This window comes from Peromyscus maniculatus, chromosome 9 (genome assembly GCF_049852395.1).
Source record: "Peromyscus maniculatus bairdii isolate BWxNUB_F1_BW_parent chromosome 9, HU_Pman_BW_mat_3.1, whole genome shotgun sequence".
NCBI classification, from domain to species: domain Eukaryota; kingdom Metazoa; phylum Chordata; class Mammalia; order Rodentia; family Cricetidae; genus Peromyscus; species Peromyscus maniculatus.
In genome coordinates this window covers 47,891,113-47,963,201 of record NC_134860.1, presented here as the reverse complement: position 1 = coordinate 47,963,201, position 72,089 = coordinate 47,891,113, and the positions used below count along the sequence as shown (strand labels likewise).

At 37.7% G+C, this 72,089-nt stretch overlaps 3 protein-coding genes across 3 annotated transcripts in view; all 3 read left to right on the top strand.

The window, feature by feature from the left end:
* Positions 1-9,731: 9,731 nt before the first annotated feature.
* LOC102914072 (olfactory receptor 4K15-like) lies at positions 9,732-16,198 on the top strand. Its single transcript, XM_076544056.1, has 4 exons — positions 9,732-9,908; positions 11,457-11,540; positions 12,081-12,177; positions 13,197-16,198. The coding sequence occupies exon 4, from the start codon at positions 13,226-13,228 to the stop codon at positions 14,198-14,200; it is 975 nt and encodes a 324-aa protein (XP_076400171.1). The 5' UTR covers positions 9,732-9,908; positions 11,457-11,540; positions 12,081-12,177; positions 13,197-13,225; the 3' UTR covers positions 14,201-16,198.
* A 35,319-nt stretch (positions 16,199-51,517) lies between these two features.
* Positions 51,518-52,486, top strand: LOC143267161 (olfactory receptor 11G2-like). Its single transcript, XM_076544055.1, has one exon. The coding sequence runs from the start codon at positions 51,551-51,553 to the stop codon at positions 52,484-52,486; it is 936 nt and encodes a 311-aa protein (XP_076400170.1). The 5' UTR covers positions 51,518-51,550.
* Positions 52,487-68,818: 16,332 nt separating this feature from the next.
* The window catches only part of LOC143267359 (olfactory receptor 11G2-like), a 4,691-nt gene continuing 1,420 nt past the window's right edge, over positions 68,819-72,089 (top strand). Inside the window, exon 1 of the mRNA XM_076544908.1 lies at positions 68,819-72,089. This exon is cut by the window's right edge and continues 1,420 nt beyond it. Within this exon, the coding sequence (XP_076401023.1) occupies positions 68,852-69,787 (936 nt within the window). The 5' untranslated portion in view covers positions 68,819-68,851 and the 3' untranslated portion in view covers positions 69,788-72,089.

Sequence of the window (72,089 nt, the reverse complement as noted above, 5' to 3'; positions counted from 1 at the left end):
AATGTATAAAGACTGAATTGTCAACAGTGTAAAGTTTTTTGTTCACATCTTAGTTGAACACGAAGTAGAGATTTTTGCTAGAAACAGAGCAGGACTACAACCCTCAGGATCTGTCTCCAGCAACCCATTTCCTCTGCCCACCATTTGCAGCATATTCTCTCCAAGAAAGAAATGAAAGTTAAAGCAAAGTCAACTAGAAAATGATTACTAGAAATTAAGAAGCAAATGGTAAGTTGGTTGGAATTAGCAGCTGTATTTGATCAGTACATGCTATATACATGTATGTAAATATAAGACTGACCTCATTAATATAAACAACAAATATGTGCTATTAAAAAACTAAAATATTAATCATTATGATGGTGCATGCCTAAAATTCCAGTACTTAGGAGGTAGAGACAGGTGGATCTCTGTGACTTTGAAGCCATTCTTGTCTACAGAATGAGTTCTAGGAAATAGAAAGACCTTGTCTCAAAAAAAAAAAGAAAAAGAAAATTAAAATTATATATAAACTTTTATTATCCGATATTAATCAACTCATAGTTTGGAAACATTTGATAATATTCATCTACATAAATATCTGAAATATTCAATAATCTGCTAAAATTTAATTTTAAAGAGCAAACATAGGGCTGGAGAGTTGGATTAGAAGCTAAGAATGTGTCCCACAATCCACAATGGATGATTTATAACTAATTGTAGCTCCACCTCCAGCGGATCCAACACCTCCGGCCTCTATAGGCACCTGCACTCATGTGTGGACCATGCTCCACTACACACATACATAGAATTAACAATAAAATACAGTGAAAAACATGTACATAAAAGTAGACAAAACTCGCCGGGCGGTGGTGGCGCACGCCTTTAATCCCAGCACTCGGGAGGCAGAGCCAGGCGGATCTCTGTGAGTTCGAGGCCAGCCTGGTCTCCAAAGCGAGTTCCAGGAAAAGGCGCAAAGCTACACAGAGAAACCCTGTCTCGAAAAACCAAAAAAAAAAAAAAAAAAAAAAAAAAAAAAAAAAAAAAAAGTAGACAAAACTTGGCCATGGAATTTACAAATCAAATATTCAAATATGTTAGGAATAATATGAAGATTTTTATAACATTCAATAAGTATAGATATGAAATTTTAAATGCCTGTGTGATGCATACAGCAGAATATCAAAAATTTAAAATAATAATATGGCAGCTCTGTTTTATTATTGTTGAAGGCATGTATTTGAGCTATCATTTTGAAACTTCAACTGTCTAAGTTAGTTAACACATATATGTGTATCTACATACATATATGCATACCCTAAACTATATGCGTATGTATTATTTTATATACACATATATAAATGTTCTATTACCCATTAATTCTACTATGTACTTCTAGTTGTATGTGTATTATATGATATATTTTTAGCTAAGAGGCACATGCAAAATATTCTTTGCAATCTTATATTTGTATTTATATAAATTATTTATCAAGCCATGTGCCAACTTAAAATAAAATTAATGAACACATTATAGCATGTTAATAAAATGGACTGTGATGTAGCAATGATAAAAAGAGAGTACTGTATAAAAACACAGGTAGAAATTGAACAAAATAAAAAAAATTTATACATGATGTATTATTTCATTACATACATTTTTAAATAACCACACAGAGTTGTTTTGTGATAGTTGATCACACTGTGAAATCCAAGACTGTCTCAATAAAATCAACCTTGGATCAGCAGGAGGAGGAGCCAGCAACTAGTTGAAATGATGTAGCTATAGAGAGTAAGGAGGAACATGGAATCCAATGGTGCTGAGAATGATTTGAACTGTGGGGATCAAGAGGTTTCAGAGGAGAAGAGTTTTAATAGGTTGCCTAGACATCACTCTTGTGATATTTTGGTTAAGAAACTAGCTGCTTTTTGCCCTTGTCTGAAAATTTTGCCTGAGAATAAACTGAAGAGTTTTGGATTAATTTCGTCGGCAGAGGAAATCTCAAGACAGGCTAATATAGACTCTGTTGAGTGATTATTAGTGGTAACTTTAATGAAGATTTATAATGAAAATGATCAAGCTGAGTAGGGTAAATTACAAAATGTACAATTTAAGGAGAAAAAGAATACCAGAAAGTGCAATAGAACTCAGTCCTGTGTTCAAGAAAACAGATTAGAAAATGTAATAAAGGGAGCAGTGACCTCAGAGAATTCTTTAAAAGGAATTAAAGATTAGAGCCAGGTGTAGTGGTATGTGACTTTAATCCTAGTACTTTAAAGGTAGAGCCTGGTGGATTTCTGAGTTTGAGGCTAGCTTGATCAACAAAGCAAGCTTCAGGACAGCAATGCTTAGGCAGTGAAAGACAGAAAGCTGGTGAAGGAGGTGAATTAAGCAAAAGAGACCTCAAAGCTTGCCCTCACAGTGACACACTTTCTCCAACAAGACCACATCTACTCCAACAAAGCCATACCTCCTAATAGTGCCACTCCCTATGAGATTATGGGGGCCAATTATATTCAAACTACCATATTCCACTTCCTGGCTTCCATAAGCTTGTAACAATATCATAATGCAAAATGCATTAGTGCAACTTCAAAAGTCCCCATATTCTATCACAGTATCAGCAATGTTTTAAAGTCCAAAGTTCAAAGTCTCTTCTCAGATTCATGCAATCTCTTCAATAATTGAAGGAGGAGTTCATATTCCAGCCCCGGAAAGTGGCAGAACTTGGCAGCTTTGGCCACATGGTTCTGGCTTTAGAATTAAGGATAGAAAAAGTGGGTTATAGAATTTGCTTCTGAGCCTAAGGAAAGCCACTGAGGTCAGGCATGTGTCAGGAGTGACCCTGAATACAAACCTGGTAGAGAGGCCATTGCCTGAAGTTGTGAAGTTGAAGCCTGGATTGTCTTGGAAAGCTCAAGATGTTAGAGATGCTTGGGCCACAAGATATTTGCTGAGGAAAGCTGCTAACAGGTTACTGAACCAGCCCAAGAGAAATAAGTGTGTTGCAGTCAACAAAGCTGAATAGTGTTGGAGATCTCAAGATAATTTTGACATCATACATGGAAATGAAGATTTTAGAGTTTACCTAGCTGGTTTTTGGTCTTACTTTGGCCCAGTATTTCCTCACTATACTCCCTTCCCTACATTTTGAAATGGTAATGTATATCTTGTGCCATCATATGTTGGAAATATGTGATCTGTTTTTTATTTTTATTTTATAGGGGATTACAGTTAAGAGATTGCATGAATCTGAGAAGAGACTTTGAGCAATATAGTTTAGAACACAGCAATTGGTTAACAAATGTCAAATGGTCAGCCATCAAAATGTATACAACCAACCTGGGCCCATAGGAGCTCACAGAGAGTGAACTGACAAATAGGGAGCCTGCAAGGGAGTGACCTAAGCCCTCTGCATGTATGTGATAGTTGTGTACTTTGGTCTTCTTGTGGGACTTTTAACAGTAGGAACAAGGGTTGTCTCTGATTTTTTACTGGCTTCTAGGCCCTGTTCCTCATACTGGGTTGCCTTGCCCAGCCTTAATACAAAGCAAGGTGGTTAGTCTTACTACAACTTGATATGTCATGTTTTGTCAATATCCATGGGAGGCCTGCCCTTTACTGAATAGAAATGGAGGAGGAATGGATGGAGCAGAGGGGAGGTGAGGGGGAGGGACTAGGAGGAAAGGAGGAAGTAGAAACTTCAGTCAAGATGTAAAATAATTCGTTAATTAAAAAATAAAAAATGAAAGGAAAATGTATATATTTTTTTAATCTTAAAAAATCAAATTCTTAAAGACAGAGACTGTTGTAACCCCCACTCTGTGATGATACTCAAAATGTGAGTTAATAAAAACATGCAACAATTTGCATATCTATAACACATCATCAGGACAATGTCAAATTGAGACTATATCCATTGTCTTACTTTTCTTAAAAACATGTAGCAAATATGGTAATTCACATAAAACTACTGAAAAAGGTTTTTATTTGATATATGAAAAAATAAAACACAAGCATATTTATTTTCACTTAAACAAAAATAACTTGTACTTTTATAATATGGGGGATGATTATTTTGTTACATTCCATTATACGTTTTTAAAAAAGCAAACATGTTTACAAGTTACATCAACAACCACGGTAAAAGCCTGTTATTTGTATTTAGAGAAAAATAGAAATAAAATACACATATATTATAATACCACTTACTAAGACAGACTTAAGGATTTAATAGTCATAAATTGAAGAAGTAACCACATTCCACTTTGATAATTTGATACTTACTTTGTGTTTATTTAAAGAGAAAGCTAACTTTGCAGTTAGGACCAAACAATCAGAGCTCTGACATAAACTTTTTTTTTTCTTTTTGGATACAAGGTCTCACTCTGTAGCTCAGATTGCCTTGTACTTTAGTGATCTTCCTATATCAGTTTATTAAGTCAAGGAATTGTAGGTTTGAGCAAATATCACTTAGAGACTAATGAACCCGGATAGAAGGCCCGGAGATAAATCCATGTAACAATGGACACATGAATTTTGAGAAATGCATCAAGAACATATGTCGGGGTAAGACAGATTTCTCCCAGTCTGTAATCTATTTGTCTGCTGGTAATTTAATTTTCTGTTTAAAACTTTTAAAATTTCAGACTCTCTCTCTCTCTCTCTCTCTCTCTCTCTCTCTCTCTCTCTCTCTCTCTCTCTCTCTCTGAGTAATCTTGGAAGGGCAGGAAGTTCTAGTCTATACTTACAACCTCTAATGTATTTCCTGTTTTCCTCTAGCAGTTTCAGGTTTTAACTTAAAGATTTTTGAACTATCTTGAATAGATGTGGTGGGAGGTTTGAATCTATATTCATTCTCTGTGGATGGGTATCCAGTTTTGCCAAAGCATTTGCTGAGAAGGTTTTTTACCCAGGTGTATATTCTTAATGCACTCCCCAAAATTTACGTGGCCATTGTTACATGGATTCGTATCTGGGTTCTCAATCCTAGTCCCATTAGTCTTTGACCCTCTACTCAAACCACCACATTCCACTTGATGGCCCCCACATGCTTATTGCCATATCACAATGTAAAGTTGCATTCGGTCCAACTTCAAAAGTTCCCATAGTCTATCATAGAATCAACAATGTTTAAACATCCAAAGCTCAAAGTCTCTTCTGAGACTCAAGGCCATCTCTAAACTGTAGCCCTCCGCAAAATCAAAATCAAAAAACGTATCACATATTTCCAACATACAGAGGAACAGAATATACATTACCATTCCAAAAGGGAAGAAAGGGAGCATAGTGAGGAAATACTGGGCTAAGCAAGTCTGAAACCCAGCAGGGCAAACTCCAAATTCTGGATCACCATGTCTGATAACCAAAGCACTCTTCAGATCTCTAACTCCTTTTAGCTTTGTTGACTGCAACATACTCTCTCTTGGGGTGGTTCCACACCCTGTTAGCAGATATCCTTGGCAATCATCACACAACTCTGTCATCTCCAACATGCTGGGGCCTCCAGTGCAATCTGGGCCTCGTCTTCATAGCTTCACACAATGGTCCCTCTGGGCCTCTGTGCAGAAATCCTGCTGACACATGGCTGGCCTTTCTTGTATCCTTGATTCTAAAGGCCAAAGCTGCCAAGTTCTGGTGCTTGATAGGGCTGGAACTTGGCCCCCCTGTCCAATTACATTAGCATCAGATTTCCATTGTTAATTGTTTCCTTCACTGCTAAAGCTTTTATTTTATTTCTTTTTACAAGTTGGAAGCTTATCCAGATGTTGTATTGGCCTTATATCACCACTCCCTTTATTTCATTTACCATCAGACTATTCTTTAAGCTTTGAATCTCCTTGAGCACTGGACTTAGTCACATTTTACATTCCGTTACTCCTCAAACTGTACCTTTTGTATTTCTCTTTGTTCAGCTTGCTCCTTTTCTTCATATATTTGCATCAGAGTGATTACTAGTAATCACTTGACAGAACCAATACTAGACTGTCTTGAAATCTCCTCTGCCAATGCCATCAATTCAAAACTCTGCCATTTAGCCTCAGGCAGATTTTTAGGATAACGGCAAAAAGCAGTCACATTTTTTTTTTTGCTAAAATATTACAAGAATGGTCTCTAGGCCACTTACTAATATTCTTCCCTTAAGAAACCTCTTAAGCTTAGCCCCCACAGTTCAAATCACCCTTAGCACTGTCTTCCATGTTCCTACTAGAATGTCCCACCAAGCCCCAATTAAAACATCCAACTGGTTTTCTAGTGAAAAGTCTCACATTCTTCTGCTTTTCTCCAACAAGCAGCACAGTCAGGCCTGTCTCTTCAATACCCTAGTCCCTGGTACCAAGATATGTCTTAGTCACTGTACTATTGCTGTGAAGAGACATCACACCAAGGCAACACTTATGAAGAAAGCATTTAATTGGGGGCTTGCTTACAGTTTCAGAGGTTTAGTTCATTATCATCATAGCAGGGAGCCTGGTAACAGGAACATGGCAGCATGGAACATGTAAACAGACAGGGTAATAGTGGAAAAATGGCCAAGAACTACATGTTGATCTACAGGCCTAGAGGGTCAGGTTGGGGCTGGCATGGGCTTTTGAAATCTCAAAGACTACCCCAAATGGCACATTTCCTCCAACAAGGCTACACCTGCTACAATAAAGACACACCTCCTAATCTTTTCAAATAGTGCCACTTCCTGGAGACTAAGCATTAAGTATGTGAGTTTATGGGGCCATTCTTATTCAAACCACCACATTTTCTGAATATATTATTGTGCCAGTATGAGGCTGTTTTTTTTATCACTATCACACTATAGTATAATTTGAGGTCATGTATTATGTGATATCTCCAACAGTGTTCTTTCGGCTTAGAATTTCTTTGGCTACATGTCATCTATTGCATTTCCATATGCATTCATCATAAAAGCCCTTTAGAAATTAGAGATGGACAGAACATACCTAAAAGCTACAAGCTATAAAAGACAAACCTGTAATCAATGGTACAGTAAATGAGGAAAATTAAAAAAAAAATTTCTTTAAAGTCTGGAATTAGACAATGTGCCCAGTATTTCTATCCTTATTCAATACTTTTCTTGAAGTTTCATCGAGAGCAGCCAGACAAGAGAAAAATATAAAAGGAGCTAAAAGTAGGAAAGGAAGAAGTGAAATGATTTTGTATTTCAAAGATCTTCCACTATAATAAACTGTTCAGGTTCCAGAATACAAGGTCAGCAGAAAATGAATAGATTTCATATATACCGATAGTGAAAATGCTGAGAAGGAAATTAGAAAAAATATGACACTCACAATAACTTCCTCTACCCTTTAATATATCTAGCAATAAGACTCATCAAGGACATGACAGACACAGACAATGAAAACTTCAGAACAACGGAAAAGAAATCAAAGAAGATGCTGGATGATGGAGAGAACATCTATGCACATGGATTGGGAGAATTAAAATTATTTATGAGAATGGTCACATTACCAAAAATAAATTATGGATTCACTGAAATTTTCATAATTTTTTCATAGAGCTACAAAAGCAAACCCCAAGTATTTTGGTTTTTATTTTTAAAATTTACCTACAGAATGAGGGTAGGAAGAAGAGATATTAAGTAATGATATTTGAATGCATTGGTAAGAAAAAGATGTTTAAGATGTTCTAATTGCATGAATTCTGGAAGAAATAAGAAGCCACTTAGCTAATGAATTCACAGTGTTCCTCCCTGCGGAAGGCACCTTGCAATTGTGTTGGAAGGACATTGGACAAGGAATTGGAAGATGTGGTCTATAATCAAAGTCAAAATCCTTCAAGGGATGGCTGACATCCTCTATAGATTTAGGTTATAGGACAGGCAGATTAATATCAATGCAGGCATCAAAATTCTGTATTTTTCTTTTATCCCCATTCCTGAAGGCAGCAAGGAATTTGAGGAAGCAAATAAAATTTCCAAAATTCAGAAAGCTCTTAAAACTTATAAAAGTTCCCAAGATTATATATAATAACTGTTAGGGAAAGGGTAGTTCTGAATGGGTGAACTGCCTGCAAATTATCCAGGAAACTGCATGAACACAGCTTTCATTAGTTGTTACCCATGCTAGGGTGGGATTTACAGTGATACAGCTCCCTTCAACTGACCCATGTTCCTGTACGTAACCCTAATAAACTCATTGGTTCATTAACCTAAACCTGGGTATATTATTTCTTTGATATGCTGCTGTTATGGTATCTATGGTGAATAGGGTTTGCTCATGTCACTCCAAGAAAACTCACAGAAAAATTATATATCCATTTTAGTAGAAGTCCTCTGGGACACAGTGTTTCTACTATAAAACAATTCCTACAATCTTAATCTTTTTTTTCTTTATTAAGAAATTCTTTATTCATTTTACATACCAACCACAGATCCCTCTTCCATCCTTCCTCCCACTCTCCCACGGTCTTCTCCTCAACCCAACCCCACCCCTCCTTCAAAAAGGTAAGGCCTCCCAGGGGGAGTCAGCAAAGCCCGATACATTCAGTTGAGGCAGGACCAAGCCCCTCCCCACTGCATCAAGGATGGGCAAGGTGTCTCAACATAGGTACTGGGCTCCAGAAAGCCAGCTCATGTACCAGGGATAGATGCTGCTCCTACAGCCAGGGGCCCCTTAAACAGACAAAGTTACTTGAGCTGGAACAAAAAAACAAAAACAAAAACAAAAAAAAAACCCAAAAAACAATTCTCATGGCCTTAGTCTAGAATCCTTGCCTTAGAAACCAAGCATATAATCATACACACTTCTAAGAATTAATACAGCAAGGCATTTGTTGGCTCTGTAGTGTGAAAAGACACATGAATTCTTTCTTTTTTTTTTTTGAGTTTTCTTTTTTTTTCCTTTTATTTTATTTTACAATACCATTCAGTTCTACATATCAACCACGGCTTCCATTGTTCTCCCCACTCCTGCCCCCCTCCCCTTCCCCACAGCCTACCCCCATTCCCACCTCATCCAGGGCAAAGCCTCCCCTGAGGACTGAGATCAACCTGGTAGACTCAGTCCAGGCAGGTCCAGTCCCCTCCTCCCAGACTGAGCCAAGCGTCCCTGCATAAGCCCCAGGTTTCAAACAGCCAACTCATGCAATGAGAACAGGACCCAGTACCATTGCCTACATGAATTCTTATCAAGTGTTGAGATTCTCACTGATGTTTGTATATAGCAGTCCTGAAGCATAATGACCTTACCAAAAAAATTATTTCTTGATTTTTTTTCCCACTGGGCCATGTGTTCTGTAACAAGATAAATCATTTTGTTAGTTACCCTTCTTCCTTCATTTGTGGAATCCATGATCTTGTGAGTAAACAAATGATCTCATGCAATTATCTCGAGTGGAGGCAATTTCTGTGATCCCAACTCTCATGTGGGTCTCTTGGTCACTCTTATAAAGTGTTGAGATTCTCACTGATGTTTGTATATAGCGGTCCTGAAGCATAATGACCTTACCAAAAAAGTTATTTCTTGATTTTTTTCCCACTGGGCCATGTGTTCTGTAACAAGATAAATCATTTTGTTAGTTACCCTTCTTCATTCATTTGTGGAATCCATGATCTTGTGAGTAAACAAATGATCTCATGCAATTATCTCGAGTGGAGGCAATTTCTGTGATCCCAACTCTCATATGGGTCTCTTGGTCACTCTAGTCCAGTGACGTCAATTCATAATTAGTTCCTAATCATTGCAATTGCTTTTTATGTCTCTGTGTTGAGGACAGTCATAGTCCAAAGAGCTGAGGGTGGAGATTGACTGGGAAAGGCATGGGTTTTCTGCTTTTGTCATCTATATTTTGGTTCCCACGGATTTGTGCTGCTCTTGCTCGGTGCTTATAAAAAAAGATTGCTGTTTTCTGGACCTATGAGATGAGATAAGTCAGGAGACATATTCTTGGGACATGTAAGTAAATGTATACACACACACACACACACACACACACACACACACACACACACACACACACATATATATATATATATATATATATATATATATATATTTAGAAATGCAATGTAAACCAAGAAATGTGAATTTTGGTGACATGCCATAGGTGTTGATTTCTGGAGGATTCTGAGTGTTATTTGTGGTTATTTAATTTATCGTGAACAGAAGCAACATGTATCTAGAATTAGGCTAAGTTCTTTGCAAATTTTATAAAATACTGTTTATTTTGCAACTCCCTTTTTAATTGCCTTTTTCTCTATTCTAGATTCTGAACTATCCATGTTCTCCCCAGCTCCTTAGAACCCCCACATCCATCAAGTTCAGATCTACTAGAAAGTAGCCCATTGTGGCTACAGACACTCAGCCTATGTCTTCCTTTTTTTTTAAAGTAAACTTTATGTTCTCTCTATAGTGCTATATAACAACTAAACTACTCCAATATTTAATGACTATAGTAGATTATATGATAGCTACATATTTTCCATTTAATGTTAGGTAAGCAACATGTTTTTGTTTCTGTATATATCCAGACAGTGTACCAATATATGTTCAATAACCATAATCATAATATACCTGATCTGTCTTAAGTTAGAATGTAAAAGGGCAAAATGATTTAAAAGTTGGTAAAAGGGGCATCTCTGAAACAGTAGAGTTTCGTGACTCAGGTAAACTTCATATCCTTCCTCTTTCCATCTATCAATTCTAATATCTGAGTAATATGTATTGGAGAAAGATTTACGTATTAAAATTTTAAAAATTTAGGGACCTGAAGATTATTCTGCCCTTCCAAATCTTCAGGCATGGATTTATTTTTGAATATTCTAAGAATTGAAAATTAGTTTTACATGAACACATCTAATTGGAAACATTTTAATATAAGTTAGGCCAGGCAAAGTAAAATTGTCAAATATTAATCACAAAAATTATTAGATTATATTGAGTTAGAATAAAAAGATAAATTAGAATAAGTCTAATCTAAGGTAATACACTACACCTTATGAGTAATTATAGATTCATAGAAATCATGTAGTCCTCATCTAAATAATCAACCAAGAGGCAAATTTGGTATTTTTTAGAATAATCGAATAACTATTTAATATTTAAAAATAATGAGCCCTAAAAGGTTAAAAGATACAGTCATTGTCTCAAGATGCTCAATAAGACACTTATGATTCTGACATTATGTTTGCTTTCACCAATATAAAATTAATTTATTACAGATAAAATGTTAATACATTTCATCTAATATATATGCCAGACAAAGAAGACAACAGATTTTATTAACTTCTCTAATGATCAATAGATCAATATACTGGCCTAATCCTCACTGAAACAGATAAAAAAATTCTAAATAGTCTATAACAGTGACAGCAGGAAGCCTTAAAATTGTCAGCCCTTTTGTGCTTATGAACTGGGGAAATTAGAAAAGACTGATGTGGGAAATGCAGTTAGAGTTCCTAGTCCATCTGCTTTTATTTCTGACACCAAGAAACTTGGTTCTAGATTTTTTCAGTTTTCCAAGAGTCCCAGAAGCCATAGACAGTGGGAGGAATGAACTTAATAGGAGAGTCCGAGGAGTTATTGGAGGTGAGTTCTTGATTTGATCTACTCACATGACTGGATTGTATGCTGTATTTTAAATTCTCTGCTCATAAATGACTCTGTCACATCGTCCTAGGAAGCTCTTGATTCTTTTACACTTACTCTCCTTTATGGGGTATATATGAAAATCCCAGCAAGATTTTTCTACTTGTATTACTCTCTTTCCTGCGTATAAGGGTCCTGTTTGACAGATGTTTAAGAGTTGGAACTCATGAAAAATAAAAAAAAGTTAAAAAAAGTTCATAAAAATGTAGTGTTTTCTCAAAAATCAAATTTGTTATATATATATATATATATATATATATATATATATATATATATATATATATATATATATAAACATTTATGGCTATCTTGGTGTGCTTGTTTTGATGGTGTAAGTGATAAAACACAAATTAGTTCCTGGCTGGGTTCTAAAAAGTTAGAGACATAAAATAATAAAATATAAAAGTTATTCTCTGAGTTTGTTTCTTGAAGTCAATTAAGATTATACATTGCTTATTGCCCAATGTGTAACTCATCCAGTGAAACTCAAGCAGTTTTGATCTAAGAAGACATTGGTATCTGCAGTTTCCAGTGACAAGAAATAATAAAAAGACATCTTTGAAGACCTGATTTAAATGTGAGTGATGTTCAAATTGAGATAATCTAATGTCCCATTGCAGATTGCTTTCTAAATTTCTTATTTCTATACATGTCTGTAAGTTGTATCTCGCTTATATAAGTAAAACAAGTCAAAGGGAAACAATTTCAGATGAAATGGGGGATAGATCTTCACTGTGTAGAAAAGAAAAATTCTCGTAACTTAAATTCCTACAATACGTAATCACTCTTTCTAAACATAATTATTCTCAAGACTCTTAAACTCTCTCTCTCTCTCTCTCTCTCTCTCTCTCTCTCTCTCTCTCTCTCTCTCTCTCTCTCTCTCTCTCTCTCTCTCTCTCTCTGTGTGTGTGTTCATGTCACAATAATATTCCTGTCCTTATTAGCATTAGTGGCTGTGTATGAAGAAGATTATCATCTCAGGGCTTACTTGACAGGAACACATGTGTCAGGTCTCATTGTAAGAAAAATCTTTGAGAGGATCTGAGTGACCAGAAGAAAAGCTCTGTGAAGTTCTGTATCTTCTAGTTATACCAGAACTTTGTATTTTCCCTTACAGAATTTGTAATTGGAGAGGAAGAGATAATATGTAGTTACAGTTACTCAGGGTGAGGGTCCTTGTTATAGATGAGTTAACTTACACAAATCTAGAATTGTCTTTGTCATTATAAGCTTCATAAATGCATAACATGTTTATAAAAGGGTAAAACAAGAAGTGCACATATCAGTAAGTTTCATCAGCCATATCAGCCACAGAGCTGCCAGGACTCAGTGTCCTTCTGATCCTTCTATTCTGTTCAAGGATGATTACAGTCAGGTTTCTCAAAACCATGTATTTGTTTGGACTGACTTCAGACTTTATATAACTAGATTCATACAACATTTTTATGACATTATTTATGTTAATTTGAGTAACTAAAAAAACCTCCATGGATAGAAACATAAAAAGTATGATCTTGATCTTTGAAATATGAACTGTAATTGAGAAAGCAACTCAAATTTATTTAATTGATTGATTTCTGTTCTGTTTTTATTCAGACAACTGAAGACAAAATCTTTCAAAGTCAATGAATGAAACAAATTACTCTCGGGTAACAGAGTTTGTGCTGTTGGGCTTGTCAAGTTCAAAGGAGCTCCAGCCTTTCTTATTTCTCATATTTTTACTGCTGTACCTAGCAATCTTGCTGGGCAACTTCCTCATTATCCTCACAGTGACTTCAGACTCCCGACTACATACCCCCATGTACTTTCTGCTTGCAAATTTATCTTTTATAGATATGTGTGTGGCTTCTTTTGCTACACCCAAAATGCTTGCTGACCTTCTGGTTGAACAAAAAACTATATCTTTTGAAGCCTGCTTAGCTCAAATTTTCTGTGTTCATCTCTTTGCTGGTGGTGAAATGGTACTTCTTGTATCCATGGCCTACGATCGCTATGTTGCAATATGCAAACCTCTCCACTATATGACAATCATGAATCGCCGTGTGTGTATTATTCTCGTCGTCATCCCCTGGTGTGTGGGTTTCATTCATACAACTAGCCAGTTGGCATTCACTGTTAACTTGCCATTTTGTGGTCCTAACCAGGTGGACAGTTTTTTCTGTGATCTCCCACTGGTGACCAAGTTAGCTTGCATAGACACTTATGTTGTCAGCTTACTGATAGTTGCAGATAGTGGCTTTCTCTCCATGAGTTCATTTCTCCTCTTGGTTGTCTCCTACACTGTGATTCTCATTACAGTTAGGAATCGCTCCTCTGCTAGCATGGCCAAGGCCCGCTCCACCCTAACTGCTCACATCACCGTAGTTATACTCTTCTTTGGACCATGCATCTTCATCTATGTGTGGCCTTTTAGTGGCTATTCAGTTGACAAAGTCCTTGCTGTGTTCTACACCATCTTTACACCCATATTAAACCCAGTTATCTACACTTTGAGAAACAAAGAAGTAAAAGCAGCAATGTCAAAGCTTAGGAGTCGATATCTGAAGCCTGGACAAGTTTCTGCACTGATTAGAAATGTTCTTATTATGGAAACAAAGTAAAATTATGGGACTGGCAGCATTTTTTTTCTTTTTTTCTCTGGACATTCCCATAATTGAATTACTGCTCTTCCTAAAGGTAGTCATTTAACATATGGAGATATTTAAAATTATAGGCTTACTACAATTGTAATAAGCAGAACACATTTTGTGAAATTTTTCTTTCAATTACTTTTGTTCTTTGCTGTTGTTTTTTCCTTCTTGTTTTAAAATTAAGAGAGTTTTAAAATAAAAGGTTGGCTTTTCTGTGAATGAAATTACATCATTTATTGAATTGTAAATACATTTCGTCTTGTATAGTTGGAAAATATAGTTCATATTCAAACTATCAAGTACATTTACTGCTTATAAAGAAAGGGATATATTTTATAAAACCAGATTTTTAAACAAAAGAAGAGTGATGTGTACTTGTTGTTTTTTCTATTTCTATGTTCATTTTGCTCCTGCACTATTGCAGCTTTTTGTAAACTTCATGTGCTGATCAGTTTTAAATGTTTATTTACAGTATCTTATATTCACTGGACCTCTGCACAGAGTTTACTTTTCAGTATCAGATTCTACAACACTTGGGTTTTATGTACAACCAAATCTAATTAAATGGAAATTAATTATAATTGGTAAGAACACAAACAGAGTCTTTGGACAAGCCAAAGAGATTATAAACAACATCAGTTCTTGGATCAAAACCTTGCATCTTGTAAGCAAAGGCCTAATACTGATTGACAAAAATCCTTAGATGTTACTAAATGTAACATGTTACATTTAGATGTTACTAAAGCTTTATAAGTCAATTTTCTTACCATAGGTTATCTAATGTCCATGTTACTGTAATTATTTATTATTTAGAATTCACTGTTTTCATCAGTAACCTATGTTACAGCAAAATTTTTTGATTCTGGAGTGTTAAGTTGTAGTGCCTGTAGTTAAATTAAGTGCCTACATTTTCACTTTAAAAATGCCGAGAGAATGAATCTTCAGAGTTCCTATTATTTTCTATAAAGTAACTGTCAATTATCATGACTACTGTTATCATTTTAAGATAGGGATATATATAAAACATCACACTATAAAATGTAAATGTATACAATTCTATTTGCCAATAAAGATAAAAATACTTATGTTGTACTCTGTACATGGTACAGAATCTGTCTTTCTGTACCACATTTACTTTAGTTAAATAATATTCTGCAGGTTTTGTGCTGTCAAAAATGGCAAAAATTTCATTTTTAAAGACTGAGCTGGAGATTGAACTCATCTTTTCAGGCTTGGTAGTGAGAGTCTTTGAGGACTGAGTTATTTGGCCATTTCCATTTTCTTTTTTTGGCAGTCTTTTAAAAATTGGATTATATTTGTTCTTTATTGATTGTGTGTGTATGTATGTATGAATGTATGAATGCATGCATTGCATTCTGTTTACTCCCTCCCTCCATCCCTCCACACTCTCACCTTTCTCCCTCACAGACCTGCCACCTCCTCCCTCCCTACAGGCACTGTCCTACATTCATGGTTGCTGGTTTTGTTTAATGATTCACTGAGTTTAACCAGAATTGTAAATGTGACTGCAGATTTGAAACTGTCCATTGGCATCTGGTGGCTCACCATGGGGTACACAAGTGAAGAAAATGACTGCTCATCCGCCTAATCCATCAGCAGCAAATATTTCTTCAGGGAGATCTTCAGTTCAATTAGAGAGTGGTTGGTTACCACTAAAGTATGTATACCTGCTGTGGATATCATTCTATATAAATAAAACACTGATGGCCAGTGACCAGGCAGGAAGTAGGTGGCCAGGCAGGAAGTAGGTGGGACAAGGAGAGAGGAGAATTCTGGGAAGCAGAAGGCTGAGGAGGAGACACTGCAGCCACCACCAGGACAAGCAGCATGTGAAGACGCCGGTAAGCCACCAGCCACGTGGCAAGGTATAGATTTATAAAAATGGGTTAATTTAAGATAAAAGAACAGTTAGCAAGAAGCCTGCCACGGCCATACAGTTGATAAGTGATATAAGCGTCTGAGTGATTATTTTATAAGTGGATTGTGGGACTGCGGGGCTTGGGGAACCTGGAGAGAAGCCCTCCAGCAACAAATGGCACCCAACGGCTCGAGTTTCCACCTTAAACCTGAGAATATTTAATAACCAATTCTAAACAGAGCCAAAACCAGGTTCCTGCTTCTTGTCTCATATGGGCAGCTAGATGCTGCAAAACGCGGGTTTGAACACTGGTGGGTTCCTGGCGTGTGCGTTTGACCGGCAGTATGGCGGGAATGAGGCGTCTGCCAGCGGCACATTATGCTGTGTAGTAGATTTAGTCTTTACTAGTATTTAAAAAAAAAGGTTTCTGGGCTACATGCTGCTTTGATAAAAGCTTAGACCCACTATTTCTGAGACTTGATGACTCCCAGAGCTGGCGGAAAACGTACCACTGCCATGTTGGGAAGCTAAAGTGGGCGGAGCCAGCAGCCACAACGCCGTTTCAGTCTTACAATGGTGCAGTTTAAAGCAATAGGCTCAAGTTAATATAAAACATAAGCCACGTAAAGATGGCTACCACACAGAGAATCTGGATTATGTTCTCTTTGATATTTATAACTAAAGAAAAACATTTGATTACAAAAGCTGTTGAGTTATGCCAAAATGTATATTTTAAAGGTACCTTGACTTCAAAATTTGAATATAAGGATATGTTATTTTGGAAAAGAGGTTCTGCTTTTGTTTCCACAGAAAGCCAGAGGCTATGGATTTGTTCCAGATTAAGATACATCAGGTTTGACCAGCCAAGACCCCCTGAAAGATCTCCGATGACACCATGGCCTAGATGATCCAACATCCAGAACAGTTTCAAGGCAACTGGTTCACACAATTCAGCCTCAAGGACTACCCCATAGGCCTAAAATTTTCTTTGCGTCCCCATAAGACACAGCGCCCCCCTCCAGCAGGAAGTAGTAAGAGATGCTACGCCCAAATTCCCAAATATACCAAGCTGGCTTTAGAGGTGGAATTGGCTCACTCCCCCTCTAAACCCAGACATATTGTTTTAAAAAAAAATGGTTAAGAGATTCTTGTGTCCCAAATCAGAAGAGCCCTCTGGTATGGGACAGAGAAAAACCAATATTTTTATTTAAAACAGGTTGATTATAAATGTGATCTCTTTCTAAAAAAGAAAAGGGGATTTGATATAGAGATATAGGAGGATATAGAGATGATAAGATAAAAGGATAGATTAATCAACCTACTTTTAAAGAACAACTTGTTTAAAATGTTTTACATTGGTATAGATTTTAGTTTATGTTTAAAATGTTTTACATTGGTATAAATTTTAGTTTATTGATACAAACTTAAAGTTAATTTTGTTATACTATATATATATATATATATATATATATATATATATATATATATATATATATTTCTATTCTTGTTTGAGGTATTATGTTTATGTATTGATGTAACCAACCATCTTATTAAATAAGAAACACAGAAACAATGTAAAAGAGAAAGCCGAGAGGTCAGAGCTCAGAGCTAAAATCTCACCCTTCCTCCTGCTGTCCCAGCTTCGCGAAAGAGAGCTACTTCCTGTCTGTAAGTCGATTTTCCAGTCATTCTGCCTTCTCATTGGTTGTAAACCCAAACACGTGACTGCCTCGTCACTGTCTGAATGTACAGCCCCCTAGGTCTTAAAGACATATGTCTCCAATGCTGGCTGTATCCCTGAACACATAGAGATCTAAGGGATTAAAGGCGTGTGCCACCACCGCCACACTCTGTCTATGGCTCTAATAGCTCTGACCCCTGGACAACTTTATTTATTAACATACAATCAAAATCACATTTCAGTACAATTAGATTACCACCACATTTCCCCTTTTCCATTTTAATAAAAAGAAAAAAAGGCAAAAGGTTATAACTAACAAAAGAAAAACTATATACAAAAGTACAATAACTATATACAATATATACAAGTAATAAATACCTAAACAGGTGTTTGACAAATCAGAGAAAATAATTCCATTATCTATCCTATTTTGGTAAATCCAAGATGTATCTAATGCACTTTCTATCCTAATTAATTTTCAACTATAACTAACTAATCTTAAACCATAACTAACTAATCTTCAACTCCCTCAGAGACCCAAGAAGGGAATAATATTAGCTAACAAAAATAAAAAACAGAAAGTGCATGCAAGCAACTTCCAAAAACTTTGTGAGTTGACAGAAACAGCCAGCTGCCTGGGCAGTCACCTGAGGTTTCTCCGCAGTGTTGGGGCATCATCTTCAGCCTATAGGCTTAGTGTATCTGACAGACTCATTTGTGAAGTAGGATGTACACAAGGTCAACAGTTCAACCTCACATTGGGTGAGAGCAGTCCACGTACCAGAAACACCTGAATTCCACTAGTGTCCTGTCATGATTCAGGATTTTAAATTCTGGAAATTGTTGACAGTTTTTAAATTCAGCTGTCCATTCTTCTTGGCTGTGTATATATGGCTTCATCTCAGCATCCCCTTCTTCTCCACATCCCTCTATTAAATGCCAGTCTACTTTCGAGAGGCATGAACTTTCAGCTGCTGTTCCATTGCACAACAGAAGCCATTGGCCCTCTGCCTGTTAAGCTGCCTTTGAAGAAAAGGGCACCGTACCTTTTCCCTATGTGAAGGCCACTTCAGGGATGGGGCCATATTGTCCTGGCCTCAGAAGATGCCTTTTGATAAAGCCATAACCACACTTGTTTTGGCAAGAATCAGTAGTCCCTTGTTTCGTGTTCTGTCTGTCCATTTTGTCCTATTGATTCGAGGATACTTTGTTGTCCAGTGGCTAACTTTTGCCATAATGAAAATTAACTCCATATGCAGTTTCTTCAATGCCCATATTTTCTCTGAAGTAGATTGGTACTGCCAGGAGCTGACATGTCTCAAAAAAGAAAAATTTTCTAAGTTATTAAAACATTTTAAATGCCATATTCTATAGATCTCTGAAGGGTTTGAAGATGACCTGTCTAAAACATCTCTGCTCAATTTTTAAAACATATCTAATATGACTACAAGTTCTATTGTAATGTCTAACTACTAACTTTCATTTCTTTATATCCTAGTAGTTGGTAATAATAACATTCAAGGATCAGAAATTTGTATTACATTGTTAAATGAATGGTATAAATACAATTAGAAATATACATATAGCATTTTTTAACAATATCAGTTTCAAATTTGTATACAATATAAAACAATTCAGTCCAATGTAAAGTATTAGTAATTGTCTTTTTCTTTTCTTTCTTTCTTTTTTTTTTTTTAGACAAGAACCTTAAATCAATCTCCTTTGCTTAGCCTTTTTCTTAACCCTTGACAATAACTTGTAACCAACCCCCCTAAATACTGAAAATTATCCCAGACCCAAAACCCATTAAAAAGACCAAAAAACCACCCGCCCCACACCACCTCTTTGGGAATGTGGGCGTCGTATTCTTAAAATTGCTTCCTGCTGGGTATGGGCGAAGTTTTCTTTATCCTGAAAGAAAAATTTTAGGTTAATTGTCAAAATCCAGGAGAGGTAACTATATCCTTCATTATCCAGTCTGTGTATAATGCCAAAGTTCAGGGTTTATCTCAAGTCCTTATTCAAGTAGTCTTTGAGACTGGATCATCTCAGCTAGTCATCTCAAAATTGCTCTGAGCACCTTGTAGTTCAAAGCTGATCTGTGGATGATGTTTGTCAGCTTAATGATATTATTATTGTCCACGTCGAATTGTTGTTGTTGTGGGGCCCCATCTTCTTTCTGGAGACTTCAGTTGATGTTAGGCCTGGCCGTGATTTCCTGCAGAAAACTGATAAGAGACTCGAACACAAAGACATATATATGCAGCTTGCCTTTTTTCTAGAATTAGTTAGTACTCTATATGACCATTCATATCTTAACAAAGTTTAAAATGTATATATATATATATATATATATATATATATATATATATATATATATTAATCTTGTAAATTTTGATATAAAATTTATACTTTGAGAAAAGTTTAAAGAATCAGAATAGAATCAAAGAGTTAAGATTAGTAATAGAATAGTCCCTTAATTAATTTTGCTTTTGTCCTGTACCATAGCAGAAGATGGCTCTTTTATTCTGGCATGATACAGGGAGTTTGCATTTTCCTTTTAACAACATGCTTGATTTTAAAGAAGGAGAGAGCCATTCTCCAACTCCAAAGTCAGCTTTAAATTTTAATTGAACTGGGACTATTAGAAAACCAATAGTGTTAAATCTTTAGAGAAAAGCAGAAACAAACATTTAGGAAGACATAAAATTTTTTTAGATAATATATACCCATACACCGTTTCACTCTGTTTCTTGGGATAGATGATTTGTCCCTTTTCTTCAGTTGTCTCATTTGTCCAGTGTTCTTCAGATTCCTTAACCTTCATTCTCCTAAAAGACAAAAACAAAAACCTTTCCCCAAGACTAATTTTGGGGATGTTCCTTTTTTGGCAAGTTATTATCTGATTAAATGAAAAGGCATGTGTTACTGGTACAAGTTAGTGTAGATGTAACCAATTGTCTTTTTAAAATAAGAAACACAGAGCCAATGTAAAAGAGAAAGCCGAGAGGTCAGAGCTCAGAGATAAAATCTTACCTCCTGCAGTGCTCCTAACTTCCCCGAGAGAGAGCTACTTCCTGTTTGTCTGTGTTTAAATAGTCTTTCTGTTCTGCCTTCTCATTGGTTCTAAACCCAACCACATGACTGCCTCATCACTGCCTGTAAGTACCGCCCTCCAGGTCTTAAAGGCATATGTCTCCAATACTGGCTGTATCCCTGAACACACAGAAATCTACCTAGCTCTTCTAACCACCATGCTCTTGCTATGGCTCTAATAGCTCTGACCCCAGGGCAACTTTATTTATTAACATAAAATTAAAATCACATTTCAGTACAAATAAAATATCACCACATTTCCCCTTTTCTATTTTAATAAAAAGAAAAAAGGCAAAAGGTTATAACTAACAAAAGAAAAACTATATACAAAAGTACAATAATTATATACAATATATACAAGTAAGAAATACCTAAACGATGTCTAGTCCATTTGTATTTGACAAATCAGAGAAAATAATTCCCTTATCTATTCTATTTTAGTAAGTCCAAAATGTATCTAATTCACTTTCTATCCTAATTAATCTTCAACTATAACTAATCTTCAACTCCCTCAGAGACCCAAGAAGGAAATAATATTAGCTAACAAAAATAAAAACAGGAAGTGCACAAAAGCAACTTCCAAAAATTTTGTGAGTTGACAGAAACAGCCAGCTGCCTGGACAGTCACCTGAGGTTTCTCTGCAGTGTTGGGGCATCATCTTCAGCCTATAGGCTTAGCGTATCTGACAGACTCATTTGTGAAGTAGGTTGTACACAAGGTCAACAGTTCAACCTCACATTGGGTGAGAGCAGTCCATGTACCAGAAACACCTGAATTCCACTAGTGTCATGTCATGATTCAGGATTTTAAATTCTGGAAATTGTTGATGGTTTTTGAATTCAGCTGTGCATTCTTCTTGGCTGTGTATATATGGCTTCATCTCAGCATCCCCTTCTTCTCCACATCCCTCTATTAAATGCCAGTCTACTATTGAGAGGTGTGAGCTTTCAGTTGCTGTTCCATTGCACAACAGAAGCCATCGGCCCACTGCCTGTTCAGCTGCCTTCTAAGAAAAGGGTACTGTACCTTTTCCAGATTGTGAAGGCGACTTCAGGGATGGTGCCATATTGTCCTGGCCTCAGAAGATGCCTTTTGATAAAGCCATAACCACACTTGTTTTGGCAGGAATTGGTAGTCCTTTGTTTCGTGTTTTGTCTGTCCATTTTTTCTGTTGATTTGAGGATACTTTGTTGTCCAGTGGCTAACTTTTGCCACAATGAAAATTAACTCCATATGCAGTTTCTTCAATGCCCATATTTTCTCTGAAGTAGATTGGTACTGCCAGGAGCTGACATGTCTCAAAAAAGAAAAATTTCTAAGTTATTAAAACATTTTAAATGCCATATTCTGTAGATCTCTGAAGGGTTTGAAGATGACCTGTCTAAAATACATCTGCTCAATTTTTAAAACATATCTAATATGACTACAATTTCTATTGTAATGTCTAACTACTAACTTTCATTTCTTTATATCCTAATAGTTGGTAATAATGTAAAGTATTTAAAACTAGTAATTGTCTTTTTCTTTTCTTTTCTTTCTTTCTTTCTTTTTTTTTTAAAAACAAGAACCTTAAATCTAATCTCCTTTGCTTAGCCTTTTTCCTAACCCTTGACAACTTGTAACCTACCCCCCTAAATAATGAAAATTATCCCAGACCCAAAACCCATTAAAAGAACCAAAAAACCACCTGCCCCACACCACTTCTTTGGCAATGTGGGTGTCATATTCTTAAAATTGCTTCCTGCTGGGTATGGGCGAAGTTATCTTTATCCTGAAAGAAAATTTTTTAGGTTAATTGTCAAATTCTAGGAAAGATAACTATATCCTTCATTATTATCCAGTCTATGTATAAAGCCAAAATTCAGGGTTTATCTCAAGTCCTTATTCAAGTAGTCTTTGAGACTGGATCATCTCAGCTAGTCATCTCAAAATTGCTCTGAGCACCTTGTAGTTCAAAGCTGATCTATAGATGATGTTTGTCAGTTCAGTGATATTATTATTGTCCACGTGGAATTGTTGTTGTTGTGTTTGTTGTTGTGGGGCCCCATCTTCTTCCTGGAGATTTCAGTTGATGTTAGGCCTGGCCATGATTTCCTGCAGAAAACTGATAAGAGACTCGAACACAAAGACATATATATGCAGCTAATTGAAGCCTTTTTTCTAGAATTAGTTAGTACTCTATATGACCATTCATATCTTAACAACAAAGTTTAAAATGTATATATATATATATATATATATATATATATATATATATATATATATATCAATCTTGTAAATTTTGATATAAAATTTATACTTTAAGAAAAGTTTAAAGAATCAGAATAGAATCAAAGAGTTGAGATTAGTAATAGAATAGTCCCTTAATTAATTTTGCTTTTGTCCTGTCCCATAGCAGAAAATGGCTCTTTCTGGCATGATACAGGGAGTTTGCATTTTCCTTTTAACAATATGCTTGAGTTTAAAGAAGGAGAGAGCCATTCTCCAACTCCAAAGTCAGCTTTAAATTTTAATTGAACTGGGACTATTAGAAAACCAATAGTGTTAAATCTTTAGAGAAAAGCAGAAACAAACATTTAAGAAGACATAAATTTTTTTTTAGATTATATATACCCATACGCCGTTTCACTTTGTTTCCTGGGATAGATGATTTGTCCCTTTTCTTCAGTTGTCTCATTTGTCTTGTGTTCTTCAGATTCCTTAACCATCATTCTCCTAAAAGACAAAACCAAAAACCTTTCCCCAAGACTAACTTTGGGGATGTTCCCTTTTGGCAAGTTATTATCTGATTAAATGAAAAGGCATGTGTTACTGTATAAGTTAGTTTAAATTGGATGTTCATGCTGGTTGATGAACTATCATCTCCTCTAATTAAGAGGTTTCTCTTGTTCAAATCGAACCTTTATCAATTTTGATGGTACCCACAGCTTATCTTCTCCTGTAGAAACAAAAGCAAAACCTCGTCCCCAATGTAATACATACCCTGGTTTCCATTCTGAGGTCAGCACATCCTTAAAGTATATAGGCTGATTTAATTCTGTAGTTTTTTCTATTACCCAATGTCTCTCTGCAGCTGTTGTTCCTTTCTCATTGGCATTCAGAAAATTCAAAGTTAGAAGAGCATTATGCAGTCTATTTCTGGGGGTTTTTGTTACCCATTTCTGTTTGTTTAGCATATCCTTTAGAGTTCTGTTTGATCTTTCTATAACTGCTTGACCTGTAGGATTATGTGGTATGCCTGTAATATGCTTTATATTGTAATAAGCAAAAAACTGTTTCATTTTAACAGAGACATATGATGGAGCATTGTCAGTTTTGATTTGTGCAGGTATACCCATAATGGCCATAACTTCTAGCAAATGAGTGATTACAGAATCAGCTTTTTCAGAACTCAGAGCAGTTGCCCATTGAAATCCTGAATAAGTATCAATGGTGTGGTGTACATATTTCAATTTTCCAAATTCTGCAAAGTGAAACACATCCATCTGCCAGATTTCATTCCTCTGAGTACCCTTTGGGTTACATCCTGCTGGTAATGGCGTTTGATTATAGAAGGAACAAGTAGGACATTTCTTTACTATTTCTTTGGCTTGTTGCCAGGTTATGGAAAAATCCTTTTTTAAACCTTTACTATTGACATGATGTTTTTTATGAATTTCTGAGGCCTCCAGCACATTTCCTATCAATAATTTATCAATCTCATCATTGCCTTGTGCTAAAGGGCCTGGCAGACCAGTATGAGATCGGATGTGAGTTATATATAAAGGATGACTCCTTTTCCTGATTGTATCTTGTAATTGAATAAATAGTGAAGTTAATTCTGAAGCATCAGGGATAAATTCTGCAGTCTCAATATGTAATACCACTCTTTCAGCATACTGAGAGTCAGTTACTATGTTTAGAGGTTCTGAAAAATCCATTAATACCAACAGAATAGCATACAATTCTGATTTTTGCACTGAATTATAAGGACTTTGAACCACTTTACTTAAATTTTCTGATTTGTAACCTGCCTTTCCTTGTTTGTTGGCATCTGTATAAAATGTACGAACTCCAGATATGGGTTTTTGCCGTACAATTCGAGGCAAGATCCAATCAGCTCTCTTTATAAAATCAATTCTGTTGCTTTTGGGATATTTGCTGTTAATTTCTCCCAAAAAATTACTGCAAGCTCTTTGCCAAGGTTCACTTTCTGTCCATAATTTTTCAATGTCCTCCTTAGTTAAAGGTACAACAATTTCTGCTGGGTCTATTCCTGCTAATTGACGAAGTCTCAATTTTCCTTTCCAAATCAAGTCAGAGATTTTTTTCCCCATAAGTTTTTAATTTTTTATTTGGTTTATTTGGTAAGAATATCCATTCCAATATAATATCTTCCCTCTGCATTAATATTCCAGTAGGAGAATGCCTAGAAGGTAAAATAACCAAAATGCAATCCAGCTTTGGATCAATACGATCCACGTGCCCTTCATGTACTTTCTTTTCTACCAAGGCCAGTTCTTTCTCAGCTTCAGGTGATAATTCTCTTGGACTATTTAAGTCCTTGTCACCTTCTAAGGTTTTGAACAAATTAGTCAGTTCATCATTTTTTACCCCAACAATAGTTCGTAGATGAGAAATATCTCCAAATAATCTTTGAAAGTCATTAAGAGTCTGTAGTCTATCTCTCCGAATTTGCACCTTTTGGGGTCTAATTTTTTGTAGCTCTATTTTATATCCTAAATAATTAATAGAATCCCCTCTTTGTATTTTTTCAGGAGCAATTTGTAATCCCCAGCAAGGCAAAATTTTCTTTACTTCTTCAAACATTCTTTCTAAAGTATCTGCATTTGAGTCATTTAGTAAAATATCATTCATATAATGATAAATTATGGATTTAGGAAATTTTTTACGTATCACTTCCAATGGCTGTTGTACAAAATATTGGCACAGAGTTGGGCTATTTAACATTCCCTGTGGGAGGACCCTCCATTGAAATCTTTTAACCGGTTGAGAATTATTATAAGTAGGCACTGTGAAAGCAAATCTTTCTTTGTCTTTTTCTTGTAAGGGTATTGAAAAGAAACAGTCTTTTAAATCAATAACTATGAGAGGCCATCCTTTTGGTAACAGAGTAGGCAAAGGCATCCCAGATTGTAGAGAGCCCATTGGCTGAATTACTTTGTAAATTGCTCTAAGGTCTGTTACCATTCTCCATTTACCAGATTTCTTTTGAATAACAAATACAGGAGAATTCCAAGGGCTGGTTGACTGTTCAATATGCTGAGCATTTAGCTGTTCTTCTACCAGCTCTTCTAAAGCCTGGAGTTTCTCTGTTGTTAAAGGCCATTGTTGGACCCATACAGGCTTGTCTGTTAACCATTTTAAAGGTAGAGCTGTTGGTATTTTTGGAAGATTATCAGTTGTTGTGCCATGTTCCTATATAATATGGATGGCTGGTGACCACTCAAAATAATGCCTTCTAATATTTCTCTCAGAAACATGTGCTAGTTTATGATTTGTTTCTGAGATTGGAGGGATTTTAATCTGAGTATTCCATTGTTGCAACAAGTCTCGACCCCACAGGTTCATAGCTATGTTAGCGACATATGGTTTTAATTTTCCTCTCTCTCCTTCTGGACCTATACATTCGAGCCATCTTGCACTCTGTTTCACTCCAGATAATGTCCCAATTCCTAACAGTTGAACGTTTACCTCCTGAAGAGGCCAAGTTGGATGCCAAAATTCTGGTGCAATTATGGTAATGTCCGCACCTGTGTCTACCAGACCAGACAACAAAACACCATTTATTTTTATCGTTAATTTTGGTCTCTGTTCATTAATAGAAGTTTGCCAAAAAATTTTCTTTATGTTTTCTCCTGAATTTTCTATTCTCTCTTTTTCATCATCCTGACCAGCATGATTTATTCCAATAGTCATTTGGTTATTTAATCGCTCAGAGCAGGGATTTCCTCTACAGCTGCAGGAAAGGTTTGAACTGGTTTTGCTATGGGGGCCTGCATGAGGCCCCTCTGGGAGTTTCCCGAAAACTGAGGCAAAGGATTACCCTGTCTGTCCTTTGTTGATCTACATTCGTTGGTCCAGTGTTTTCCCTTACCACACCTTCTGCATACTCCAGAAGGAAGGGGCATTCTTTTGCCATTGTTCCTTGAAGAAACATTGCTTCTACGAATGACCTGTTTACAGTCCCTTTTAAAATGTCCTTGCTTTCCACACCCAAAACATCTAACACTCCTCAAACCTTTTGAAATTACTTCTCCTACCCACGTATCATCATGCTCATCAACCTCAACATTAATTGTTTCTCTAATCCAATCTTCCAAAGGTGCAGATCTTGCCTTTAACGGCCTGATTATTCTTTTGCATGCTGCATTCGCATTCTCAAATGCCAAAGCTTCAATTATTGCCTTACTAGCTTCTGATCCTAAGACCATTCTGTTTACTGCTGAAGCCAGTCTTTCTAAAATATCTGTGAAAGATTCTTTTGGGCCTTGCATCAACTTTGTGAATGACTCAGGTTTTTTTCCTGGTTCCTCAACTCTGTCCCATGCATTCAAGGCTGCCATTCGACATAAAATTAGGGTTTGAACATCATATAAACATTGTGTTTGTATTGAAGCATATTGGCCTTCTCCAATAAGCTGATCCTGACAAACTTGTATTCCTTTATCCGTCCATTGTTTTTCTACGTTTCTAGCTTCCTCCTTAAACCACGTTAGAAATTGAAGTCTCTGGCTGGGTTCTAGAACAGCTTGTGCAAGGTCCCGCCAGTCCTGTGGTATAATCCTATTATATGTTGACCAAGAGTTTAACATTTGCTTTACATATGGGGAATGCATGCCATAAGATACTATTGCCTCCTTAAACCTTTTAAAATCCATCAGTTCAATTGGAGCCCAGATATTTTGTGTAGCCATTTGATCAGGCATCTGCAGTACGGTTACAGGATAAATTAAGGGTGACTGTGTGAAAACAGGCTTTCTTTCTGTAACCTTATGATCCAAACTTGAACCAACTTCACTGTTAAAATTAACAGGTTTTTCTAAAGCTGTTATCCTGGCACTTAAATCGACTATCTTTTTAAATAGTAAAATGAGAATAAGCATGGTGATAAACTGCATAATTCGATCAACATTAATCTTCTCATATAGTTGTTCCATTGTCAGACTGCCTAAAATTTCAAAAACCCAATTTTCTTCCAATGTACACAGAAAACCCATTTTTTTTAAATGTGGAAAAAATTTGTCGTTTAAATAGTTTCCTTTATGACTTACCAAATCTGCGTAGAACAGTAGAAATCCGAGCGAATTTCAAAAGAGCCACCTAGTGTCCTAGGTGTGAATCCAGAGAGAGAGAGAGAGGGAGACAGAAACAGAGAGACAGAGAGAAAGCAAGAGAGAAAGCAAAAGTGAAAGTGAAAGTGAAAGTGAAAGTGAAGGGGTAGCCGGCTAAAGCTTAAAGCCAGCCACTTGTTCCTTCTTGACCGAGTCAAGGCTTGGCTTTACAGGCAGGGGCCCTGTTTAGCAGGGCAGGCCTGAGCTGTTTGTAGCACTGGCTTTAAGCAAGCAGCTCACAGTCCGGCCTGAGGCCAAGCAGACCTTGGGCAGGGGCTAGGGAGCTGGCTGCTCCGGCTAGGGAGCCGGCTGCTCGGGCTAGGGAGCCGGCCCCAAGCAGTTTTTAATGGATTCTTGTCACGTTGGGCGCCAGATGTAGATGTAACCAATCGTCTTTTTAAAATAAGAAACACAGAGCCAATGTAAAAGAGAAAGCTGAGAGGTCAGAGCTCAGAGATAAAATCTTACCTCCTGCAGTGCTCCTAACTTCCCCGAGAGAGAGCTACTTCCTGTTTGTCTGTGTTTAAATAGTCTTTCTGTTCTGCCTTCTCATTGGTTCTAAACCCAACCACATGACTGCCTCATCACTGCCTGTAAGTACCGCCCTCCAGGTCTTAAAGGCATATGTCTCCAATACTGGCTGTATCCCTGAACACACAGAAATCTACCTAGCTCTTCTAACCACCATGCTCTTGCTATGGCTCTAATAGCTCTGACCCCAGGGCAACTTTATTTATTAACATAAAATTAAAATCACATTTCAGTACAAATAAAATATCACCACAAGTTAGTTTAAATTGGATGTTCATGCTGGTTGATGAACTATCACCTCCTCAATTAAGAGGTCTCTCTTGTTCAAATCGAACCTTTATCAATTTTGATGGTACCCACAGCTTATCTTCTCCTGTAGAAACAAAAGCAAAACCTCGTCCCCAATGTAATACATACCCTGGTTTCCATTCTGAGGTCAGCACATCCTTAAAGTATATAGGCTGATTTAATTCTGTAGTTTTTTCTATTATCCAATGTCTCTCTGCAGCTGTTGTGCCTTTCTCATTGGCATTCAGAAAATTCAAAGTTAGAAGAGCATTATGCAGTCTATTTCTGGGGGTTTTTGTTACCCATTTCTGTTTATTTAGCATATCCTTTAGAGTTCTGTTTGATCTTTCTATAACTGCTTGACCTGTAGGATTATGTGGTATGCCTGTAATATGCTTTATATTGTAATAAGCAAAAAACTGTTTCATTTTAACAGAGACATATGATGGAGCATTGTCAGTTTTGATTTGTGCAGGTATACCCATGATGGCCATAACTTCTAGCAAATGAGTGATTACAGAATCAGCTTTTTCAGAACTCAAAGCAGTTGCCCATTGAAATCCTGAATAAGTATCGATAGTGTGGTGTACATATTTCAATTTCCCAAATTCTGCAAAGTGAAACACGTCCATCTGCCAGATTTCATTTCTCTGAGTACCCTTTGGGTTACATCCTGCTGGTAATGGCGTTTGATTGTAGAAGGAACAAGTAGGACATTTCTTTACTATTTCTTTGGCTTGTTGCCAGGTTATGGAAAAATCCTTTTTTAAACCTTTACTATTAACGTGATATTTTTTATGAAATTCTGAGGCCTCCAGCACATTTCCTATCAATAATTTATCAATCTCATCATTGCCTTGTGCTAAAGGGCCTGGCAGACCAGTATGAGATCGGATGTGAGTTATATATAAAGGATGACTCCTTTTCCTGATTGTATCTTGTAATTGAATAAATAGTGAAGTTAATTCTGAAGCATCAGGGATAAATTCTGCAGTCTCAATATGTAATACCACTCTTTCAGCATACTGAGAGTCAGTTACTATGTTTAGAGGTTCTGAAAAATCCATTAATACCAACAGAATAGCATACAATTCTGATTTTTGCACTGAATTATAAGGACTTTGAACCACTTTACTTAAATTTTCTGATTTGTAACCTGCCTTTCCTTGTTTGTTGGCATCTGTATAAAATGTACGAACTCCAGATATGGGTTTTTGCCGTACAATTCGAGGCAAGATCCAATCAGCTCTCTTTATAAGATCAATTCTATTGCTTTTGGGATATTTGCTGTTAATTTCTCCCAAAAAATTACTGCAAGCTCTTTGCCAAGGTTCATTTTCTGTCCATAATTTTTCAATGTCCTCCTTAGTTAATGGTACGACAATTTCTGCTGGGTCTATGCCTGATAATTGACGAAGTCTCAATTTTCCTTTGTAAATCAAGTCAGAGATTTTTTCCACATAAGTTTTTAATTTTTTATTTGGTTTATTTGGTAAAAATATCCATTCCAATATAATATCTTCCCTCTGCATTAATATTCCAGTAGGAGAATGCCTAGAAGGTAAAATAACCAAAATGCAATCCAGCTTTGGATCAATACGATCCACGTGCCCTTCATGCACTTTCTTTTCTACCAAGGCCAATTCTTTCTCAGCTTCAGGTGATAATTCTCTTGGACTATTTAAGTCCTTGTCACCTTCTAAGGTTTTGAACAAATTAGTCAGTTCATCATTTTTTACCCCAACAATAGTTCGTAGATGAGAAATATCTCCAAATAATCTTTGAAAGTCATTAAGAGTCTGTAGTCTATCTCTCCGAATTTGCACCTTTTGGGGTCTAATTTTTTGTAGCTCTATTTTATATCCTAAATAATTAATAGAATCCCCTCTTTGTATTTTTTCAGGAGCAATTTGTAATCCCCAGCAAGGCAAAATTTTCTTTACTTCTTCAAACATTCTTTCTAAAGTATCTGCATTTGAGTCAGCTAGTAAAATATCATTCATATAATGATAAATTATAGATTTAGGAAATTTTTTACGTATCACTTCCAATGGCTGTTGTACAAAATATTGGCACAGAGTTGGGCTATTTAACATTCCCTGTGGGAGGACCCTCCATTGAAATCTTTTAACCGGTTGAGAATTATTATAAGTAGGCACTGTGAAAGCAAATCTTTCTTTGTCTTTTTCTTGTAAGGGTATTGAAAAGAAACAGTCTTTTAAATCAATAACTATGAGAGGCCATCCTTTTGGTAACAGAGTAGGCAAAGGCATCCCAGATTGTAGAGAGCCCATTGGCTGAATTACTTTGTAAATTGCTCTAAGGTCTGTTACCATTCTCCATTTACCAGATTTCTTTTGAATAACAAATACAGGAGAATTCCAAGGGCTGGTTGATTCTTCAATATGCTGAGCACTTAACTGTTCTTCTACCAGCTCTTCTAAAGCCTGGAGTTTCTCTGTTGTTAAAGGCCATTGTTGGACCCATACAGGCTTGTCTGTTAACCATTTTAAAGGTAGAGCTGTTGGTGTCTTTGGAAGATCATCAGTTATTGTGCCCTGTTCTTGTATAATATGGATGGCTGGTGACCACTCATTAGAACAATATCTTCTAATATTTCTCTCAGAAACATGTGCTAGTTTATGATTTGTTTCTGAGATTGGAGGGATGTTAATCTGAGTATTCCATTGTTGCAACAAGTCTCGACCCCACAGGTTCATAGTTATGTTAGCCACATATGGTTTTAATTTTCCTCTCTGTCCTTCTGGACCTATACATTCGAGCCATCTTGCACTCTGTTTCACCTGAGATAATGTCCCAATTCCTAACAGTTGAACGTTTACCTCCTGAAGAGGCCAAGTTGGATGCCAAAATTCTGGTGCAATTATGGTAACGTCCGCACCTACCAGACCAGACAACAAAACACCATTTATTTTTATCGTTAATTTTGGTCTTTGTTCATTAATAGAAGTTTGCCAAAAAATTGTCTTTATGTTTTCTCCTGAATTTTCTATTCTCTCTGTTTCATCATCCTGACCAGCATGATTTATTCCAATAGGCATTTGGTTATTTAATCGCTCTCCAGAGCAGGCATTTCCTCTATGGCTGCCGGAAAGGTTTGAACTGGATTTGCACTGGGGGCCTGCGCGAGGCCCCTCTGGGAGTTTCCCGAAGACTGTGGCAAAGGATTACCCTGTCTGTCCTTTGTTGATCTACATTTGTTGGTCCAGTGTTTTCCCTTACCACACCTTCTGCATACTCCAGAAGGAAGGGGCATTCTGTTGCCATTGTTCCTTGAAGAAACATTGTTTCTGGGAATGACCTGTCTACAGTCCCTTTTAAAATGTCCTTGCTTTCCACATCCAAAACATCTAACACTCCTCAAACCTTTTGAAATTACTTCTCCTACCCATGTATCATCATGCTCATCAGCTTCAACATTAATTGTTTCTCTAATCCAATCTTCCATAGGTGCAGATCTTGCCCTTAATGGCCTGATTATTCTTTTGCATGCTGCATTCGCATTCTCAAAGGCCAAAGATTCAATTATTGCCTTACCAGCTTCTGAATCCGAGACCATCCTCTTTACTGCTGAAGGCAGTCTTTGTAAAAAATCTGTAAAAGACTCTTTTGGGCCTTGCATCACCTTTGTAAATGACTCAGATTTTTTTCCTGGTTCCTCAACTCTGTCCCATGCATTCAAGGCTGCTATTCGACATAAAATTAGGGTTTGTACATCATATAAACATTGTGTTTGTATTGAAGCATATTGGCCTTCGCCAATAAGCTGATCCTGGCAAACTTGTATTCCTTTATCCCTCCATTGTTTTTCTATGTTTTTAGCCTCCTCCTTAAACCAAGTCAGAAATTGAAGTCTCTGGCTGGGTTCCAGAACACCTTGTGCAAGGTCCCGCCAGTCCTGTGGTACTATCCTATTATATGTTGACCAAGAGTTTAACATTTGCTTTACATATGGGGAATGCATGCCATAAGATACTATTGCCTCCTTAAACCTTTTTAAATCCAACATTTCAATTGGAGCCCAAATATTTTGTGTAGCCATTTGATCAGGCATCTGCTGTACGGTTACAGGATAAATTAAGGGTGGCTGTGTGAAAACAGGCTTTCTTTCTGCAACCTTATGATCCCGACTTGAAACAACTTCACTGTTAATTTCTTCTGTCTGAATTTTTACAGGTTTAACAAGTTCTTCTAAAGCTGTTATCCTGGCACTTAAATTGACTATCTTTTTAAATATTAAAATATGGATTAGCATAGTGATAAGGTGCATAATTCCACCAATACTAATATTATATAGTTGTTCCATTATCAGACTGCCTAAAATTTCAAACAAAAACCAATTTTCTTCCAATGTACACATAAAACCCATTTGTTTTTTAATGTAGAAAAAATTCTCTTTTAGATAGTTTCCTTTAAAATATCTGATATGTTATGACTTACCAAATCTGTGTAGAACAGTAGAAATCCGAGGGGATTTTCAAATCAGCCACCTAGTGTCCCAGGTGTAAATCCAGAGAGAGAGAGAGAAGGGAGAGACAGAGAGAGAGAGAGAGAGAGAGAGAAGGCACAAGAAAGCGTAGCTGGCTAAAGCTTAAATCCAGCCACGTGTTCCCTCTTGTGTCGAGTCAAGGCTTGGGTCTGGCTTCCTTAAGCTCTGACCACGTGCGTTGGCTTTACAGGCAGGGCCCTGTTCAGCAGGGCAGATCTGAGTTGTTTGTAGCACCGGCTTTAAGCAAGCTGCTCACAGACCTAGGCCAGGGCTAGAAGCTGCCACTCGGACTAGGAAGCCGGCAGCTCGGACTAGGATGCCGGCCGCTTCCTGCCGCTTCCTGCTGCCACCTGCCGTCGCCTGCCGCCCTTGCGGGAAAGCGGACCTGCCGTCAAGCCAAGCGGTTTTTAATGGATTCTTGTCACGTTGGGCGCCAGATGTCGATGTAACCAACCGTCTTATTAAATAAGAAACACAGAAACAATGTAAAAGAGAAAGCCGAGAGGTCAGAGCTCAGAGCTAAAATCTCACCCTTCCTCCTGCTGTCCCAGCTTCGCGAAAGAGAGCTACTTCCTGTCTGTAAGTCGATTTTCCAGTCATTCTGCCTTCTCATTGGTTGTAAACCCAAACACGTGACTGCCTCGTCACTGTCTGAATGTACAGCCCCCTAGGTCTTAAAGGCATATGTCTCCAATGCTGGCTGTATCCCTGAACACATAGAGATCTATGGGATTAAAGGCGTGTGCCACCACCGCCACACTCTGTCTATGGCTCTAATAGCTCTGACCCCCGGACAACTTTATTTATTAACATACAATCAAAATCACATTTCAGTACAATTAGATTACCACCACATTTATGTAACTCATTTAAAATTGTAATGGATAATTAAAAAATAGATTAATAATTAGTCATCTATGATAATCATATTTGTAGCCATGTTAGTTAAGTCTTCTAGGTATACATAGATATATTTCAGATAGATAGGTAATCTTCAAACACTTCATAGACCTAGAGAATATGGCATTTAAATAACTTAGAATTCTGTTGACATGAGACACAATTGCTCCTGGCTGCACTAATTTGATCCCGAGAGAATGTTGGGCTTCTAAGACATTTCCATTGGGAAGTTTGTCTTTTTGGCACAAAATGGCCTACTGGGCAAAGAACTGCCCTTGCCCTGATGGCTGACAGTACAAATGCAATGCTGTCCTTTCTGGACAAGTGGGACACAAGGAAAGCGACCACTGTACTCTGCCAAGACAGGGTAAGATGGTCTCTCAAAATTCCTGCTTCTAAAAATGGTCTGTCAGATACTCTAGGCCTGTAGCCAATTTGAATGCACCAACAATGCTGAGAAACATTAGGTGACTGTCCAGGCTGCCAGCTGTCTTGGTCTACTTTTGCAAGATTCCCGAAAGTTGCTTGCATCCATCTACCATTTCTCAGGTACCATTATGTTCCTTCTCAGGTCTTTGACGTGGTTGAAAACTAGATAGTTGTAATTTCCTCAGTTATGACAAAAGATAAGTTAGATATAAAACCTTAAACTCACAAATATAAGATAGATAGGACATCTTCTTTAATATTGTAACTGTAATTCTTGCTCGATAATTGTTTTGTTATATGTAATTTTACCATGTTAAAGTTAAAAACTTACTTTTTAAAAAAAAGAAAAGAGACAGGCCCGGCGGAGGAGACAAGCAGACACAGGTAGGCCTGTGGCGGCGGCCCGTGGATGTAGACGGGCCCAGCGGCGGCAGCCGACAGGGATATTCAGGCCCGGCGGCAGCCGGCAGAGACATTCAGGCCCAGCGGTGGCCCACAGAGGTAGACGGGCCCAGCGGTGGCCCGCTGAGGTAAACGGGCCCAGTGGCAGCGGCCCACAGGGACATTCAGGCCTGGTGGCAGCTGGCAGAAACATTCAGGCCCAGCTGCAGCCCACAGAGGTAGACAGACCCGGCGGCGGAGACAAGCAGACGCAGGTAGGCCTGCGGTGGCGGCCCGCAGAGGTAAACGGGCCCAGCAGCAGCCTGCTGAGGTAGACGTGCCCAGTGGCGACAGCCGACAGGGCTATTCAGGCCCGACGGCAGCTGGCAGAGACATTCAGGCCCAGCGGCGGAGACAAGCAGACGCAGGTAGGCCTGTGGCGGCGGCCCGTGGAGGTAGACGGGCCCAGCGGTGGCAGCCGACAGGGATATTCAGACCCGGGGGCAGCCAGCAAAGACATTCAGGCCCAGCGGCAGCCCACAGAGGTAGATGGGCCCAGCGGCGGCCCGCTGAGGTAAACGGGCCCGGCGGCAGCGGCCGACAGGGACATTCAGTCCGGCTGCAGCCGGCAGAGACATTCAGGCCCGGTGGCGGCCCCCAGAGGCAGACAGACCCAGCGGCAGCTGACAGGGACATACAGGCCCTGCGGCGGCGGACCGCAGAGGTAGACAGGCCCAGGGACGGAGACAAGCAGACGCAGCTTGGAACAGGGATGCTCCTAACCCCAACATCTGGGGAAGAAGCTATCTCCATGGGTCAGAACCAGAACGAATCTGAACACTCCTTCTGAGGACAACCCAGGGCCCAGCTGCTGATCCTGTGAAACCCAACAACTTGGAGGTGTTGGTGAGACTACCCTGCTCAGCTGAAACCCATCTGGGAGAGGATTCAGATGCCTACAGTTTAAAGTCTGAAGAAACAAGATCAGCTGAGGAGTTGACAAATGAACAAAACGTGACCTGGGAACACAGAAGAAGGCGCTACCCAGACACCAAACCAGATCACCAGAATCATAAGTATATAATTCACCGATCAAAATCAGCTGCCCCTGAAGAAATAGCCCAATAGCACCAATTTAACCAAGAACCACTACTAAACCAAGACTAAAAATTAGAACAAGAGAGGCACTCTCAGACACAGACACCACCTGCACTGCACAGAGGAAGAGATGAGTAGACGCCAGTGCAAAAATACAGGCAACAACATAAAGACCTATATGGCAACATCAGAACCTAGTGATTCTATACCTGCAAGACCTAAACATACCATGACAGAAGAAACAGAAGAAATCAACCCTAAAAATGACTTTAAGAAGATGATAGAGGCCCTTAAAGAAGAAATAAAACATTCCCTCAATGAGGAAATAAAAACTTTCCTTAAAGAGGAAATGAAAAACTACCTTAAAGAGGAAATAAAAACTTTCCTTAAAGAGGAAATAAAAAACTCCCTTAAAGAGGAAATAAAAACTTCCCTTAAAGAGGAAATGAAAAACTCCATTAAAGAGGAAATAAAAAACTTCCTTAAAGAAATGGAAGAAAAAACGAACAAAAAATGGGAAGAAATCAAAGAAAGCCAAGAAAAAGCAATTAAACAGATGAAAGAAACATTCCAAGATCTGAAAAATGAATTTGAGACAATAAAGAAAACACATGCTGAGGGAATGCTGGAAATAGAAATCCTGACTAAACGAACAGGAACTACAGAAACAAGCATAACCAACCGATTGCAAGAGATGGAACAGAGAATCTCTGACGCTGAAGACACGATAGAGAAAATAGATTCGTCAGTCAAAGAAAACAATAAAGACAAAAAAGTCCTAACACAAAACGTCCAGGAAATTTGGGACACGATGAAAAGACCAAACCTAAGAATAATAGGGATGGAAGAAGGAGAAGAATACCAACTCAAAGGCACAGAAAATATATTCAACAAAATCATAGAAGAAAACTTTCCTAACCTAAAGAAAGAAATACCTATGAAGATACAAGAAGCTTACAGAACACCGAATAGGCTGGATCCAAAAAAAAGTCCCCTCGCCACATAATAATCAAAACACTAAACACACAGAATAAAGAAAAAATATTAAGAGCTGCAAAGGAAAAGGACCAAATAACATATAAAGGCAAACCCATCAGAATAACACCAGACTACTCAATAGAGACTATGAAAGCTAGAAGATCATGGACAAACCTCATGCAGACACTAAGAGACCACGGATGCCAACCCAGACTATTATACCCAGCAAAACTCTCAATCACCATAGGCGGAGTAAATAAAATATTCCAGTATAAAACCAGATTTAATCAATACCTGTCCACAAACCCAGCCCTACAGAAAGCACTAGAAGGGAAAATTCAACCCAAAGAAGCTAAACACATCCATGAAAAATCAAGCAATAGATAATCCTACACCAACATACACCACAGAAGGACAACACAACACAACCAAAAAAATAACAGGAATTAACAATCACTGGTCATTAATATCCATCAATATCAATGGTCTCAACTCACCTGTAAAAAGACACAGGCTAACAGAATGGATAAGAAAACAGGACCCATCCATATGCTGCATACAAGAAACACACCTTAACTCCAAAGACAGATACTACCTCCGAGTAAAGGGCTGGGAAAAGGTTTTCCAAGCAAGTGGACCTAAGAAACAAGCTGGTGTAGCTATCCTAATATCTAATAAAATAGACTTCAAACTAAAATCAATCAAAAGAGACCAGGATGGACATTACATATTCATCACGGGAAAAATCCACCAAGATGAAGTCTCGATTCTAAACATTTATGCTCCAAATACAAAAGCACCCACATTCATAAAAGAAACACTACTAAAGTTTAAAACGCACATCAAACCCCACACATTAGTAGTGGGAGATTTTAACACACCACTCTCACCAAAAGATAGATCTACCAGACTGAAACTTAACAAAGAAATAAAGGACCTAACAGATGTTATGACTCAAATGGACCTAATAGATATCTACAGAATATTCCATCCTAACACAAAAGAATATAGCTTCTTCTCAGCACCCCATGGAACCTTCTCAAAAATTGACCACATGCTTGGACACAAAACAAATCTCAACAGATACAAAAAAATTGGAATAACCTCCTGTATCTTATCAGACCACCATGCCTTAAAGTTAGAACTCAATAACAACAAAAATTATAGAAAACCCACAAACTCATGGAAACTGAATAATGCCCACCTGAAACATCAATGGGTCAAGGAAGAAATAAAAACAGAAATTAAAGAGTTCCTAGAATTCAATGAAAATGAAAGTACAACATACCCAAACTTATGGGACACTATGAAAGCAGTGCTAAGAGGAAAATTCATAGCTCTAAATGCACACATAAAGAAGATGGAGCAATCCCATACCAATGAATTAACAGCACAACTGAAAGCTCTAGAACAAAAAGAAACAAACTCACCCAGGAGAAATAATCAAATTGAGGGCTGAAATCAAGGAAATAGAAAACAAGAGAACAATACAAAAAATCAATGAAACAAAGAGTTGGTTCTTTGAAAAAATCAACAAGATAGACAAACCACTAGCCAAATTAACCAAAAGGCAAAGAGAGAGCACCCAAATTCACAAAATCAGAAATGAAAAGGGAGACATAACAACAGACAATGAGGAAATCCAGAGAATCATCAGATCATACTTCAAAAACCTGTACTCCACAAAAATGGAAAACCAGGAAGAAATGGACAATTTTCTGGATAAATACCACATACCAAAATTAAATCAAGACCAGATAAACCATTTAAATAGACCAATAACCCCTAAAGAAATAGAAACAGTCATCAAAAGTCTCCCAACCAAAAAAAGCCCAGGACCAGATGGTTTCAGTGCAGAATTCTACCAGACTTTCAAAGAAGAACTAATACCAATCCTCTTCAAAGTGTTCCTCACAATAGAAACAGAAGGAACACTACCAAACTCTTTTTATGAGGCTACAATTACCCTGATACCCAAACCACACAAAGATGCAACAAAGAAAGAGAACTACAGACAAATCTCCCTCATGAACATTGATGCAAAAATACTCAACAAAATATTGGCAAACCGAATCCAAGAATACATCAAAACAATCATCCATCACGACCAAGTAGGATTCATCCCAGGGATGCAAGGATGGTTCAACATACGGAAATCAGTCAATGTAATACACCATATAAACAAACTGAAAGAAAAAAACCACATGATCATCTCCTTAGATGCTGAAAAAGCCTTTGACAAAATCCAACACCCCTTCATGATAAAGGTCTTAGAAAGATTAGGAATACAAGGAACATTTCTAAACATAATAAAAGCAATTTATAGCAAACCAACAGCAAACATCAAATTAAATGGAGAGAAACTCAAAGCGATACCACTAAATTCAGGAACAAGACAAGGCTGTCCACTCTCCCCATATCTATTCAATATAGTACTAGAAGTTCTAGCTAGAGCAATAAGACAACAAAAGGAGATCAAAGGATACAAATTGGCAAGGAAGAAGTCAAACTTTCACTATTTGCAGATGATATGATAGTATACATAAGTGACCCCAAAAACTCTACCAGGGAACTTTTACAGCTGATAAACTCCTTCAGTAAAGTGGCAGGATACAAGATCAACTCAAAAAAATCAGTAGCCCTCCTATACACAAATGATAAAAGGGCTGAGAAAGAAGTCAGAGAAACATCACCCTTTACAATAGCCACAAATAATATAAAATACCTTGGGATAACACTAACTAAACAAGTGAAAGACCTTTTTGATAAGAACTTTAAATCTCTAAAGAAAGAAATTGAAGAAGATATCAGAAAATGGAAGGATCTCCCATGCTCATGGATAGGTAGGATTAACATAGTAAAAATGGCAATCTTACCAAAAGCAATCTACAGATTCAATGCAATCCCCATCAAAATCCCAACACAATTCTTCACAGACTTGGAAAGAAAAATACTCAACTTTTTATGGAAAAACAAAAGACCCAGGATAGCTAAAAGAATCCTATACGATAAAGCAACCCTTGGAGGCATCACCATCCCGGACCTCAAACTCTACTATAGAGCTATAGTAATAAAAACAGCTTGATACTGGTATAAAAACCGACATACGGACCAATGGAATCGAATTGAAGACCCTGACATTAATCCATGCATATATGAATACCTGGTTTTTGACAAAGGAGCCAAAACTATACAATGGAAAAAAGAAAGTATCTTCAACAAATGGTGCTGGCATAACTGGATGTCAATATGTAAAAGATTACAAATAGATCCATATCTGTCACCATGCACAAAACTCAAGTCCAAGTGGATCAAAGACCTAAACATAAATCCAGTTACACTAAACTTAATAGAAAAGAAAATAGGAAGCACTCTTGAACGCATTGGCACCGGAGACCATTTCCTAAATAAAACACCGACAGCACAGACCCTGAGCACAACCATTAATAAATGGGACCTCTCGAAACTGAGAAGCTTTTGCAGGGCAAAAGACACAGTCAATAAGACAAAAAGACAGCCAACAGATTGGGAAAAGATCTTCACCAATCCCACATCTGACAGAGGATTGATCTCCACAATATATATAGAACTCAAGAAACTAGACATCAAAGCACTGAACAGTCCAATTAAAAAATGGGCTAAAGAGCTAAACAGAGAATTCACAAAACAAGAACTACAAATGGCTGAAAGACATTTAAAGAAATGCTTAACATCCTTAATCATCAGAGAAATGCAAATCAAAACGACTCTGAGATACCACCTTACACCTGTTAGAATGGCTATGATCAAAAACACCAATGACAACCAATGTTGGAGAGGATGTGGAGCAAAGGGAACACTCCTCCACTGTTGGTGGGAATGTAAACTTGTACAACCACTGTGGAAATCAGTATGGCGGTTTCTCAGAAAATTAGGAATCGAACTACCTCAAGACCCAGCCATCCCACTCTTGGGCATATACCCAAGGAATGCTGATTTATACCATAAAGATACATGCTCAGCTATGTTCATAGCAGCACTATTTGTAATAGCCAGAACCTGAAAACAACCTAGATGCCCATCAACGGAAGAATGGATGAAAAAAATGTGGTACATATACACAATGGAGTACTACTCAGCAGAGAAAAACAATGAAAGCATGAAATTTGCAGGCAAATGGATGGAACTAGAAAAAATCATCCTGAGTGAGGTAACCCAAACCCAGAAAGACAGTAATGGTATGTACTCACTCATTGGTGGATTCTAGATATAAAATAAAGAACAATCAGACCACAACCCATAGAACCATAGAGGCTATATATATAGCATGGAGGTTCCTGGGACGACTGTGGCATATAATAAATTTCAGTTTTACTCAATTATTGAAAAAAATAGCCAAATGAATGGAAACACATGAACTATGAACCAAAGGCTGAGGGGCTCCCAGCTGGATCAGGCCCTCTGGATAGGTGAGACAGTTGATTGGCTTGATCAGTTTGGGAGGCATCTAGGCAGTGGGACCAAGTCCTGTGCTCATTGCATGAGTTGGCTGTCTGAAACCTGGAACTTATGAGGGACACTTGGCTTGGTCTGGGAGGAAGGGACTGGACCTCCCTGGACTGAGTCTACCAAGTTGATCACAGTCCTCGGGGGAGGACTTGTCCTGGAGGAGGTGGGAATGGAGGGTGGGCTGGGGGTAAGGGGAGGGCGTGGGAGGGGGGAGAATAGGGGAACCCATGGCTGATATGTAGAACTGAATGATATTATAAAATAAAAAATATATATCACAAAAAAAGCAAATAAACCAAAACCCCAACATTCTGGAAAAAAAAAAAAGAAAAAAAGGGGAAATGCTGTGGATATCATTCTATATAAATAAAACACTGATGGCCAGTGACCAGGCAGGAAGTAGGTGGCCAGGCAGGAAGTAGGTGGGACAAGGAGAGAGGAGAATTCTGGGAAGCGGAAGGCTGAGGAGGAGACACTGCAGCCACCGCCAGGACAAGCAGCATGTGAAGACGCCGGTAAGCCACCAGCCACGTGGCAAGGTATAGATTTATAAAAATGGGTTAATTTAAGATAAAAGAACAGTTAGCAAGAAGCCTGCCACGGCCATACAGTTTATAAGTGATATAAGCGTCTGAGTGATTATTTTATAAGTGGATTGTGGGACTGCGGGGCTTGGGGAACCTGGAGAGAAGCCCTCCAGCAACATATACCACTACTGCAACCTTGGGGTTACAATACCATGCTGGTCCTTGTTGTGGATCATCGGTCTCACAACTGGGTTAGGACTGTTAGATGCTTCCATTCTGTGGAAGCTTGGATACCATCTGGTAACATGAAAACTAGTTCTCAGTGTGGAGGCTTTCAGGCCAGAACCAGCTCAGGATTCTCTGGGCCTTGCATCTGAAATGCATGGTGTCTTCAGCAATATGGACTTACATTCCACCTCTTGGTAGTGGGGAAAGCTAAAGGCAATATCAATAGTCTGTAGTGTTTGGAGTACATCATAGACAACCCGGAAGCCCAGACCAACAAATCAAAAGAGGGTTTCTTGTGTCTCATCTTGAGCCTTTGTTAAATCTTCTGGATCTTGTGGGGAACATTGCTGGCCGTGATTGAAAGGTTTTATTTAAACTATCTATGTATATACATATGTATATATAGCCTTATATTTTAGGTAGATAATAATAAAATGATTCCATATGCATATTCAGATATTCTTACTGTTACTTTATCTTCTCCCTTCTAATTAGAGTTTACCCCATTTTCCATTTCAAATCACTTGTATTCTGATCGGCTCCTCTGTTGCTCACCTTCCCACGGTCTCTTTTTACTTCCCTGGTTCCTACAGCTACTTCACAGTATATACTCACATCAGAAGCCGTGGAGGTAGGAACAGGAAATGAGAGTGAACATGTGACATTTGTCTTTCTGGGTCTGGGTTACCACACTCAAGATCTTTTGTAATTCATTCCACTTACCTACAAATTTCATAATTTTATTTTTCTTTACATTGGAAAAATATTCCATTTTGTGTATGTAGCAAGCTTTAATTATGCATTTGTTTGTTAAATGACATTTAAATTGTTTCCATTTTCTAGTTGTTGTAAATAGCATGGCAGTAAACACAGCTGGACATAGTGAATTTTGTCAATGGCTATTTCTGCATCTATTTCAATGACAATGTGATTTTAGGCCCAATTATGTCAGTTATTAAAATTATTGAATTGAAAATATTGAACCATACCTGAAAATCTGACATAAAGCCAAGTTGTTCATGGTGGATAATCTTTCTGATATATGTCTTGTTTGCAGTTCACAATATTTTTGTTAAGAATTTTTGAATCTATTTCCATCAGGGATATTGTCCCACAGGTTTTATTTTTTGTTTCTTTACCTGATTTTGGTATTACTGTAATACTGACTTCATAGGTGGAGTGAGTAATAATGGTGCAGGGCCTTTAAAGTACTCCCTTATTATATTCATAATTTCTTTGACATCTGCTGTAATTATTCCTGTTCATTTCTGATTCTGTTTTTAGGGTTCACTGTCTCTCTCTTTAGGTGTTTTGTTTGCCAAGGGTCTGTCAATCTTGTTTCTCTTTTCAAAGATTCATAGATTCATTATTCTTTGTACTATTTTCTTTGTTTCTATTTTATTAGTTTCTTCTTGTATTTTTATTGTTTCTTGCTGTCCATTGGATTCAGGTTTACCTGTTCATATCTTTCCTAATACTTGAGGTCAGGGATTGTGATGCCTCCAGAGGTTATTTTAAAGCGATAGCCTACAGATTGGGAATTCAGCTCAACCTGGTAGATTCAGTCAAGGCAGGTCCAGTCCCATCCTCCCAGGCTGAGAAAAGTGTCCCTGTATAGGCCCCAGGTTCCAAACAGCCAGCTCAAGTGCTAAGGACAGGTCTCGGTCCCACTACCTGGGTGCCTCTCAAACAGTTCAAGTTAATCAACTGTCTCACTCATCCAGAGGGCCTGATCCAGTTGGGGGCTCCTCAGCTACTGAAAGACATTTAAGGAATTGCTCAACATCCCTAATCATCAGGGAAATGCAAATCAAAACGACTCTGAGATACCACCTTACACCCGTCAGAATGGCTAAGATCAAAAACACTGAAGACAGCTTATGCTGGAGAGGATGTGGAGCAAGGGGAACACTCCTCCACTGTTGGTTGGAATGCAAGCTTGTACAGCCACTTTGGAAATCAATATGTCACTCTTTTTACAAAATTGGGAATCAATCTCTCTCAAGACCCAGCTATACCACCCTGGGGCATATTCCTAAGGAATGCTCAATCATACCACAAGGGCACATGCTCAGCTATGTTCATAACAGCATTATTTGTAATAGCCAGAATGTGGAAACAACTTGGATGCCCTTCAACTGAAGAATGGATAAATAAAATGTGGTACATATGCACAATGGAGTGCTACTCAGCAGAGAAAAACAATGACATCATGAGGTTTGCAGGCAAATGGATAGATCTAGAAAAAATCATTCTGAGTGAGGTAATCCAGACTCAGAAAGACAAACATGGTATGTACTCACTCATAGGTGGATACTAGATATAAGACAAAGGATGACTAGACTGCTACTCACAACTCCAGGGAGGCTACCTAGAAAAGAGGACCCTAAGAAAGACAAAGGGATTGCCCAATAACAGAGAAATGGGTGAGATATACATGAGCAAAGTGGATGTGGGGTGGTGGTGGTAATGAAGGGCAAGTTTCGAGGGAACGAGAGCTTAGAGGAGCAGGAGATCCCAGCTGGATCAAGAACACAGAGAGAAAACAAGGAAAAAGAGACTATGATAAATGAAGACCCCCATGGGAATAGGGAGAAGCAAAATGCTAGAGAGGTCCCCAGAAATCCACAAGGACACCTCCACAATAGACTACTGGCAATGGTTGAGAGAGTGCTTGAGCTGACCCACTCTGGTGATCAGTTGGCCAAACACCCTTACTGTCATGGTAGAGCTCTCATCCAATGACTGATGGAAGCAGATGCAGAGATCCACAGCCAGGCCCCAGGTGGAGCTCTGGGAGTCCAATCGGCGAGAAAGAGGAGGGATTGTATGAGTGAGAATTGTTGAGACCATGATTGGAAAAGCACAGGGACAAATAGCCAAACTAGTGGAAACACATGAACTATTAACCAATAAGCTGAGGAGCCGTCAACTGGATCAGGCCCTCTGGATAAGTGAGACAGTTGATTGGCTTGAACTGTTTGGCAGGCCCCCAGGCAGTGAGACCTGGACCTGTCCTTAGTGCATGTGCTGGCCGTTTGGAACCTGGGGTCTATGCAGGGACACTGCCCAGCCTGGGAGGAGGGGACTGGACCTTCCCGGACTGAATCTTCCAGGCTGAGCTGAATCCCCAGGGGAGTCCTTCCCTGAAGGAGATGGGAATGGATGGTAGACTGGGGTGAGGGCGGGGAGGGGGGACAAGGAGGGAGGACAGAAGAATCCGCAGCTGATATGTAAAATTAAATTAAATTACAAAATAAAATAAAAAAAAGACATTGCTTTTGTTTACCCAACAGAACATGATGGTAAGACCCTATTGGAGGAGACAGCACATATTTGAGTGAGAAAACATGGAGAAATCAAGCTGGAACTGACCTAGAAACTTTATCCTAGCATAAAGAAAGAAGTCGAGAGTAAAGTCTGTCCCTTAATATAGGAGCTATTGGCAATTGATAGCTGCTAGGAGGGGGAGATCAGTTTCCTTTAAGGGTGTGACATCTGGTAATGGGATTATCCTCGAGTGGAAGGCCACACATCCAAGAGTATAAGGACCACACAAATTGGACCTGATAGGTTTAAAAGAATAGGACATAATGTTGAGACATAGGAAAGTAGATAGATCTGGTAGGATTCAGAGTGGTGAATATGATCAGAATACACAATTTCTCAAAGAACTAATGAAAACATGTCTTTGTTAGGGTTTTTATTGCTGTGAAGAGACATCATGTCCATGGAAACTCTTATAAAGGAAAACATTTAGTTGGGGCTGACTTAGAGTTAAATGGTTTACTCCATTACCATAATGCCAGGAAGCATGGTGACATGCAACAGACACAGTGTTGGAGATGTAGATGAGAGCTCTACATCTGGATCCTAATCAGCAGCAGTAGGAAGAGGGGTTGACACTGGGTCTTTCTTGAGCTTCTGAAACCTTAAAGTCCACCCCCAGTAACACACTTCCCCCAACAAGGACACACCTACTCCAAAAAAGCCACACTTCCTGCTAGTGCCACTTGCTGTGAAATGAAAGTGGGTCTAGAGGGATTATTGTTGTCCAAACCATCACAAGACAAAGAAAGAAAAAATACTGAAAAAGAAAAATATTACTTTATTAGGGATGAAGAAGTATTGAAGCTCAGTGACCCCAAACTCCAGTTTCTGTGCACATTGCTACAGAATGACCATAGTCTCACCCCCTGAGTATCCTTGAATCTGGTAAATATCCCACAAAGGCATGGTTCTACAGTGGGAGTATTGCAATTTAGGAGTTTTGATTGTGAAGAGAGAGAAGTCACTATGATGGTCCACAGAATGTAAGTTTTTTGGTGAAACTTCCAAGACCCATCCATTAGTTCTCCAATGAATATCTTCTTAGAAGGGAGGAAGATGTGTCATCATAATCCACAACTGAAGTCAACTTGTCACAAGACCAAAAAATAAGCTTCTGTAGTACAGATAGCATCTTGTCCAGGGCTTAGTGATTATATGACAAGTACCAGGAACAGGTGTGGTGAGTGACAGGCGAACTTAACAATTGCCTCTCTAAAGATCTCTAAGAGATTAAGACCCAAAAAATGAGTGACTTCTCTACTCCTGGGTGAAAATAAGAATCAGAAATTAAGACACAATGCCCAGAGGACAGAATGAGCAAGGGAATAAGTAGTAGAGAGCTGTGTCCTGACACTGTTCTCTAGAATAAAAGAATCTTCAAAGAGCAAAGAACATGCCCTGCTTAAAATCCCAGGATCCTACAGAAAACACTCCACTGATCTTCATGACAACTTATTTTTGTACTTTCTCTTCAAGTTTGGTGTTATGAAGTCAGCTACCTCTGCCCTCAGAAAATCCTGGAAGAAGCTGTTTAAGATGCTTCTCTTGATAGTCTCTCTTCTGATTCAAGAAAGAAGATAACATAATGGTTAGTTAAGGAAAACGGTAAAATAGAATTGATGAATCTATGCCTCTGAAAAAAGTTCACACTTCACTTTATCAGAGTGTCTATGATGTGTCAGATATAGGCACAGTGCTTCCACCTTGTCTATTCACTTTCTCTCTCAGCACACTTCATAATAATTCTTTCTGGAAGGCATTATTGTGTGCACTTGATATTAGAAGACATTAAGAGAAGTAAATACATGCTGGTAGAATTTTTCTTAATTGTGTTACTTATATGTCATGATCCATGCTGTAGTCTCATCTTCTAACACAGCATAGGCTTTAGAGTACACAGATGGACACTCCTGGGATTTTCATTTTCTGTAAGTGCAATAGAGAGTGCAAACTGGATGTCAGGTACTTGACAAATAGTATTTATCTAATTTTCAAAACAATTTACATGTACAGGACTGCTACTCTCCATCTTCCAGATGGGAAACCAACATTTGAGGTAATAACTTGTCTAACATATACAGCACAGAGGATGGCCTGGAACCCCAATGGTCACATCCTTTTCAGGCCAGTAAGCCATGGAATATGCTGACATATGTTATTGTCTGGACTGGCTGGGATGCTAACTAGTGAAAATGCAAAACTTAATGTTATGCTTTGTTTCCATGACTTAGCATTAAGGGGAAAAATACCCAGGATATTAAATTACTGTCCAGAGCTCCACACAGCCCTGAAATCCTGCTTCCATGTCCCATTTCCTACATCACAACACAAAGTGGCTGAGACCAGAAGGAACTGGTCAGTTTATAACAATATGTTAGCAGAGGAGAATCTTTCTGTATTTAAACATCAACAAAATTCGAGTAACAGCATTCTAATGAAAACATTCTTTCTTCAACTCACGTCTAATTTTATTAGCATTAAAAGCTTTCACAAATTTTCTATTTCCCTAGGCAGGTTTTTTAAGGCTTATCCATAGAAAACTTCTCTGAGAGAGAGCTTCTCTAATCAATACACCATACTACATATTGTCAATACAAAAACATCACTCCCTCCTCAAAACAGTAAGAAATAGTCTACTCTATATGAATGCCCATAGCCTATAAATGCAAATGCAGGTTACTCAGGACATGTTATACTCTGAAAATGCTTACATGATTTTTTATTGATTGTATCTTAAAGAAAGTCATAAATTGAGTTATTTACCAAACACATTTTATCAGATACTATGTGCATGTGAAAGCTAATTCTTTTTGTCCCATAGCATTAGAAAATCTCATTCCTGGTGTCTGGTAAATACGGGGCTGAGAAGACAGGAAAGCAGTCTTTAGGAGAGAGAATTAGTAAATCCCCTAAGGAATTAGTCCTTGAATTATATCAAATTCACCAGCCTTTACCATCTGGTTCTGACTTCTCTTTTATTCCACACTGTGAATTTGACATAAAATTTACGTGTGACATAATGGGAATATTATTTTTCAAGTTGAAATAGTCAAAACATAGTATGGCCTAAAAAAGTAAAACTAGCAGCGGGGGAAAACAGACATTTTAGCTGACCAATCAGATTCTTTGCTTAGATTGTATATTTCTCCCTTTGTCTACAGTTATCTGCTCTATGTAAAATACTTGGATATTTAGAGTGTTTGAAATAATTTGTTATCCTCTAGTTCTAGTTTGCCTTATGAAAAATTTAATCCCATATTTATAAACTCATGAAGAGTGTCCAGTTCTAAGGGAGATTTACAATAATATCTAAGTTATTATAATTCTTATTTGTTATTGATAATTTTAAGTTTCGTATTATGTCGGTATTATTAGGCATTTGGGGATATTTCAGAGGAATTCAGATAATAATACAGTACAACTTTAAAATACTTGTTAACAAAATTTTCTTATCCTATGAAACAAGGATAGAAACAAAAAACCAGACTTATAAATCAAGATTCCATAGGCTTTTGTAACATAATCACATCTTATTTATTATTTTCTATTTGGAAAGGGAAATTGGGCTATAATAGGAGTCACTTTGTATTATTGTATTATTGTTCACTTCCCTTACTAGCAAATGTTATAATTATTAAAGTTTTTAATAGCAATTAAAGTATTAAATTTTATGTAATCAAGAAATATGGGCTCTCAAGTTATGAAAAGCCATGAACATAGTCAATGTAGATGGTTTGTGCCATTTGGACACAAAAGAGTTAACCAAACCTTTGAGTTTTTCTAAGAGTCAAAGTTCCTCTGAGATGGCGGAAGTCTGAGTGTGTCATATGGTTTCTCAGAGCCTTGACTCTACTGTGTTTTTTACTGTATCTGCTGCATTTATCTCAGACAATTTTAAATTCATTTTTGTTGTTTTTAATTATGTGTATTTTGGGAGATGTGCATACGAGTGCAGGTATCTACAGAGGCTGGAAGTGTCATCTCCTCCTGAAGGTAGAGGTCGAGGTGATGCTGAGCCATCTCTCCTACCCACAGAAATCATCATTTATAACAGTAGTCTAATTGGTTGAGGTCAGTCAATATTCTTTCTCTTTTATTAATAGGAAGTTCATTTGGTTTTCTCTATTTGGGTATAAGAAAGAAGTACCCCTAAAATGGGATTCTTTTGAAAAATTTTAAACATCTTTGTTAATTTAATTACTAGATTTTATTCAAGTTATTCCAACTAATAAGAGTGGGTTGTGACAAACTTGAATCTTTTAAAATATTAAAGTGGATTACTTAGGAGAAAGCACATAACTATGACAAAAACATGATTAGTGAAAGAACATTATAACCTCATTTGTAGATTTATTAAATATAAGGTTATATAGGGCTGGCAAGTTGGTTCCATGGGTAAACGTGCTTGCTGTCAAGCACATAGACACATGCATGCACATATGTGTACACACACATAATAAGTAAATACATTAATGTAAATTTGCAAACAAATTAGCATGATTTTTATCATTTAGGAGCATGTCAAAGAATATACAAATATTTCAAACAATTTTTTGAAACTCTAAATATAAAAGTATTAAAAAATTGTAACAAAATGAGAGTCAGTAGAAATGTTGCTAGAGTGGTTTTGACTTTAGCTCCTTGGGATATTGAACTGTTGATGTAATTGAAGACGATTATCACACAGCTTTTCTGAAGTTTATGTAGCTATGACATGAAGACATTAACACAAATTTAAGATAAGAAATACAAATCTAAGATTTTTTTTGTCTTGGAATTTTGTAGCATAGGAAGCAATTAGATGAACCATAAAGGATTGTTTTCATGTTTATTTGAGGAAGCCTTTGATGTGAGGTATTTTACATTCAATGAAATCACCTTGTATTATTTTTATTCCTATAGTTCTTTTTCTCCCAGGACCTCACTGTGGAAATTCTGTAACCAATTCTAAACTTTTCATTATGTTTTAAGACCTCTTACAATACTATTTGTCTCCATGTAATACCATTGGTAGGTCCTGTATTTCTGTATTTTATTTTTTTTTGGAACACCATATTATTTTATGAGGAAATTTCCATTGTTTTCCAAAAAGGACAGATCTTAGATTCAGGCTAATTATTAGACTGTCTTTAGCTAAGGAAGCCAAAAACTTCAGGCAGTTCTGAAAAGTATTATCATTTATTGATTTAACCATGAATCCAGAAGACTGAAGATCAAAGACATGCTGAAATTTTGTATAATATGCAAAATTTTACAAATATACTTAAATATTAAAATATTTATTAGTTTATTATTTTGGAATCCATACATGTATATAATGCATTCTGTTCACACTCAATGGCCCACCTTCTTTTATTCCCCTTTCTTTTCAACAACATCCTTATTATCAACAAGTCCTCCTACCACTATGATATATTTTTGTTGTGTGGTCCACTGGGTTTAACCAGAGCTACCAGTGTGGGGATGAGTGTAGAGCTATTGACTGGAACATGAGCTCCATCACTGAAGACAAGGACTTCCCCTCCTTGATACTGAGTTGATGATGAGTAAACTATTGTTTCCTGTTTGGGCAAAACTTAAATTCCCTCAGCTATTTCTAGGATATTCAACAATTTCTGGTACCTTTACAACTCACAGACAGATGAAAACCCTCAGCAGCACCAGTAACTCCAGCACCATCACTGGCTTCATCCTCCTGGGATTCCCCTGCTCCAGAGAAGAGCAGATCCTCCTCTTTGTGCTCTTCTTCATTGTCTACCTCCTCACCCTCATGGGCAATGCTTCCATCATCTGTGCTGTGCGCTGGGATCAGAAACTGCACACCCCCATGTACCTCCTTCTGGCCAACTTCTCCTTCCTGGAGATCTGGTATGTCACCTCCACAGTTCCCAACATGTTGGCCAACTTCCTCTCTGACACCAAGGTCATCTCCTTCTCTGGGTGCTTCCTGCAGTTCTATTTCTCCTTCTCCTTGGGGTCTACAGAATGCTTCTTCCTGGCAGTCATGGCCTTTGACCGCTACCTTGCCATCTGCAGACCTCTACACTATCCTGCTCTTATGACTGGACGCCTCTGTAACATCCTTGTGATCAGTTGCTGGGTGCTTGGTTTCCTCTGGTTCCCCATTCCCATCATCATCATCTCCCAGATGTCCTTCTGTGGATCCAGGATTATAGACCATTTCCTATGTGACCCAGGCCCTCTGTTGGCCCTCAGCTGTTCCAGAGCCCCACTGATGGAATTTTTCTGGCCAATAATAATGTCTCTGCTCCTTTTTGTTCCTTTTTTCTTCATTATGGGATCTTATATGTTGGTTTTGCGAGCTGTGTTTAAAGTCCCTTCAAGAGAAGGAAGAAGAAAGGCCTTCTCCACTTGTGGGCCCCATATGACTGTGGTTTCTCTTTTCTATGGCTCAGTGATGGTCATGTATGTGAGCCCAACCTCTGAACATTCATCTGGAATGCAGAAGGTTGTGACTCTTATTTATTCTGTGCTTACTCCACTCGTTAATCCTGTAATATATAGTCTGAGGAACAAAGATATGAAACATGCAATGAAGAGGCTTTTGAAAACATAAAAGTTAGAATTTTAATCAAACAACACTGTTGATTGTGTAAGTATATACTGTAGAACATTATTCAACCACAAGAATGATTAAATTGTGTAATTTACAGCAACATAGATAAAATGGGACAACACTCTGTTAAGTAAAATAGAGCCAGTCATGGGAATTCAAATACTGAATGTTCTAATTTATGTGTAGAAAATCTTAAATAAGGAATAGGTTTAAGAAGTGTAAGAAGATGGAATGTGGTTAATATTTACAAGGCGTGCAGTGGGATAGTTATTCAATATCTGTGTTTGATATTGGAATAATATATGTCTGACACATGTTAATTCTGTTTCATATAAGATGGCTGAGATTTGTATTTTCCCAACATAGAAAAATACAATAATCATTTCAATAAACATGATACTGATGAAAATTACCTTGATATAATATGCATTGTATTCATATACTGAATGTTACTCTGTACTTCACAAATATGTCCAATTATTGCATCAATTAAAATGAAAATGTAAATCCAGGCATATTGGAACATGTCTATAATCCCAGAATCTGGGGAGTTGGGACATGAGGATCAGAATTTCAAGAGATTTTGGCTATATAACAAGATCATTTTTTCATAAAACAAAATAGAAGAATGTGGTGATTTATGCCTGTGATACTTCCATTTCTTGTTGCTGTAGTAATCACCATGACTAAAAGCAATTTAGGAAGGAAAGGGATTACTTGGTGTACAGATGATAATCCATCATTGAGGAGAGCCAATACAGGATTCTAAGGGAGGAAATTGGAGGCAGGAACTGAATCAGAGACCATGAAGGAGTATACTTGCTGGCTTGCTTTCCATGATGTGCTCAGCTTGCTTTCTTCCAAAACCCAGGGGCACCTGCCCAAGAGTAGCACCATTTTCAGTGGGATTGTCCCTCCCATATCAATCACTAACCAAGAAATGCCACATAGACATACCCATAGGCTAGTCTAATTGAGGCTAATCCTAGGTGACTGTAATTTATGTCAAGTTGAGAAAAACTAGCCAATACATATGATCCCTTGTCAACTTGACACACAATCACATTACTATTCAATAATATTTTTTTGCTTGTCCCTAAACCATCATATTAATATAATAATATAACATGTACTCCAACTTTTAAAACTCCAATATTATTTTAAATGTTTCAATATTTTAAAAGTTCAGTGCCTCTTTAAACTATCCAAAGATCCTTAATGGTGGGTCCACATAAAATACAAAATAAATTCCATGCTTGTTTTTTATCATTTTCCTTTTGGGAATTTTATGCATGAGGACTGTGTTCATAGTATTTCCATCCTACCCTTTCCCATTTGTAACTCTTCTTATGCCCCCAGTCTCTCACAAATCCATGACTACACGCACACACACACACACACACACACACACACACACACACACACACACACACAAACACACACACATTAATGCCTGATGAGTGCATTTAATGTTGTTCATGTGTATATGTGTTTAAGCATGATCAGTTAAGGTTGGATAATGTGTCATGGAGTTTGTCCCTGGAGAAGAATGATTCTCCCTCTCTTAGCAGCCATTCATTTCCTATGGCTCTTCATCTAGGGTAAAGCTCAGTGATATTTCCCCCATCACATTGAGATTGACTGGTGTTCTCTTTGTGCGTGTCTTATTAAAATTTCATGAATGAAACTTTCTTTCATATATGAAAGGCACTTGTTGCAGATGTTAGTCCTTTAGCTTTTACAATCTTTGGGCTACCACTTCCTCAATGTTTCCTAAGCTTTAGATGCAAGGGTTATGATGTGGAAATATCTTTGGGGGTGAGTACTCTGTGGTCAGGGGCTCTATGAATTTTGACCAGTTGTAGTAGATGGGCTCCATCAATTACAAAAAGAAGTTTTTTGTGATGAGGGGTGAGAGTGATGTTTATCTGTATACAAGGATAGGTATTTAGAATGCAGTTGGGAATCATAGTGATTTAAGAAATTGTCAATATTAAACTTTCTTCTAGGATACATGGCCTCACCAGCCATGAGTAGTTGGCTAGGTTTATAGTACCAGACATGATTTTCCTTCTATTTAGAAGGCCTAAAATCCAATTAGGGAACTGCTGGTTACTCCAAAGACATAAGTGCTACTATTACACGTTTGGGGATACCTTGTCATGGTCATTGTTGGGTTTCATAGACTGGACAACTTGGTAAGACTACGGATTGCATTTCTCCCTTGGCAGCTTGCACAGCACCTTCTAATACTAGGAGAGCTAATCATCAGGAAGGAGGCTTGTAGGTCAATTCCAGCTTGATTCATCCAACTCTTATGTCTTAAGGGTAGGGTGTTTCCCCATGCGTGTTCAATTGCCTTTACTGTTCTTTGCTCTTCTTCTTCCAACTCCCTCAACCATTAACCTCTCTCTCATCACCTGAAACAAAATATATGTCCCATTTTCTCCATTTCTCCCATCATAGCACCTATATTCTGCTATCTTACTTTCTGGACATCCTTTCCCACTCTCTTTTAATCCAGGTTATATAATCACATCTGAAAATTCAGAGTCAGGATCACTGAAAAAGAGAGAATATGTGGCATTTGTCTTTCTGTGTCTAAGTTGCCTCACTCAGTGAATTTAAATTCAGTTCCATCCATTAATCTCTAAATTTCATGATTTCCTTTTTTGCAGCTGAATAAGATTCCATTGTGTATGAGCACTCTATTTTCATTTTCTACTCATTAGTTGAATGTTTTCCTTTCCTAGATATAGAGGTTTGAATGAGAAATGTCTTCCATAGTCTTGGGCATTTGAACACATGGGTCCCAGTTGGTGGCACTGTTTGAGTAGGTTTACATAGCACAGCCTTGCTAGAAAATGTAGGTCACTTGGAGGTGTGGTTTCCGATTTAAAAGGTTCACCTACATCCATTTTATTTTGCTGCTTCTTGTTCACAACTTGAAGATGTGAGCTCTCAGAAGCCTGTTCCTGAAAACACACCTGATGCTTGTTTTCATGCCTCCCCACCATGATGAACTAATATCTCTCTGAAACTGTAAGCCAAAATAAACTCTTGCTTCTATATGTTGCCTTGGACATGATGCATTATAAGGGCTATAGAATAGTAACTAATACAGCAGCTAGTTGAGCAGAATAGACTGGTCATGGTTGCCCCAGTATCTGTGGAGTAGAATGTTAAGTTCTTAGGGCATATGTGAAGGGGCAGTATAGCCTTTTGAGAGTTCTCCACACTGATTGCCAGAGTGGCTGCAATCAATTTGCTGTCCCACAAACAGCAAGTTTGAGTTTCCCTTTTCTCCACAAGCAGTTGCATTTGCTGTCAGTTGTTTTCTTGATCTTAGATTTTCTGACTATGATGGGATGAAGTCTCATAGAGGTTGTAATTTGGATTCCCATAATTGCTTAGAATGTTGAATGTTTTTTGAGATTTTTTTTAGCCATTTCTGTCTTTTCAGAACTCTCTGCTCTGACAAAAGACCATTTTTAATGGAGTTCTTTGTTCTCTAGACCCTGTAATGTTTTTGTATATTCTGGATTTTTATGTATCTTTTATCAGATGTACAGCTGTGTGTTCATTACATTGATTATTTCTTTTGCTATACAAAAGCTTTTTACTTTTATGAGATCCCATGGGTCAATTGTTAGTTTTGATTCTTGATCAAATAGATTTCTATTCAGAGAGTCCTTTTCTACTCCTTTATCTTGCAGGATACTGCCTGTTTTCTTCTAGCAGCTTTGGTTTCACATTGAGGTTTTTATCTTTCAAAAAACTGTACAATATATTTTGATCATATTCCTTTCCCCACCAACTCCTTCCAGATCCTTTTCACCTGCCCACCCACTGAGCTTCATGTGCTTGCCCCCTCTCACAAAAAGTCAAAAAAGGGACAAAAAATAAAGAAAAACAAAGGCAGAGAGAGAGAGAGAGAGAGAGAGAGAGAGAGAGAGAGAGAGAGAGAGAGAGAGAGAGAGAAACAAACCAACAAACAAAACCATGGAGTCTCATTTTATTGTTGGCCAACTACTCATGGACATGGGGCCTGCATTGAAGAATGGTTTGTATATCCGGTGACAGTTTAAGAAAATTGATATTCTCTTTACTAGAAGATATCTATTGAAAATAGCTTCTTGGTTATGGGTGGCACTTTGTGTCCATTTCTCCTTCTCTGGGCTAGGGTTTTGTTCGATTTAAACTTGAACAGTTTTGTGCATGTTATCACAGTCTTAATGAGTTCTTATGTGTATCAGCCCTGCTTTGTCTGAAAAACACTATTTACTTGGAATTGTCCACCACGACTGGCTCCTGAAATCTTTCGACTTCCTCTTTTGCCCAGATCCTTGAGTCTTGAGGGGAGAGGTTTGATAAATACATCCCATTTATTGTTTAGTTCTCCAAAGTCTCTCACTCTCTGGACTTGACCCAATTGTGCGTTCAGTGTTAATTACCATCTACTGCATGAAGATGATTCTCTGATGAAGGTTAAGCAATGTTCTGATCTGATCTATGTGTACAGCAATATGTCATTGGGAGTCAATTTATTGCTATGTTCCTTTAGCAGAATAATAGCAGTAGGTTTTCCCCTAGGCCCATGACCTATCCTGTCTTAGGTTCTTGTCCACTTTAACAGTGTCAGGTATGGGTTTCATTTTATGGTGTGGATATTAAATCCAATGAAAATGTGGTTTGTTTCTCCCTTAACATTATGCCACTATTTCACCAGTGTATCTCATGGGAAGGTTGCTTTTGTAGATTACAGAGTTTGTAGTTGAGTGATATCAATGATGACTTTTCTCATCTAATAGCATGCAAATGATATTTCAGCACTATGAATGCCAGCTAGTCAATTAGGGTGAAACTTCTATTGGGGACTAGCTCAATTTATCCATGTTCAGTGACCTAAGTAAATGGTGTCTTTAGCAATAGAGACAGTCAGGTTGTGGAAATTAATCAATGACATATTTGATCCATTTGGAATTTGTGCAGGGTGATGGATGTGGATCTAAGTATACTCTCCTGTGGATGAACATACAGTAATTCCAGCACCCATTTGTTGATGGTGCTATCTTATTTCAAGTGCAGGTTTCTACCTGTTTATCAAATATGAAATTGACATGACTATATATATTGGGGCCATATAGTTTTTCCCATGATCTATGTTTTGGAACATCATGAATATATCCCTACTAACTAAATTCTGTATAAATAAAGAAACACTCTGGCTGCTAGTCAGTCAGGCTGCAAGATTTTCCTGTCCACCATGGCCTGGCTCACTTCCTTCCCCAACTGACTCTTTACATACTCTGCAGGACCCATCTACCACCCAGTATGGCTCCCAGCAGGATTTGTCATAGATAGTCTTTATTATGTTGAGTTATGCTCCCTCCAGTCCCACACACTCTTGGAATTTTATCAAGAAGCCTAGTTGGATATTGTCAAAGGCCTTTTCTGCATCTGTTGAGATGATCATTTTATTTTTTGTTGCTTTGTTTTTAAGCCTATTTATTGAGTTACATATCCCTGCACCTCTAGGATAAAGCCAACCTCATTGTATGGGTGACCTTTTTCTATATATACCTGTATTCAGTTTGTTAGTAATTTATTTAATTTTTTTTATTTATGCTTACCACCCCATAGTTTTGTGGGTTTATTGTACCTTTACCTGATCTTGATATTAAAGAAATACTATCTTCATAAAAGGAGTTTGAAAATGATGTTTTGTTTCTCTTTTTAAGTGATTTGTTTTATAGATTTTTAAGTTTTTATTAAGAAATTTTCTATTCATTTTACATACCAACCACAGATCTCCCTCTCCCCACTCCTCCCAACCTCCTAGTCTTCTTCCCCAACCTACTCCCCATTCCCACCTCCTCCAGGGCAAGGTCTCCCATGGGGAGTCAGTAGAGCCTGGTAAATTCAGTTGAGGCAGGTCCAAGTCCCTCCCCGCAGCACCAAGGCTGTGTAAGGTATCCCACCATAGCACTGGGCACCCAAGCCCTCTCATGGATCAGGGATGGTCTGATCCCACTGCCTGGGGCCCCCCCAAATAGTTCAAGCTAAACAACTCTCTCAACTATCCAGAGGGCCTAGTCCAGTTGCATAGGGGCTCCACAGCTATTGGTCCACAGTTGATGAATTTCCACTAGTTTGGCTGGTCATCTCTCTATGTTTTCCCATCATGATCTTGATGCCCCTTGCTAATAGAATCCTTCCTTTCTCTCATTGATTGGAATGCTGTAGCTTGGCCTGGTGCCTGGCCTTGGATCTCTACATCTGCTTCTATCACTTACTGGATGAAGGCTCTATGATAACATTTAGGGTATTCACTAATCTAATTACCGGAGTAGGTCAGTTCAGGCACCCTCTCAACTATTGCTAGTAGTCTAAGGTGGGGTCATCCTTGTGAATTCCTGGGAACTTCCCTAGAACCCTGTTTCTCCTTGTTCCCATGATGTCTTCATTTATCGTGGCATCTCTTTCTTTGCTCTCCTACTCTGTCCCTGTGACAGCTGGAACCTCCTGTTCCCTTATGTTCTCATGCCCCATCTGTTGCCCTCCATTATCTCCCTCACCCCCAGTTTGCTCATGTAGATCTCACCTATTTCTCATTCGCTGGGTGATCTATGTGTCCCTCTTAGAGTCTTCCTTGTTAGCTAGCTTCTCTTGAGCTGTGGGTTGTAGTCTGGTTATCCTCAACTTTACATCTAGTATCCACTTATGAGTGAGTACATACCATGTTTGTCCTTCTGAGTCTGGGTTACCTCACTGAGGGTGATATTTTCTAGTACCATGCATTTGCCTCAAATTTTATAATATCATTGTTTTTTCTGCCAAGTAGTACTCCATTGTGTATATGTACCATATTTTTTTTTATCCATTCTTTGGTTGAGGGACATCTAAGTTGTTACCAGGTTCTGGCTATTACAAATAATACTGCTATAAACATAGTGGAGCATGTGTCTTTGTGGTATGATTGAGCATAGATTATTAAATCTACTTTAATCCAAAATAATCTGATAATCTCAAAATAGTTTACATTGATATGGGTTTTAATTTATTGATACAAATTTAAAGTCAATTTGTTATACTGTGTGCATAGCTTTACTCTTGTTTAAGGTATTATGTTTATCCAAAATGTAATGTATAATTTAAAGATGTGGATTAATAGTCATCTATAAAAGTCAAACTTATACCCATATTAGTTATGTTTTCTAGGTATACAAAGTTATAGTTCAATTAGGCAGTTAATCTTCAAACACTTCAAAGGCCTACAGCATATGGCATTTAAAATGTGTTAAGAATTTAGACTTTTCTTGACAGTGAGACATGTCTGCTCCTGTCAACACCAATTACTTCAAAGAGGATGATGGTCATCAAAGAAACTCTTCATGGAGTTTTCTTTCAATGTGGCAAGAAACTGCTCTTGCCTGGACTACTTGACACACTATGTTGTATAAACTGGACATGCAGGATACATATGAAATAACCACTAAACTTTCCCAACACAAGGTGGGATGGTCCTTCAGGGTTCCTTCTTCATAGAAGTAACTGCTATACATTCTGCAGGACACAGAGAAAAGCGACTGATGAGCTTTACATATATAGGTGGAGCAGTCCTTCAAATTTCCTGTTTCACTGAAAAAGTCTGGCATATACCATAGGCCTGTAGGCTTAAGATGGATGAACCAACATTACAGAAGAACTTTGGGTGGCTGTCCAGGCAGTTAGCTGTCTTGTCACACTAGAGTTTGAGAAGTTGCTTGCAATGCACTTCCTGTTTACTCAGGTAATATTATATCCTTCTGGGTTCTTCGATGGATGTGAAGAATAGATAGTTATAGTTTTCCTTAGTTATGATAAAAGGTAAATTAGATATGAAACCTCAGACTCTCAAAAAAAGGATAGATGATAGAATATTTTCTTTCATTTTGCCAAATACAAATTGACTAGATATTGTGGTGATATTTTCTTTGTGTTCTAATATATAAAGCTTACTTGGAGATCAGAGGAAAAAACCAACCACCTTATTAAACATAGAAGTCAGACAATGGTAGCACATACTTTTAATCCTAGTATTCAGGAGACAGAGATTCATGCAGATCTCTGTGAGTTCAAGGTCACATTGGGAACAGAGCCAGGCGTGGTGGCACATGCCTTTAAATTCCAACACTAGTTAACCATAAAAGTCTGGAGGTCTGTACAGACAGACAGGAAGTGACAGAGCTGGGCAGAAAGAAGAAGTGATGTAGCTGGGTGGAGAGAGGAAGTGATATGGCAGGGACAGAAAGGATATAGACGGGAGTATACAGGAAGTGGCACTCTGGAGGCTGAGGAATTGGTGAGGTGAGGTTGACTTGTTCTATTCCTCTGATCTCAGTTTTCTTCCCAATAACTGGCTCCAGGTTTTCTATTAATGAGACCTTTTAAGATTCGTGATACAAGATATTGCAACTGTAAATCTTATTGATAACTGTTTTGTTATATGCAATTTTGCAATGTTGAAGTTAAAACTTTCCCTTTTGCTTAGACAATATGGGGGAAATGCTGTGGGTTGCTGTTTCTATACACTGTGAATATGTATTGCTCTCATTAGTTGATAAATAAAGCCATTTTGGCCAATAGCTAGGCAGAGTAAAGTTAGGCAGTACAATCAAACTGAAGATGAAGAAGGGCAGAGTTGGGGCAGAGGCTAGCCAACCACCAAAGAAGCAGGACATATAGAAAATGAGGTAACAAGCCACAAACCATGTGGTAGAGTGCAGCTAAAAATATAAATTAGTTTAAATGTAAGAATTAATTATTAATTGTTGAAACCAAGTTTGGATAAAGCACAGGGACAAATAGCCAAACGAATGGAAACACATGAACTATGAACCAAAGGCTGAGGGGCCCCCAACTGGATCAGGCCCTCTGAATAGGTGAGACAGTTGATTGGCTTGATCTGTTTGGAAGGCATCTAGGCAGTGATACCAGATCCTGTGCTCATAGCATGAGTTAGCTGTTTGAAACCTGGGACTTATGCAGGGATACTTGGCTCAATCTGAGAGGAGGGGACTGGACCTGTCTGACTGAGTCTACCAGGTCAATCTCAGTCCTCGGGGGAGGCTTTGCCCTGGAGGAGGTGGGAATGGGGGGTGGGCTGGGGAGAAGGGGACGGAGGCAGGAATGGGGAGAACAAGGGAATCTGCGGCTGTTATGTAGAACTGAATGGTATTGTAAAATAAAATAAAAGGAAAAAAATAAAAATTCAAATAAATAAATAAATAAATAAATAAATAAATAAATACATGTAGGGCTGGAGAGATGACTCAGAGGTTAAGAGCACCCACTGCTTTTCCAGAGGTCCTGAATTCAATTCCCAGCACCCATATGGTGGCTCATAATCATTTGTAATGAGATCTGGCACTCTCTTCTGTATACATAATAAATAAATAAATATTTTAAAATAAATAAATAAATACATGTTAAGCAAAAAAAGAATTAATTATTAATAAGCCTTAGCCATTGTCCAAACATTTATAATTAATATAAATCCCTGAGTGATTATTTGGAAATGGCTATGAGATGAGGCAGGACAGAGAAAAGCCTCTATTTACAAAAGACCTTTTTTTGTTTTTGGTTTTTCGAGACAGGGTTTCTCTGTGTAGCTTTGCGCCTTTCCTGGAACTCACTTGGTAGCCCAGGCTGGCCTCAAACTCACAGAGATCCGCCTACCTCTGCCTCCCGAGTGCTGGGATTAAAGGCGTGCGCCACCACCGCCCGGCCTACAAAAGACCTTTTTAAAGCAGTCATTTGGAAACCTACAACTATAAAATATTCCTAAAATATGTACATTTGCATTTATAAAATGAGCTAAAAAGGTGTTACCCTATTATAGGATGACAAAATGCCTTCTATACACCATAGATTAACAAATAAAAAGCACATGCCAGGAATAGGTTACTTCTTTTGGAGTTGCTGGACAGAGTGGTCACATATACACCTCAATATTAAAGGATAAAGACATTGCTTTTATTTATCCACCAGACCATGATGGTAAGACTGTCTTGCTAGAGACACCACACATTTGAGTCAGAGAACACGGAGAAATCAAGATGGAACTGACCTAGAAACTTCATTCCTAATGGCTAGCTTTCATTGTACAGGTAGGTGCTAATCATGCTACCAGAAGAGAAACAAATCATCAATCTTACACATCTGTGATGTCTCTGAGGTACAATAATGACCAGTCTGGCAAGACTTGATCACAGATGCAATAGTGGCACAAAGTCATGGGAATAACCAACCACTTTCTTCTTATAGTTAAGACCTGTTCCACAAGGCAAACTCCATGCTAACATGGTTATCAATCCAAGAACCTGTATTTAGTAGATTCTAAGTCCTATAGGAGAATTCTATCATTCCTACTATCATTCTGCTAAATGGATATAATATTAACTGATTCCTAATAACTTATTGTTATACCCACAGATTAGTGCATTTCTCAGCCCATATCAGAGAAGCTACCTTTTTCAGTAGTTTGTATTTAACACTTAGATCCACAACTGGGCAAGATGCAGAAAATAATAGACTGTGGAATTCTCCTCCCTAAATGGCAACTCTATATCACACCCTCTCGTTCAAAGCCTCGGAAATAATTAGAGGCAGATAGGGTAGAAAAATTAAGAGACAGAGGCATGGATGACTATAAAGAATAGTGCTTCCCAGATACAGCAGGGCAATTGCATGTATGAGCTTGCAGTGGTTGTGATAGCATGCAAAAGTCCTGTGTGTTCAAGCTGGACAAAATCCTAGCATGGAAAAAGAAGTTGAGAGTGAAGTCTGTCCCCTATCTTAGGAGCTATTGGCAATTTATAGTTGCTAGGAGAGGGAGAATCAGTTTCCGTTAAGAGTAACTAAACCATCCTCAAGTGGAAGGCCACACTTCCAAGAGTATAAGGACAACACAAATTAGACCTGATGGGTTTAAAAGAATAGGACACAATGTTGGGTATATAGGAAAGTAGATATATCTGGTAGGAGTTAGAGTGGTGAATATGATCAGAATACACAATTTCTCAAAGAACTAATGAAAACATGTCTTTGTTGGGGTTTTTATTGCTGTGAACAGACACCATGTCCATGGAAACTCTTATAAAGGAAAACATTTAGTTGGGGCTGACTTAGAGTTAAATGGTTTACTCCATTACCATAATGCCAGGAAGCATGGTGACATGCAGCAGACACAGTGTTGGAGATGTAGATGAGAGCTCTACATCTGGATCCGAATCAGCAATAGCAGGAAGAGAGGTTGACACTGGGCCTTTCTTGAGCTTCTGAAACCTTAAAATCCACCCCCAGTGACACACTTCCCCCAACAAGGCACACCTACTCCAAAAAAGCCACACCTCCTGCTAGTGCTGCTTCCTGTGAAATGAAAACAGGCCTATAGGGGTCATTGTCATTCAAACCATCACAAGACACAAGAAAGAAAAAATATTGAAAAAGGAAAATATTTCTTTACTAGGGATGAAGAAGTCTTGATACTCAATGAACCCAAACTTCAGTTTTGTGCACCTTGAAGCAGAATGACCATAGTCATACCTCCTGAGTTTCCTTGGGTCTGGTAAATTGCACACAAAGTCATGATTCTACAGTGAGAGTACTATAATTCAGGAGCTTTGATTGCGAAGAGAGAGAAGTCACTATGATGGTCCACAGAATGTGAGATTTTTGGTGAAACTTCAAAGACCCATCCACTAGTTCTCCAGTTAATCTCTTCCTAGAAGGGAGGAAGATCTGTCATCATAATCCACAACTGAAGTCAACTTGTCACAAGACCAAAAAATAAGCTTCTGTAGTACAAATAGCACCTTATACAGGACTTAGTTATTATATGACAAGTACCCTGAACAGATCTGGTGAGTGACAGGTAAACGTAACAATTGCCTCTTAAAGATATCTAAGAGGTTAAGACTCAACAAAATGAATTACTTCCTCTACTCCTGGGTGAAAATAAGAATTGGAAATTAAGACACAATACCCAGAGGACAGAGTGAGCAAGGGAATAAGTAGTAGAGAGCTGTGTCCTGACACTGTTCTCTAGAATAAAAGAATCTTCAAAGAGCAAAGAACATGCCCTGCTTAAAATCCCAGGATCCTACAGAAAATATTCCACTGATCTTCATGACAACTTATTTTTGTACTTTCTCTTCAAGTTGGGTGTTATGAAGTCAGCTACCTCTGCCCTCAGAAAATCCCGGAAGGGGCTGTTTAGGATGCTTCTCTTGATAGTCTCTCTTCTGATTCAAGAAAAAAGGTAATGTAGTGGTTAGTTAAGGAAAACGGTAAAATAGTGTTGTTGAATCTATGCACCTGAAAAAAGTTCACTCTTCACTTTGTCAGAGTGTCTATGATGTGTCAGATACAGGCACATTGCCTCCACCTTGTCTATCCAATTTCTCTCTCAGCACACTTCATTATATTCCTCTCTGGAAGGCATTATTTTTTCTGCTTGATATTAGAAGAAATTAAGAGAAGTAAATATGTACTTTGTATAATTTTCCTTAATTGTGTTACTTAAGTGTCATGATCCATGCTGGAGTCTCATCTTCTAAAACAGCACAGCTTTTAGAGTACACAGATGGACACTCCTAGAAGTTAAATTTTCTGTAAGTGCAATAGAGAGTGCTAACTGGATGTCAGGTACTTGACAAATAGTGTTCATATCATTCTCAAAACAATCTACGTGGGGAAGACTGCTAATCTCCACCTTCCAGACGGGGAAACGAATGTATGAAGAAGTAATAATTTTTCTAACATATACAGCACAGAGGATGGCCTCGAACCCCAATGATCACATCCTTTTCAGGCCAGTAAGGCCATGGAATATGCTGACATATTTTATTGTCTGGATTGGCTGGGATGCTAACTAGTGAAAATGCAAAACTTAATGTTATGCTTTGTTTCTGTGACTTGGCATTAAGGGGAAAAATACCCAGGATATTAAATTACTGTCCAGAGCTCCACACAGCCCTGAAATCCTGCTTCCATGTCCCATGTCCTACATCACAACACAAAGTGGCTGAGACCAGAAGGAACTGGTCAGTTTATAACAATATGTTAGCAAAGGAGAATCTTTCTGTATTTAAACATCAACAAAAATCGAATAACAGCATTCTAATGAAAACATTCTTTCTTCAACTCACGTCTAATTTTATTAGCATTGAAAGCTTTCACAAATTTTCTATTTCCCTAGGCAGTTTTTTTAAGGCTTATCCATAGAAAACTTCTCTGAGTGAGAGCTTCTCTAAACAACACACCATACTATATATTGTCAATACAAAAACAACACTTCCACCTCAAAACAGATAAGAAATAGTCTACTCTACATGAATGCCCATAGCCTATAAATGCAAATGTAGATTTCCCAAAAGGACATGTTACATGCTGAAAATGCTTACATGATTTTTTATTGATTGTATCTTAAAGAAAGTCATAAATTGAGTTATTTACCAAACACATTTTATCAGATGCTATGTGCATGTGAAAGCTAATTCTTTTTGTCCCATAGCATTAGAAAATCTCATTCCTGGTGTCTGGTAAATACAGGGCTGAGAAGACAGGAAAACAGTCTTTAGGAGAGAGAAATAGTAAAGGAATTAGCCCTTCAATTATATCAAATTCACCAGCCTATTCCATCTGGTTGTTACTTCTCTTTTATTCCACACTGTGAACTTGCATAACATTTACCTGTGACATAATGGGAATATTATATCTAAAATTAAAATAGTCAAAACATAGTATGGCCTGAAGAAGTAAAGATAGCAGTGGGGAAAACAGACATTTTGGCTGACCAATCAGATTCTTTGCTTACATTGTATGTTTCTCCTTTTGTCTATAGTTATCTGCACTATGTGAAATACTTGGATGTTTAGAGTGTTGGAAATAATTTGTTATCCTCTAGTTCTAGTTTGCCTTTTGAAAAATTTAATCCCATATTTATAAACTCATGAAGAGTGACCAGTTCTAATGGAGATTTACAATAATATCTAAGTTATTATAATTCTTATTTGTTATTGATCATTTTAAGTATCGTGTTATGTCAGTCAATATTATTAGGCATTTAGGGGTATTTCAGAGTAATTCAGATAATAATACAGTACAACTTTAAAATACTTGTTAACAAAATTGTCTTATCCCATGAAACAAGGATAGAAACAAAAATCAGACTTATAAATCAAGATTCCATAGGCTTTTGTAATATAATCAAATCTTATTTATTATTTTCTAATTGGAAAGGGAAATTGGGCTATAACAGGAGTCACTTTGTATTATTGTTCACTTTCCCTTACTAGCAAATGTTATTATTATCAGAGATTTTAATACCAATTAAAGTATTAAATTTTATGTAATCAAGAAATATGGGCTCTCAAGTTATGAAAAACCATGAACATCGTCACTGCAGATGGTTTTGTGCAATTTGGACACAAAAGAGTCAACAAAACCTTGGAGTATTTCTAAGAGTCAAAGTTCCTCTGAAATGGCAGAAGTCTGAGTGTGTCATAGGGTTTCTCAGAGCCTTGACACTACTCATTTTAACTGTATCTGCTGCATTTATCTGAGACAATTTTAAATTCATTTTTGTTGTTTTTAATTATATGTATGTTGGGAGATGTGCATATGAGTGCAGGTATCTACAGAGGCTGGAAGTGTCATCTCCTCCTGAAGATAGAGGTCGAGGTGATGCTGAGCCATCTCTTTTACCCACAGAAATCAACATTAATAACAGTAATCTAATTGGTTGAGCCCAGTTAACATCTTTCCTTTTTTATTAATAGGAAGTTCATTTGGTTTTCTCTAAGAATTTGGGTATAAGAAAGAGGTACCCCTAAAATCAGTTCTTCTGGAAAATTTTAAACATCTTTGTTAATTTAAATACTAGACTTTTATTCATGTTATTTCAAATAATAAGAGTGGGTAGTGACAAACTTGAGTCTTTTAAATATTAAAATGGGTTAGGTGGGAGAAAGCACAAAATTATGACAAAAATATGATTAGTGAAAGAACATTATAACCTCATTTGTACATTTATTAAATATAAGGTTATATAGGGCTGGCAAGATGGTTCCATGGGTAAACATGCTTGCTGTCAAGCACATAGACACATGCAAGCACATATGTATATACACACAATAAGTAAATCCATTAATGTAAATTTAAATACAAAATTAGCATGATTTTTCTCATTTAGGGGCATGTCAAAGAAAATTCAAAATATATCAAATAATTTTTTGAAAATCTAAATATAAAAATATTTAAGAATTGTAACAAAATGAGAGTCAGTAGAAATGTTGCTAGAATGGTTTTGACTTTAGCTCCTTGGGATATTGAACTGTTCATGTAAATGAAGACGATTATGACCCAACTTCTCTGAAGTTTATGTGGATATGACATGAAGACATTAACACAACTTTAAGATAAAATATACAAATCTAAGATTTTTTTTGTCTTGAAATTTTGTAGCATAGGAAGTGGTTAGGTGAACCATATAGGATTGTTTTCCTGTTTATTTGAAGAAGGCTTTGATGTGGGGTATTTTCCAATCAATGTAATCACCTTGTATTATTTTTATTCCTATAGTTCTTTTTCTCTCCAGACCTCATTGTGGAAATTCTGTATCCAATTCTAAACTTTTCATTATGTTTTAAGGCCTCTTATAATACTATATGTCTCCGTGTATTATCATTGGTAGGTCCTGTATTCCTGTGTTTTATTTTTTTGGAACACCATATTATTTTATGAGGAAATTTCCATTGTTTTCTAAAATGGACAGATCTTAAATTCAGGCTAATTATTAGACTGTCTTTCGTTAAGGAAGCCAAAACCTTCAGGCAGTTCTGAAAAGTATCATCATTTATTGATTTAACCATATCTAGAAGAACGAAGATCAAAGACACACTGAAAATTTATATAATATGCAAAATTTCACATATATACTTCAATATTAAAATATTTATTTGTTTATCATTTTGGAATTCCATATATGTGTATAATGTATTCTGTTCACACTCAATGGCCCACCTTCTTCTATCCCCCTTTCTTTTCAACAACCTCCTTCTTATCAACAAGTCCTTCTACCACTATGATATATTTTTGTTGTGTGGTCCACTGGGTTTAGCCAGAGCCACCAGTGTGGGGATGAGTGCAGAGCTATTGACTGGAACATAAGCTCCATTACTAAAGACAAGGACTTTTCCTCCTTGATACTGAGTTGATGATGAACAAACTATTCTGTTTCCTGCTTGAGCAAAACTTAAATTCCCTCAGCTATTTCTAGGTTATTCAACAATTTCTGGTACCTTTACAGCTTACAGACAGATGAAAACCCTCAGCAGCACCAGTAATTCCAGCACCATCGCTGGCTTCATCCTCCTGGGATTTCCCTGCTCCAGGGAAGAGCAGATCCTCCTCTTTGTGCTCTTCTTCATTGTCTATCTCCTCACCCTCATGGGCAATGCTTCCATCATCTGTGCTGTGCGCTGGGATCAGAGATTGCACACCCCCATGTACCTCCTCCTAGCCAACTTCTCCTTCCTGGAGATCTGGTATGTCACCTCCACAGTACCCAACATGTTGGCCAACTTCCTCTCTGACACCAAGGTCATCTCCTTCTCTGGGTGCTTCCTGCAGTTCTATTTCTTCTTCTCCTTGGGGTCTACAGAATGCTTCTTCCTGGCAGTAATGGCCTTTGACCGCTACCTTGCCATCTGCAGACCTCTACACTATCCTGCTCTTATGACTGGGCGCCTCTGTAACATCCTTGTGATCAGTTGCTGGGTGCTTGGTTTCCTCTGGTTCCCCATTCCCATCATCATCATCTCCCAGATGTCCTTCTGTGGATCCAGGATTATAGACCATTTCCTATGTGACCCAGGCCCTCTGTTGGCCCTCAGCTGTTCCAGAGCCCCACTGATGGAATTTTTCTGGCCAATAATAATGTCTCTGCTCCTTTTTGTTCCTTTTGTCTTCATCATGGGATCTTATATGTTGGTCCTGCGAGCAGTGTTTAAAGTTCCTTCGAGAGAAGGAAGAAGAAAGGCCTTCTCCACCTGTGGGCCCCATATGACTGTGGTTTCTCTTTTCTATGGCTCAGTGATGGTCATGTATGTGAGCCCAACCTCTGAACATTCAGCTGGAATGCAGAAGATTGTGACTCTTATTTATTCTGTGCTTACTCCACTCATTAATCCTGTAATATATAGTCTGAGGAACAAAGATATGAAACATGCAATGAAGAAGCTTTTGAAAACATGAAAGTTAGAATTTTAATCAAACAACACATTTGATTGTGTAAGTACATACTGTAGAATATTATTCAACCACAAGAATGATTAAATTGTGTAATTTAGCACAACATGGATAAAATGGGAGAACATTGTGTTAAAAAATAGAGTCAGTCACGGGAATTCAAATACTGAATGTTCTTATTTATGTGTAGGAAGTCTTAAATAATTAATAGGGTTAGGAAGTGTAAGAAGATGGAATGTGGTTAATGTTTACAAGGGTTGCAGTGGAATAGTTATTCAACATCTGTGTTTGATACTGAAATAAGATATGTCTGACACATGTTAATTCTTTTTCACATAAGATGACTCAGATTTTGAATGTTCCCAACATAAAAAATATAATAAACATTTTAATAAACATGATACTGATGAAAATTACCTTGATATAATATGCATTGTATTCATATGCTGAATGTTACCCTGTACTTCACAAATATGTCCAATTATTGCATCAATTAAAATGAAAATATAGATCCAGGTATATTGGAACATGTCTATAATCCCAGAATCTGGGGAGTTGGGACAGGAGGATCAGAATTTCAAGAGATTTTGGCTATATAACAAGATCACTTTTCATAAAAGAAAATAGAAGAATGTGGTGATTTATGCCTGTGATACTTACATTTCCTGTTGCTGTAGTAAACACCATGACTAAAAGCAATTTAGGATGGAAAGGGATTACTTGGTATACAGATTACAACCCATCATTCAGAATACCCCAGACAAGATCCTAAGGGGGGAAACTGGAGGCAGGAATTGAATCAGAGACCATGAAAGAGTATACTTACTGGCTTGCTTTCCATGATATGCTCAGCTTGCTTTCTTCCAAAACCCAGAAGGACCTGCCCAAGAGTAGAACCATTTTCAGTGGGATTGACCCTCCATATCAATCATTAACCAAGAAATGCCACACAGATACGCTCATAGGGCAGTCTAATTGAGGCTAGTCCTAGCTGATTGTAATATATGTCAAGTTAACAAAAACTAGCCAAAACATATGATCCCTTGTCAACTTGACACACAAACACATTACTATTAAATAACATTTCCTTTGTTTATCCCTAAGCCATCATATTAATATAATAATATAGCATGTACTCCAACTTTTAAAACTCCAATATTATTTTAAATTTTTCAGTATTTTAAAAGTTCAGTGCCTCTTTAACATATCCAAAGATTCTTGATAGTGGGTCCACATAAAATCCAAAATAAATTCCATGCTTATTTTTTTCATTTTTCCTTTTGGGAATTTTATGCATGAGGACTGTATTCACAGTATTTCCATCCTACCCTCTCCCATTTGTAACTCTTCTTATGCCTCAAATCCCTCACAAATCCATGACTACACACACACACACACACACACACACACACACACACGATTGTGTGTGTGTGTGTATGTTTGTGTGCATGAATGCCTAATGAGTGCATTTAATGTTGTTCATGTGTATTTGTGTTTAAGCATGATCAGTTAAGATTGGATAATGTGTCATGGAGTTTGTCCCTGGAGAAGAATGATTCTCCCTCTCTTAGCAGCCATTCATTTTCTATGACTCTTCATCTAGGGGTGAAACTCTGTGATATCTCCCCCATCACACTGAGATTAACTGGTGTTCTCATTGTGTGTGTCTTGTTAAAATTTCTTGGATGAAACTTTCTTTCGTATATGAAAGGCACTTGTTGCAGATGTTAGTCCTCTACCTTTTACCATCTTTAGGCTACCACTTCCTCGATGTTCCCTAAGCTTTAGATGCAAGGGTTATGATGTGGAAATATCTTTGGGGGTGGGTACCCTGTGGTCAAGGATTCTATGAATTTTGACTAGTTGTAGTAGAGGTGCTCCATCTACTACAAAAAGAAGTTTTGAGAGTGTTGTTTATCTGTATACAAGGCTAGGTATTTAGAATGCAGTTGGGAATCATAGTGTTTTAAGAAAATGGCAATATTAAACTTTCTTCTAGGATACATGGCCTCACTAGCCATGGGTAGTTGGCTAGGTTTATAGTACCAGACATGAATTTCCTTCTATTTAGAAGGCCTAAAATCCAATTAGGGGACTACTGGTTAACCTGAAGACATATGTGCTACTATTACACATTTGGGGATATGTTGTCATGGTCATTGTTGAGTTTCATAGACTGTACCACTTGGTAAGACTACGGATTACATTTCTCCCTTGGCAGCTTTCAGAGCACCTTCCAATACTATGAGAGCTAATCATCAGGGAAGAGGCTTGTAGGTCAATTTCAGCTTGATTCATCCAACTCCTG

Coding starts and splice junctions, on each gene's coding strand:
- LOC143267161 (XM_076544055.1), top strand. CDS start 51,551: ATGAAAACCCTCAGCAGCACCAGTAACTCCAGCACCATCACTGGCTTC.
- LOC102914072 (XM_076544056.1), top strand. CDS start 13,226: ATGAATGAAACAAATTACTCTCGGGTAACAGAGTTTGTGCTGTTGGGC.